This window comes from Diadema antillarum, unplaced genomic scaffold (assembly GCF_040938485.1).
Source record: "Diadema antillarum isolate AM-2024a unplaced genomic scaffold, OU_Dant_1.0 seq00000889_RagTag, whole genome shotgun sequence".
Taxonomy (NCBI): Eukaryota; Metazoa; Echinodermata; class Echinoidea; order Diadematoida; family Diadematidae; genus Diadema; species Diadema antillarum.
Window position 1 is genome coordinate 1,506,962 of NW_027271753.1, and position 72,089 is coordinate 1,579,050.

At 38.8% G+C, this 72,089-nt stretch overlaps 2 protein-coding genes across 2 annotated transcripts in view; both read left to right on the plus strand.

Moving 5' to 3' along the window:
• Positions 1-16,191: 16,191 nt before the first annotated feature.
• On the plus strand, positions 16,192-51,694 carry LOC139740873 (BTB/POZ domain-containing protein 17-like). The gene is made up of 3 exons (XM_071651457.1): positions 16,192-16,626; positions 36,520-37,011; positions 49,691-51,694. Exons 1-3 carry the CDS (start codon positions 16,615-16,617, stop codon positions 50,780-50,782), a joined length of 1,596 nt encoding a protein of 531 aa, XP_071507558.1. The 5' UTR covers positions 16,192-16,614; the 3' UTR covers positions 50,783-51,694.
• A 7,180-nt stretch (positions 51,695-58,874) lies between these two features.
• Positions 58,875-72,089, plus strand: part of LOC139740897 (uncharacterized) — an 18,132-nt gene continuing 4,917 nt past the window's right edge. The window contains exons 1-10 of the mRNA XM_071651482.1: positions 58,875-58,974; positions 62,386-62,479; positions 63,103-63,640; positions 64,145-64,269; positions 65,187-65,269; positions 65,893-66,026; positions 67,751-67,844; positions 68,182-68,438; positions 69,402-69,616; positions 70,313-71,670. Of these exons, the coding sequence (XP_071507583.1) occupies positions 58,946-58,974; positions 62,386-62,479; positions 63,103-63,640; positions 64,145-64,269; positions 65,187-65,269; positions 65,893-66,026; positions 67,751-67,844; positions 68,182-68,438; positions 69,402-69,616; positions 70,313-71,670 (2,927 nt within the window). The 5' untranslated portion in view covers positions 58,875-58,945. The remainder of the gene's footprint in view (positions 58,975-62,385; positions 62,480-63,102; positions 63,641-64,144; positions 64,270-65,186; positions 65,270-65,892; positions 66,027-67,750; positions 67,845-68,181; positions 68,439-69,401; positions 69,617-70,312; positions 71,671-72,089) is intronic.

Consider the following 72,089-nt stretch of genomic DNA (forward strand, 5'->3'; position numbering starts at 1 on the left):
AAGCGACGGAGACGAAGTCCGACCCTCACTGACCAATCAGAAACGAGGCAATCAAGTGCTGCCGGTGCGTGCGTGTACGTGTACAGTACACAGCGTAATTATGAATATTCATGTGGTTTGGAAAGTCCGGGGCTAAGAAATACGAGTGTAAAAAGGTCAGTTTTCTCCTTAGCCCCGGACAAGAGATAGTACGGGACTAATTGGCCAGTGTAAAAAGCTGAAAAAATTGGTACGGGACTAACGATAGTCCTGGGTCAGAGAAAGTCCGGGGTTAAGAAACACAAGTGTAAAAAGCCCTGTATAGGAGTCATGCACGTCGCGGACGTGATGAGGGCGCTGTTTCCTATCAGGACCCCTGGGAAGAGTCGTGCAGTACACTTTCCTGTCGTTGACTTGCAGGTTGTTCAACACGGCAGGTTGCCGAGCTGGAGCCATGCAGGGAGGCATGCATTATATTTCGCGAAATTTTGTTGTTAAAGTCGTGATACATGTTGTAGTCTGCTTTCATAAATAAAGCGGGCTAGAGGAGCGCCTGAGCTTGCCTAATTTCCAACTAAACAAACTGCATCAATCAAACAAAATCAAACATCTCAGCAAGAATGTGTCGAAAAGAGCAGGTTCATAAAAAAAGAGTTTTCACAAGGGAAAGTGGACAACTCACCCAGAAACAAAAATATGCACGTGTGTGTGTGTGTATGTGTGTGCGTGTGCGTGCGTGCATGTGTTTGTCAGCAATAGGCCCTATTAAAAAATTAAGAATGCATCTCCACGCTTCATGACTATTGTCTAAGTTTTCTTTGATGAATGAGTGAAATAAAATCAAACAAAATGATTATAAACACGTTTATCCAAGTCAGACATAAAACATGTAAAGAGGTTTTGGGAATCTCCATATTCACATGGCTTTAAAGAGCACCGATATTATAATTATGCAATCATGAATAAATGACTCTAAACAAGGTGGTGATGTTGTCATATCATATATATTTTTATTTTTATGGCACATGCAGTTTCGGTTAAGATGTGGTTTTGTGGGCTTCCAACGTTTTTTGATGATGATATTTTTTGAGATAATGAGAAACTTGTTATGAAAAATAAAAGAAAGAACATGATATGATATGATTCTTAAACTAATTCAAAGTTAATTTGATGAAAATTGTTTTTGAAATGGTTGAGATATCGAAACAAAGCAATCCGACCCAGACGGGTGGGACCCACCTTTTATTAGGATCGCTTTGTTTTACTGTATATGTAACATTGTGGTTTTTGTCAAAACAAAGAGAAGAAAGATTTCTGAGAATCAGAATTAAAACAAAAAAGTAACAAAGAAATAAGTTTTCTGGAAAATGAGTCACCCTGCGTCATTCAGGAAGTCCAATCCTTCCGGTCACATTCTCCACTTTTACTTGCCAAATTTGGGCATAGTGTCCACTCTCTGCCCTCCTTGGGTCAAGCTATGACCTCATAGCCAGACATAGCCCTCCACCCAACAAAGTGGCAGTAAAAGTGACGTAGAACTGTGCGTCGGTGGAAATGTTAAAATGTATCTTTGGGAAGGGTCCTAAACCCAATAAATAGAGAAGTTTTCCTCTCCTCACTTCATATTGGAATCTTTGACAACGAAGAAGCATCAAGATATTGTGAAGCAGAGCGAGTGATCAGGAGTCAGCTATCTTTGTCTCCGGTTCAGTTTGACGATCAGAACCTGCGAATAATGTCCCGGCTCCTTTTGTTGTTTATATATATATATATATATATATATATATATATATATATATATATATATATATATATATATATATATATATATATGTATGTATATATATTTATACTGCTCAGCCATTTCCAAACGGACTTTCATCACACAAAGCTTGAATTCCTCTTAAGAGTTGTGTGCTCTTTAACACTTCATAAAGTGGTTTCTGAGTATCTCGCAAAAAAAAGTTTAAAAGTGAATCCTCACCTCAACCAATATAACACCATCTGAAGAGTTTGTTTGCAAAAGCCGATAAGTCCATATTTGCCAAATGGAGATTATTATTTGCGATTAAAGGTCAAGAAAAATAAAGAGAATAATAAGAAAATTTTTGCCTCTTTTGACCATAACTTCAAAAATGTACATTTATATGTAGTGATCAACATTTCATTTAAAAGGTATTATTTTGTACTTGATGACAGAGACCGTACTTCAAAATCTTCAAAAATGGCCTTATTGGTTTTTGCGAACAAACTCTTCAATTCTATTTTCCCATAATAATCATGTTTCCCCCATGCATAAACAGAGAAAATGTTCATCCCGACTACCTAAAAAGCTTTTATAGTTTTACTAAAGGTATAGTGATTTCATGGATTAACTGCAAGAATAACAATGTTATAGTGACTTTAAAAGTCATCGTGACTTAGACGAGTTTGTTTGTTTTTTTCAAAAGGATTTAAAAATAGAGCTTTTTATTGTATAGTCTGAACTTGAAATCATTGCATATAAAAGACCGCTGCATATTTCCATTATAATTTCATCACCGAAGACGGAGACAGCTTTTAGTAGTGTGGGATTACAAATTGCAGAGTAAAAGGTAAGCTATGATCTCGTTCAGTTTGCAAATAAAGCGTCTTCATTTAGGATTCAACAGGATTTGTGCATGTCAATAAGTACTATAATGACAAGTCATCGATTGCAAGTAATCTCCGACAGCATGATAACGCTCTTATAAATAGAAAAATGAACAGTCTTGTATAAGACTAACTGGGTAGCGCTTGGCAGGTGATGTGCGTGTGTGTGTGTATACAACACACATGACACACACAACACGGCAATTGCTGGCCTGTGAGCCCCTGATGGACGTACAACTTTCTCGTTCCTGACCGACCGGGCGGGCGGGCGGGCGCGGCGGGAAGCAAGCAGAGACGAGGCCGAGGGAAGCTGAGCTGTATACTCGTGATACGTATCGAGTCTTCGCCGAGCTACAATTGTAGACAGATAACCACACGTCTTTTGCTGGTAGAGCTACGAAGCAAAGGTCCTGCAAAAAAGTGTGCTGTTTTCCGACTGATTACAGGAGAAACACCTAACAGCTTGCTTGCCGTATCTAAATTCCGGTACGTAACTTATTAGAGTATCAACCACTATGTTGTCATACAGCCGTACAGGTATACTGTAAGCAGTAACGATATGAAGTGGAGTTTCACACGTTACACAAGTGGCTCGAAATTCCAATGTGATCATGATCATGCACTGACTGACTGACTGACTGAGCCAGAGGCAGAGCCCAGGTCAGGAGGAGGAGGATGGGTGATGCGGGAAACCTCCTTTACCCTAGTCAAGACTAGATGTGGAATAGGCTTAAATGATGAAGAAAAACCCAAAAAACACATGCCATACAGTAGTGACAGTTCATGTCCAAATGAGTGTTCAAACTGAGCTGAGTCAAGTGATCAGTGACAGTGAGTGCTATCTAACTACAGAATCTGTAATAGAGGCAGAGGGTCTAGAACCCTATAGAACAACTAATGTTATAATATTAGGTATTATAAAATGGGTTCAAGAATGTAGCCAATTGGAAGCGCTGAAATGAGTCACGTGTGCTTGTATTAATTTCTCACTAACATACACGGCCAACGTCACAATGTTTGCACTAGCAGTGCGCACTCAATCAGTTGTTACAAGTGCGTCGCGCGCTACTATACGCGCTGTCAATCCTGTAAACAACTTCTAGTTCGGGCTGCCGGCCGGCCTTTATTGTGTGCAAAACATGTGTGGCGTACGTATACTCTTATACGTACAGTACTTATATGTGCGGGATTTCCGAGTGCGACGTGCATAAATGTTTGGGACGAACATCTTCGGACATCTTGATCCACAAAGGTACGTGAAAAATGCTGTTAGTTTTCGACCCATTTTATAAAGCAAATGATGCACAGGATTATTTCGTGGCGTTAGTGGAGATGCAGCTCACTCTCGGGTATTTACAATGTAGTGCAACATGCACTCGGCTTCGCCTCGTGCATGTTTCACAAAATTATTTTGTAAATACCCTCGAGTGCTACATCTCCACTAACGCACTCTATCCTGTGCATCATTTGTATAACGTGAGACAGTTACCACAGTTAGTTCTAAAAAGTAAATACTAAGGCCAAGTAAAAAAAGAAAGTAGTTTCTCGTCCGGGTTTTTTGAGCAAGGCGATGAGGGAGGTCCTTACTATTTGATATCTTACTATTTTTTCGAGGATTGTCAAAATGAAAGTAATATGTGTTTATATGTGTGATATAAACCACTTATCATTTGAGTGATGCACCAAATCTGCGTATATTGCTGTTTATGCATGACAAGTATACCAATTTAACTACACTGTGACTGTATTCATTCAGTCATATCAAGGGTATGGAAAAAAAAACACGTTTTTTTTAACATAAAATATACACATTTATGCATCACTTGTTGAACCTACGAATCCAACCATTATCTCTGGAAATGCATAGCATTATTTTTGCCTTTCAACACAACACAAACTTACTGAGTTAGATCTTTTCTCATATGAAAACTTATTCGCTCAAGGATTTAAAATGCCGCAGACAGTGCTGCCAATTGTCAACCCTGTGAAACAACCACCTGATTTCCTTTTTACTGAAAGACAATACGAACCAGTTGAATACTATATTCACTATTTAAAGCCGTTCGCTATGCACACATGCGCTTGAGATCGGTTCTCTCCATCACTCCACAATTTTTTTTCCAGCTCCAGAACGCATGCTATGCTGGCTGGCTGGTCCCCTCTACTACAGGGAAACCCCGTTATAACGAGTTCGGTTATAACGAGGAACCGCTTATAACGAGGTGATCGCGTCGGTCCCGTTTTCCTTTGCGTGTAATGGCAGAACGAATCGGTTATAACGTGTTCGGTCATAACGAGATTCCGGTTATAACGAGGACAATTTCGCTAAATCATGATAAAGAAAAACATAAACAATTTGATCGGATATAAGGAGGTTCCATTTCTTGACCAAATTGCCGCTTTCAAACACGCGACAAATGAAACATTGGAAACCGAAATCTCGCTATCCACGTCTTTTCCCGTTTTGCAGAGAACCGTTCCTTCCATGTTTTCTTCTTAATCACGCGATAAGACACAGGAACACCTTCCGATGTTCCTACTAATTATTAAACATAATCATTCGGTTTTCTTTTTCGCGAGAAACGCGTGCGTGATATGAGGTCAGACCACAGCTCAACGAGAAAATAAAATAGATAACGCATTCAAAAACTTTTCATGTAGCGACAATAAAATTTGACCAAAAATGGACAATTGGAATGCATGTGCAACTCATCATTACATCCTTTCCAATTTTAGTTCCGACTTCCAGTTCTTTTGCTGGTTTTGAGCAAATATGAGTTTGGATGATTAAAGCCGAAATAATAAAATCATCTCCCCGATCCCGCCGGGTGACAGTAGCGTTAAAATATTTGAGTAACGCATGTTAACCTATACTTAATCGGTGTTCAGAAAAAGAAGCAAACGCATTTATTAGTTTGAACAGATCTGGATTTGTTCATTATCATTTAACAAATGATAATTTAAATATGAGTGTGTATGATCAAAGCAGAAATAATGAATGAAATCATTGCGATCTCGCCGGGTGACATAGTAGCGTAAAAATTGTTGAATAACGCATGTTAACGTACTTAATCGGTGCTCGGAAATAGAAACAAACGCATTCAACAGTTCAAGAATGGATGTACAAAACGCGAAGAGATTTTCGGAAGAAAATAAAGAACGCATTTTTAATCCCTTTGAGCGCAACGATCATACATTATATATAATTACAGCCAAATGATTCATGAAATTATCGAATTCCCGCTGGGCACCAACAGCGTAAAATACCTCGCAAGTTAGCGGTAAACAACGCACGTATGTTACTCTGAAATCATCGCGATCTCGCCAGGTGACAGTAGCGTAAAAAAAGTTGAATGACGCATGTTAACCTAAATCAGAAAAAGAAACAAACGCATTTATTAGTTTGAATAGATCTGGTACAGATTTGCGTAAACAGGATGACAACCTCCCACATTCAATCCTGTCACATATTTTCAAGAACGGTCGTACAAAACGCGAAGAGATTTTCGGAAGAAAATAAAGAACGCATTTTTAATCCATTTGGGCGCAACGATCATACATTGTACATGTACAGTACCAGATACAGCCGAAATGATTCATGAAATCGTCGCATTCCCGCTGGGCACCAACAGCGTAAAAATACCTAGCAAGTTACGGTAAACAAGGCCTGTATGTTACTCTACAGTATATGTTTGCCCCCATATTTGCGCTGGTGTTTAGAAAAAGCTTAACAAACAAGAATTACAATAAAGAATTAACTTATCATTTCAGCCTCTGTTTCTTCATCTAATTCACAAATAATCTCCCTTTATTCTCTCAATAATAACGCTCAATAATTGTGTAATAATAACGCAAAGGATATGTTTAAGTTTCATGGATGGGTATATGACGTCATGCTTATGTTTTTCTTTGTTTTTAATGAGTATGGTTATAACGAGGTACCGGTTATAACGAGGTAATATCGCCGGTCCCACGGATCTCGTAATAACGGGGTTTGTGGTTACATTGCGCAATCGATCTAGCAGCACACGAAGCGGGCAACAGCACGAGAGAAATGAACAGAAGGTGCTCAACGTCCTGTCTACATCACGACGTACCGAGTGCGCTGTACATCACAGCCCAGGCCCGCCGCCCATCCAACTACAGTTCAACTGCCTTGTGGGTCATTCCTTCTTGCCGAGCTCGCAGTGTGAAATACATGCGTTGTTACATACGCACTACAGAAGCTACAGCTGTACTACAGCTAAGTAGAGGACGCAAGGCGTAATTAGAAATAAGACATCACGATTGGTAGGTGAATTCGAAAAAATAGTAAATATCAACAAAGTCGATGCGGCAACTGAAAATCGATGCGGGCGGGGAGCGGGCTGGGACGAGAATTATGAATTTCTTGGTATTTTCAGCGCCATTTTGAAAATAGTAAATAGTAAAAAAATCGATGCGGCGGCCAAAATCGATGCGCGCGAGGACGAGAAACTGGTTTCTTTTTTTACTTGGCCTAATATAAATTTATCAAATTGCTCCACTTTTATAGTGAATGGGTAAGCATTCTTGAGTAGAGATCAATTGCTGAATTGGATAAGATTAAGAATTGCTGTATGGATGGGTTTGCATTCTGTAGCCTGTGTGTAGCTAGACAGAAAAATCCATCTGTCTGGAAGAGTTTCTATGGCTCTCCTCCGAGGGCCAAGGGATTCCGTGAAGCCAGATCATGAGATGTAGTCTCCACAGCCACACGTTGCAGAACATACCCCCGATGACAAGATACTGGCCGATCTTTCGGTCAAGTGTGTAGCCTACACTGTAGGGCTACACTAGCCTCTACTATACTATGGATAGCCCGACCAGATGCCGTACGAAGCAGCGACTGGGCTGTGTAAATAGATAGTTACTACACATGAAATTTACAGCTGTAAAAGTGGATATTTTCGTGCAACTAATTTTTCGCACTCGGCTGGGTAAGAAAGAGTTTTGCACGTTTTTAATTCTGAGGAATCGAGTCATCAACTGCTGGAACATTTATGGCAAACAAAAATATTTGCGTGCTTTTACTTTCGCGCTGGTTTCAAGTTGCGCGAAATGCGTGAAAATTTCAACACCGCAAAAATTTCCACTTTCACAGTACTTGGTACTACCCCTGGCCCAGGGCGCCACCACCATGCCAGTAGTCTCCCTAATGTACAGTGTATGTGGGGGGACTCGTCTCATTTTAAACCCTAATGTAGTGTAGAGGTCTTGATCTATACACTTCTGGCTATCTACAGAAATTCTAGACAAATTCTAGACATGAAGGTAGAATCTTTGGCAGAATGGATTTCTCTATGTGTGTGTGTGTGTGTTTGTGTGTATGTGTGTGTGTGAAATATGAACCCAACTGAACTACAAATATGTAGGTACAATATTTTATGAAAACACATTTTATATCCTGTGTAAGTAATGATCTCGTGTGGTGGACCCATGCATTGAATTTTGCGTAGTACACTGATGTTGAGTGATGATTGAATTTCTGACCGTTTTAAAGGGTGTGTACAGTTGTGGTTGAGATGAAGATTTAGCTTTTAATGTTTTGCGGGATATTCAGAAACCACTGTCTGAGATTTCAAAGAGCATGCAATTCTAAGGGGTATCAAAAGTTTATTTGATGAAAATCGGTTTTGAAATGGCTGAGATATCCAAAAACAAGGTGAAACAAAGAGATCATAATAAAAGGCGTGGCCTGTCGCCTTTTATTATTATCACTTTTTTTGACATCTCAGCCATTTGAAAACCAATTTTCATCAAATAAATGTTGAATCCTTCTTAAAATTACATGCTCTTTCATATATTTCATTAGAAGTTTCTCATTATCTCACTTAGGAATGTTCAAAACATGAATTCCCACCTCAACCAGCACTGTACAGTCCCTTTAATGGGGACAGAGGTCTTACTATGAAAAAAAAAAAATGCTAAAATTTTTGCAGTGCACTGAATAATTTTGCGCTACTTTCCATTCCATTACAATCCATTCACATGATCACCGCTCTGTGTCAATCATTCTCTGTATGCAATCTTGTCATAGTGTGTGTTGAGCGTGTCAAAAAGAATATTACTGCTGTTTTGTTCAGATAGCAGAGTTGCCAGGGTAGTGTTGCAGTAATGTGAGGGTAATGTCGCAGCAATTGCCCTAGCTGGCTAGGGTAGAATTTGGCAACAGTTACTGTGGCGCCCTCTGAGCTACATATCTCAGGAGCCGTTTTAACAGGCAGGGTGAAAAGCTTGATTACCCTGTCATTACCCGGACGTTGCCGTGGTAACTCTGGTTTTAAGGCTCTGTTTAAATGGGGCTTGAGTGAACTGCTCAGAGATCCCTATTGTTCTTTGAATGGAGTTGTAGATTTGTTGGCTTAGTTTGACAGGCATCAGTAAATGTTGGCTTAGTTTGACAGGCACAAATGTCCCTTAAAAGAATTATCAGTGAATAGGGATAAACTCTATTGTATCACGATGGCATTGGTGTGGGACTGTCACACCAGATAACTCTAACAATGCTGTACAGGCAACGTTTTAAAGAAAATTAGCCATGTGCTGATGTATTCAAATTGATGGATACTTTTTCCTTCAAGGACCTTCTTTAAAGAGGCCAGTCCATCCACATACAATGTTCTCAATGCATTTAAAAGGCATAATTTACCATTTGCAGGTATGAAACAAAAACCTGGCATTAGTGCTTTAAAAATAGTTTTAAATGTGAGTTACATTGTAGGGATAGAAACAACCACTGTCAAAATTTGAATCTGTATAATTGATGTTAAGTGTTGTTAAAGACACAAAATGTGAACAATATTTATAATAAAAATGTTTCCAGACTAAACAGTCTACAGTTACAGTTTATTGAGAAAAACACTGATATCTCCTTAATATTTCAAGCTTTATTGTGAAAATGTTATATGGTTCGATGTTATGTGATACAACATACATTGTACCTGCACACATGCATCAAATGTGTTACTGGTATCTTGAACGTTTTTGAAATCACTGCTCCCAAAGGTAAACTGGACCTTTAATGTTTAGAATCAAGTTTTTATGCAGTTAGTTCTCATACAACCTTAGGCAAATGTTCTGTAAAAACTGTTACAGAATTTGTAAGCTGTGAATTTAAACAGCACACGAAAATATTGGGCATTGACAGGCATTTAGTGCTTTTACTACAGCCTCAGTATCAAATTTAAAAAACAACATCGTGTGAAAATGTTGATGGCTTCCTCCCTCCCGAAAATATCTGTACACACAGGTCACAGGGAATGATTTACCTTCCTGAAATTGCTTCAAAGTAATTTTAGTTGCTAGATGTACAACTGTATTTCTTGAACAAACTATTATACAATTTTATGTAATGAAGCTGCTACACAAATAATACTTTGTATGGCAGTCATGTCCAAAATGCATAGCAAACTGCTATGCGATACCAAAGAAATTATTCCCTGACACGGAAATAACAGCTTTTTCAGTATTCATTGGTAGAAACAACATGTTGTAATGGATGTAAAATTTTATGTTTGTAAACCAGTCTGTTTCCCTCCCCTGAAAAGAAAGTTATGAGAAAGCGTTACTGGTTCAACTTAGTGTATCAGTGACATAAGATCAATGCTTTTGTTAAATCCTGTTGCAATTGAAACCAAATGATTTGTGTTCAAGTTCTATGGGGATTTCATCATCTCACAGGACACTGACTACTTGCACTTGTGTATTGTTGTAGTCAGAACTTTTCAACATCTGGTTTGTATGTACCATATAGACTGTATGCATCCCATGTGAATACAAAACTGATGTGGCTTGAACAGTAGCAAAGTCCCAGAATTTGTGACAAGTTGCATTATTTGTGGCAAGTACTATCATCTGACAAAATTGCAGCTTATGTCATAGGTGTTCAATGACACCAAATATCTGTTGTAGGCTCTGGTTTGTATTAACTTGTGGCTGTCTTTTTATGATGGCTTGTGTTTTGTGCGTGCCTACGAAAATACTGTGTGAAGTGCCATTCTGTAAAAGACTCCTGCTGCGCTAGCCAGCTGGAGTTGCATTAGTCATGTGGAGCAGACATCTTGAACCCTGCCAGAATAGAAGAGAAGGAGGGGAAGGGGTGGGGATTGGGGGGGGGGGGGGGGAGGGAGCATACACTAAGTACAGGAATTTCATTTGGATTGATAGGGGATAGTCTTTGTCTAAGGCTGTATAGTTTTGTTCATGAACTTGCAGCTTGCCAGATTCAGTGCAATACAGAAGTTCAGAATTTCAGTGTATGGCAGGTGTGATTTAAATACAGAATCAACAAACTTCTCAAGAAATCATAGTCTGTTGTAGATCAGGCTAACAAACAGCTTTAGTTAATGGACTTGTTTTGAATCCAAGACTGACTTGAATACCTGCCAGTCGGATATTCTCCCTTTACCTAGCCTTTGTCATTGGTTCTACTGTATAATCGATAGCAAATTAAACAGAGACCCAGACTGGAAGTAAAGTAAGTTTTGAATGACCTTTCCCTTTTCTTTGTGTTTTCTGTGTCAAGAAGTTACCCAGTCTTTAATTACAATGTATGAGTAAAAGGGAAGCAGGAGAGTTGAGCGAAATGTGTTGTACTGTACTCAATAAGCCTCCCAGGCCCACCTCTGTAAACTCTATGCACCTTATGATAGTTATCAGTGATAATAAAAGATATTTCATTACTGTATAAAAATAGAAGCCTTTTGTTAACGTCATTACACTGCGCCTTGCCCGAGCAGAGCACACGCTTTAGTGCGCGTACATGTAAACCTCCATTACGCGCAGCTTAAACCCCAAGTTCGTTGACCTTATATGCCAAAAGATGAATAATCCTTCAAAAATCCATAAAAAATTCTGGATCACTGTCAAAATTGAATGAGGTGTTCCTTGTGTCAGAATCAAGTCTTTGTGCAAGTTTCATTTTAATCCGTACATAACTTTTTGAGTTATTTTGCAAACAGACAAGCCAATGCCCATGATCACTTAACCTTCTCCTTCCTTGGCGGAGGTAACAAAAAGAAGGAGATGATTTTGGATGGAGTTGGTAGAATGCAGACCAACATCCATTAGAGTCCTAAGGTACATACGTAGCTGCCATGACTCAGAAGTGAGCTTTCAGATCAAGATACAGCAGACCACATGCTGTAATACTGTAAACGTGGAAATTTTCGCGGTACATTAATTTTCGCGGATTTCGCGCTACGCTCGGCTAGCGCGAATTCAAAAACGCGCGAATATATCTTCACAATTTTCTACGCACATTTTGAACGGGATAAATTGTGTGCGCTTCATCGATGATACTGCTACGTAGTACAATGTACAGGCATGTTTACGCTACTAGTACTGTGCGAAGAGACGATACCCTAGATTGCTGTGTACTGTAGCATGCATGTGTGCACCGCACGCATCGATGCTACAGTCCCCCGTGACTACGGTACTAGAGTCACAGCTGTACTACGTATTTGAGTGCTTGTACTCGCAGTCGAGCCGCTCGCTACGTCGCTTGTCGTACGCTGGCATAGCAAGCTATGTAGCAGAGGCTTTGGATGAAAGCAGTGAATGTGTACTACAGTAAAGTAACCTGCTGCGGAGCGCGAATTTAAGAACCCGCGAATACGTTTTCGAGCCGCTCAGCGCGAAAAATTAATCGCGCGAAAATATTGGCGTTTACAGTAATCAGAAAAGGATGTGCACTGTTGGATATCTACAGGAAGTGTGCAAAGTTGCATACTGCACTTTTAAGTCTGATGTCATGGAGGCAAGGAAAATGACTGTTTTATTAAAGTTGTGTTCATGCATACTCAGTGTACAAATTGTAGTTGAGGGCAGGCTGACCAAATGCCCCATGATTCCTCGGATTGGCCTCTATTTTGGACACATGCCCCCCCCCCCCCTTACTGCAGTGAACCTCCCTAGGGCACCAAATGTCCCATATTGGTGTTCTTTATACCAAATTCGAAATTGTCAGTTTATGAGACACGCATAAAGATTCCTCTTATTTCTCTGTGGATTGAGAGTAATATATTAGCATCAATAGTGTATGAGCATTAGTTTATTTCCACATATGAATGAGAAAGAAAGTTCTAAGGTTCCAAGCAAATGAATCACAGAGATCCTTTGAATCACTTTAATTCACAGATTTCAGTTATTAGTTCATTTTATGAAAGTATGCCCTGCCCTAATGTTCGATGCATCATGAGGAAAAAGACTTATGTACATATGTGTATGTGATTATACACCACTGTATGTTCCTAAGAAGTTTACAGGACCATTTACTCAAAGTTGATACAAACTTGATACAGAGTGCACCAATATGCATATTTCTTCTTTTTTCTTCGAGAAGGCTGTCTTAAATATCATATTATGGTCTCTCTTGCCTTGGTACTCCTCAATTGTCACCCTGTTTAGAGATGCTGCATGGAGCACCGATGAATATTTCATCACAGCAATGAGACAAAGTCCAGAACAAACAAACAAACAGACAAACAAACAAAAATATATTTTTATAGAAGACATGCGTGTAGCAATTGAAGCCTTGAGATCAACTTGGTCCTTAGTTTGTAAATTGCTCTTAGTCAAGAGGAACATGGTACTATGCATACCTGTAGTTTGGGAGATTTTTTCTTTGTTTTTTGTTTTGTTCTTTTCTAACAGTCTTGATCATCAAGCAATAAAAAAATGTATTGAGAAATGCCACTTTATGTTATTAAATGCACAAAGTGAAACAAGAGTGTGATGATTTGATAATGTCTATATGGGAAAAACAAAAGAACCAGGGGAATTAAAAACATGTGTACATACATACATAAGAATATGGTTTCATAGATTGATGTGCTTGTCAGCTGTTAGTGTTATACTGCCCTCTAGGTTGCTACCTTGTCACAATGTGCAGTGCTATACTGAAGACCCGACAGCAACACATTATCATTTCCCTACCATATTTGCACCATTGTCTCTGGATACAAAAAAATGCTGCTGGTACTATAAACTATTTTTAATAGTCTGTTCCCTTCATATTAAAGGTCTTAATAGCATTTGATGATAACATTAATTTTGAGCAGGGAGGTGTTTTGAAAAAGGATTTTTTTTTTTTTTTTTTTGCTGCATATTCTTTCAATTGTGGGAAAGGAATTGTAGCTGCATCATAGGTAAAAATGGTGAGAATAAGGCAGCTATATGCTCTGAATTAAAATAATCAAGGATTTTGAATAAAAAAGCCTTGAATGAAAGAAAAAAAAAATCTAGAAACAAGCATGCTCACATTTAAGAAAGGAAGAGTCAATGAATTGCTCATCATACCCAGTCTTATGTTGCATTGTTTGATAGTTTCAGTCATATCCAGTATTCTTTTTTTATTTAAATACATTCATTATACTGGCCCACACTTATTTGAAAAGTAACATTTACTTTTGCTTATGTGATATCATTTAAGAAATAAGTCACATGCACACTTTGTACAGTTAGTAATTCTTACCGGTGCTAAGCATTTGACAGGGTTTTGTTTTCGATGTTTCTTGCCTGTTGTCTGCAGAGATGAACATCACAGGAGGGGAAAAAAAAAAGAGATAAAGTTCCAAATTGGAATGTTTGTTTTGATCACTAGTCTCATGGTACGAGTGTAGCTTAGTCATTTGTGTATTGACAACAGCTTGATTTGACCATGATTCATAAGAGGCTCACAATTAGCCATCTAGATGAACAAAGTGCTTGTCTGTTTGCTGCCCTCAATTTCAAAATGATATCTGTAGAGTACTACATTTTTTTTTTTTAAATTCATAGAAGATCAGAAAAGAAATAATACTTCTTCTGCTCTGAGATTGAAAAAAGAAGAAAAGTAAGTTGCGCCATTTGGCAAGCCTCTTACATTCGTATGTAGAGCAAAATGCCATCGCTGGGATCATCCCAGTTCTCGTGGAGCTCGTGAATGAGTTTCTTGCGGTCGGGTGATGATTTGGAGGGAAATGTGTCGCTTCCTGTCTCCCAGCTCAGAGCCGCACAGGATGTTCAGTGAGAACTTGGTGGGATGTACCTCGTTGTTCGATGCTAGTATCCCCAACAAGTTGATGGTGTTCCTCTATGTACGACTCTGTAAGCACACCCCGTGTTCTATTTATGTCAGCTGGGAGTGGCTTAGTAAGGGCCTCCTGACTAATCCAAGTTTTCATTTACAGAAATATATTTGTAAACTTCACTGCCTCTGCTCCCCCACCCATAAAATGGTTAAAGTGTACGTAGGATGTTTGATTAGGAATGGTCAGTACTGAACTGTTCTCCCCTTGCCCTTCACATCAGAACGAAGTCAGGTCATTACAAGACATGTGGCTACCACACCTGCGTTCATTTCTGTTAGCAGCTGTTTTTGTCTTTCTTTTTATTCCTGCATTCCATTTTAATTTTCACACACACATTTCCCATCATATTCCTGAAAGATCATCCTGGTTCATACCACAGTCTGATGTGAAAGTATCGGTGTCATCTCCAGCGATCACAACTTGCTTTTGTTTTGTGCCGATGTCATTGCCTATGGACGATTCTATGCTGCGGTTTATTATCTCTGACCTTGGACTCAATCATACAGGAAGCGTGCATGCCATCTGTGCCTGCCTATTGCAGGAACTATTGCTGATGAATTTCTAACTGAAATTCACGTGTTTGGCATTTGTTCAAATCGTTCATTACAAGTCATCATAGTATTTGGAGGAACATCCATCAAAGTAATGTAGCAGGAAAGGATTGTTTTTAGTGCTCATTCTAGTTTATTTTCAGCAATATTGTATTTACCTTTTTTGGAAGTATACAAGTACTCTACGACCAGATGTAACTGTGTTACAATTTCACAGCGTTGGATCAATGCAGATCATCACCTGTTCCTCTATTTTTTTTGCTGGTCATAATAAAAAAATAATGGCCGTGTCTGGGGTCATGTGAAGAGAGCGCTACGTGTACATGCCCCGAGCTGGATTCTTCCACTCTTCAGGGTTATCTGAAGTCATTACGTGATGAACCTGTGATGTGACATACAATGTACTTTCTTTCTTTTTTTCATATTCGCCACGAAGATCTCAGAGAAATGTGGAGCATTGATGAGACTGATACATGAGGCTGATTTGTCTGAAGGGTTGATATCAAACCGATAATTGCCCATAATTTTGACCTATAATGCACAAATGTATGTTCTGCGTGTGTGGTTCCTGGAATGTTGCTGATGCTTTTTGAGTGAAAATTCACCATAGTACAAGTTGATTGATTCTTAGCCCGTTTGAAATCGTCACGGTTCATGCTGAGACGTAATGAGGTGAATACACCACGTAGTTACAACCTTCTGACAGAACTTGGATGCAGTCGGTGTGACAAGGTGTTGAATGCAATTGAAGCGATCAAGGCCGGTCTGGTATACCCATCACAATCATCTCCCAACTAGGCCTCAATTACGGCTCATGAAGCAAATTTGCGGGGGACACAGCAGACCGTGGTAGCTGAAAACTCATCTTCCTGGAAACTCGTAGCAGTGTTTTGACACAGAGGAGGTGATTCCCTGTGATGCGGATAGTTCCCCCTAACCCTCTTCTCCTAGCTATGGTATGTATTGCATGACATTTCCTCTTAAACTCACAGTTTAAACTCTTGTTTTCTAAAACCCTCACGAACCTTTGTATCATAAATGTGAATCATTTCAATGGTGCGAGATTGAATGTTTATTTTGAGTGCTGCAATTGTTCACGGTACAAGTGATGGATTTGCCTGGACAAGCCCAGCCAAGGGTGTTATTTCATTTTTTTTCCCCCGCCATTTCACTTTGGCTGTTCTTGGCTGAGGCATTGTTGACATTCTATTGAAAGAGTCTGGCCTGCCGAGGGGTAGCGATTGGCTGGTTTGTCTCTTGGCTGGGTCTGTGTGAGCCTGGCGACTCACAGACACACATGGGCAAGCTCGGGCAGTGGTGAGGTGCATTGCTCCCCTCTTCTGCAAGCAGACTGGATCAATATGTATGCTGTGGTATGTACTGTACTCTGTTCTCGGGACTTGAGTCCGATATGAGTTGAATGTTTTTAGTGCTGTAAGCTGTTTATCTTCCTTTGTACATGTATGTCACTATTGTCAGGGCCAGTATCACAGCTCTTTGTGACAGGCAAGATCTAGAGTGGGTCAGTGTCCCTTTGCTTGCATCAGCTGGAGTGAACTGTTGCATGCTGTTTTTGTATTGAGATTCTTCTTTGTTTACATTTTTTTTTGTGCTACACAGACCAAGCAGGAACAAAGATAGTGCAACACCCATTGTTGTTGTTGTCGCAGTATTCATTGTGTAGTTATTTCAACAGAACAAAGAAAATATTGCATTGATTTACAGCTGTAGATGTAATTAATGCAAGATGAGAAAGAAATCACTTTATGTGTACGTTTCTATGTATTTACATGTGAGTTTGCTGGTGTGCAGCGTTTTGAGGCGAGCCTTTCTCACAAACATGTTTGATTCACCAAATGAGTTTATGGGAAGCGCAAATTAGCACTGTGATGGTGATTGTGGTAGTAACAATGCAACACTGAGTAGGGGGCTTACGGCTTGAAGGACATGGACTATTGGCCAAAAATTTGCATCAGCCCTTTTAGAGAAAAAATGAAATAAAAAAAGAACTCCAAGCCATTTTCCTTTGGCGTGCAGTTGCTGCAAAGTAACAAAAAATTGCACTGAATTGAGTTTGTTGCCTACAATACAGGCTTTAAAAAAATCTCTCAATTTTAAACCATCCACAAGACATTTACTATTGACAGTTGGAGTAATTTTTTTCCGACCTTTGTCAGGCAAGTAAGAATGATTTCAATCCACGTGTAACAACACTAATTATTCAGGAATGGTGGATACATCTTAGACTAGAGGATAAATTGGTCATAATGTCTCTGTCAGTACCACAATATTTTATGTTAAAATGAACAGTAAGAAGAATGGGCCATTTTTCATAAAACTTGTCATCAATAACAAGTTATGATAGTTATTTTAAGCTACTACGGGTACAGTCTGTATTGAAATCCTTGCATCTGATTAGCTGAGAGCAAATACGCCATAGAAGTGTGGCAGTTGTTACTGATAACAAGCTTTATGAAACGGGACCCAGGGCTCCATTTCACAGAATGTTGCTCTGATAGTAGCTCTTGCTGTAATGGCAAGTCAAGTGTCACGGTAATGATGAGAATCCCGCTTCCTGATTGGCTGTTGCTATGAGAAGTTGCTATTCTAGCAAGAATTGCTATTATGAAATCTTTCATGACGTGAGACCCAGATGTACAATTCATCTGTGGAAGAATGATACGGGAAAGTTTATATCACAAAAGTGGAGTTTTTAGTCATGAATATATCTCTTGTTGCTATTTGAATGGACATAGTAAGTACCTGTCACTGTAGTCATTATCAAGGATATTCAAAAATAAAATTATAACCACTGTGTTATACAACATAAGATTTACACCTTTATGATGATTTTACAATATTTGATACAACGTTTGGTTGAAGATGTATCCCTCATTGGGTTTTTTAGAGTAAGAGAGAGACTGATCTTTCTGCTGAAACTTAAAAATCTCTGCAAGATCATTAATTAAAAAAAAAAGATTAGAAAGCAAGTGCTTTTATTTCACATACAAACTACATGATGTAGAAATGTGACCTTATGAGATGGAAGCTGTGTGATACCTTCAACATATGCCTCCGGTATCTTACTCAGTTTAAGAAATTTGAGGCAAACCACAAAAATTACCCCATCATTCCCTGCTCATACCTCATTTCATATGCATGTGCACAGGGCAAAATATACATTGTACTTACTATGCACATGTATCACTCTACACATCGTCCATCTTAACGAGCTGGGAGCTGCTTGCAAGATAATTGGCCATTCAATGATATGAATAATTCGCTTTGTTTAAAGGCCGCAGACTCGTGCAGTCAAAATTAGCTCATCACACTGCTCGATGGGCCATAGCAGCTCTCGGAAACAGCTTCTTTTCTTTCCATATCTCTGACATGTGGTCATAAAGAGATGACATCCTTTAGTCCTGAAATGTTTTGGTTACTGTATTTAAATGTGTGAAAATTGATGTAATCATCAAAATTTAGGGACCATCATGTTGCATGAGAACGGAAAGTAGTGTGTAATATTGTAGATAGAGCTGCTGGTAACATTTTTCTGACAGTGCGTCACAAGTTTCGATTTGCAAATTGCAACTGAACCCCAATGCTGTTTTGAAAGGTATGTGATGCTTATTTATGGAAAACTATTTGATATACGATATGATATCAATGACTGAAATCTGCAATTGATTCTAGTCTCTTGAATTATAATGTAATTTTATGTGTATTGTGCAATGTTGTAGGTGCTGGTTGACACAAATTATTCAGCAAATTTGAGCAGCAGTTCTGCATTGTAAACATAGATTTTTTTTTTCAGATGTACAGTCTGTAAAGGAAAAGATGATTTATTTCTTGTCTGGATACCACCTTGAGACGAGTGATATGATGAGCTTTGTTATTTCTGACTACCCTTACAAGAGAAATGTGTTAACTAAAGCATAATTTTTGGATCCAATTTTAGACAAAAATAAAAAGGATGAAGAGGTTTTAGCATTACAGAGAATGTATGGGAGATTGAGTTGCTGTGCAGGTAGATACATTGTACATGTATGGCCGTGTAATATCTCTTAGTGCACGGCAGATGCACATTCTCTGTAATCTTTTCTTCAGATGTGGCATTATCATAGAAAATTGCCCGGGACTTGTGAAGATGGAATATTCATTTCTCATCTGGAGGCAGACGTACGAAGTGAGCCATCAGTGCGAGTCTGGCGTCTGCCAACCAGGATTCTGTCATCCCCATTTATCTCCCGTAGCTTATTGTGTCACCGTGTTTGTGGCTAACTCTGGCGATTTGTTTGGAAACCGCTCCATCGCCACAATTCCATTTTCTCTGGTGTTATTAGTTCGGTTCACCCTCTCTCAAGCTAGGTCACTGGTTTGTTGTGCCTGGCCTCACCTTGAACGGACCTAGTTTAGGGTACTTGTCAATGTGTCATGCTTGGATGACAAAGACAAAGTGCACAACTGGAGATATGAAGCATGGAGTAAAAATTGAAACCAAACAAAATAATGATGGAATGTCAGTATCTTTCTGTTTGGAGATGACTGGTGTGCTATAAGTTTTTATGATTGAATCAGTGTCTTAGGAGTAACACTTTATTTGCAAGGCACTGATGGGAAGCCTACTGAAAACAGACAAACAAAACACACACACACACACACACACACAAAACAGGCTTGTAAAAATATTGTAATTTGACATTGCCAAGAAACTGTACAGTTTTACACTGCTTTTTCTGTAATATGACCTCAATGGCTTTTCCTGTATCCAGTTGATGAGAAGAAAACCAACACTCCAAAGAACACAGAGATAATCCTTGGAGTGTTTCCGTTTCTTCAAGTTAAAGGGGTGGTATAGTTTTGGTTGAGATGGGGATTCAGGTTTTAACTTTTTGTGAGATAATTAGAAATCACTTTGAAGTGTGAACGAGCATACAATTCTACTTAAGAGGAATTAAAACCTGAATCCCCATCTCAACCAAATGTATCACCCCTCTAAAGGTTGTGAGGACATTATGCTATAAAAGTGATGTTTGGGGATTGATGCTTAAAGGAGCTATGCACTGCAAAATATCATGCATGTTGTGTTGCAAGTTGTATTGTATTCATGATACCTTGATCATCATTTGTGTGGCCACAGGAATATCTAAATATTTGTTATGTATTTTATTACAATATTTCAATTTTTAGCTCACCTGAGCCAAAGGCTCAAGTGAGCTATTGCGATCGCCCTTCGTCCGGCGTCCGTCGTGCGTCGTGCGTCGTGCGTCGTGCGTCGTCCGTCGTCCGTCGTCCGTCGTCCGTCGTCCGTCGTCCGTCGTCCGTCGTGCGTCGTGCGTAAACTTTTTACATTTTCATCTTCTTCTTGAAAACCCCAAGACCGATTTTCATCAAACTTGGCAGGTAGCATCCCTAGGGGGTTAGGAACTCAATTTGTTAAAATGGGCACCATGCCCCACCCAGGGGGCCCCCAGGGGGCCCAAACCCCCCAAAATTAAGGAATCTGTAAAAATCTTCTTCTCTAGAACCAGAAGTGATAGAGCTAAGTTAATACTATGGGTTAGTACATTGATGACTGTAGTTTCAAGTTTGTTCATGGCAGAATCAGGGGTGCCCCCCTTGGGACGCAGGGGAGGGGGGTGGGGAGGGGTTCTAATGGGGCCTAAATTGTACATTTTCATCTTCCTCTTAAGAACCCCATGACCCATTTTCACCAAACTTGGCAGGTAGCATCTGTAGGGGGTTAGGAACTCAATTTGTTAAAATGGGCACCATGCCCCACCCAGGGGGCCCCCATGGGGCCCAAACCTCCCAAAATTAAGGAATCTGTAAAAATCTTCTTCTCTAGAACCAGAAGTGATAGAGCTAAGTTAATACTATGAGTGAGTACATTAATGACTGTAGTTTCAAGTTTGTTCATGGCAGAATCAGGGGTGCCCCCCCCCCTGGGACCCAGGGGAGGGGGGTGAGGAGGGGTCCTAATGGGGCCTAAATTGTACATTTTTATCTTCTTCTTGAGAACCCCATGACCCATTTTCACCAAACTTGGCAGGTAGCATCCCTAAGGGGTTAGGATCTCAATTTGTTAAAATGGGCACCATGCCCCACCCAGGGGGCCCCAGGGGGGCCCACACCCCCAAAATGAAGGAATCTTTAAAAATCTTCTCTAGAATCAGAAGTTATAGAGCTAAGATAATACTACGAGTGAGTACATTAATGACTGTAGTTTCAAGTTTGTTCATAGGAGATCCAGGGGTGCCCCTCTTGGGGGCAGGGGTGGGGGGGGGGGGGGGGGTGGTTGGGAAGGTCCAAATGGGGGCCTGAATTGTACATTTTCATCTTCTCTTCCTGAACACCTCGTGATGGATTTTCATCAAACTTGGCAGGTAGCATCCCGAGGGGGTCAGGATCTCAATTTATCAAAATGAGCACCATGCCCCACCCAGAGGGCCCCAGGGGGCTCCAATCCCCCCAAATTAAGGAATCTGTTAAAATTTGGGCCCTTATTGTACATTTTCATCTTCTACTTGAGAATGCCTGGTCAAATTTTGGTAGAGCTGTGAATAATTTAGATTAGTGATTGCGTGAAAGGTGAACTTGCGATACTCAGGTGAGCGCTAGACCCGCGGGTCTCTTGTCTTTAGATTACTTACATACATCCACAAAAAAACCTTTAAAACCAAGATTTTGCTTATGACATCATCTGTCAATCATTGCTAAAGTGACAATATGATTAATGAAAGACATTAGACTGCACCTTCCCCCCTCTGTGTGCCTACATGTATTTTTCATAAAGATTAATTTCAGTGCTCAATTGTTATGCACATAGCATTGTTTTGGTGATGAAATAATTTTAAAAACAGGAATAACCTCCCAAAGGGCTACGCACTGCATTATCAAAAGAAACAGTAACAGACATAATCATTGCTTTGGATTATTATCTGTTTTGTCTGATAGGAAACTATGAGCAATTACCGAGTGAAAATTCTTAAATTTCCATCACTGTTTGTACACAAACAAGCGAAAATTCTACCACTATTCTAATTTTTCCCCACCTATGCACTAAAATACATGCTCACACACACACAAACATGCACAAGCTATGCATGTTTCTCCGTTATGTCTTTTGTGAATCATATAGTAACACATGGATACATTCTTCATGTGCTTGATTATTTTTTTTTTCTCACAGAGCCATATTGGCTGCATTTGTCTTTGATACTGAGAGACATAACAACAACAATGAGTGGTACGTCTGTACTTTAGAGTGCAGAATACACAAAGTAGATTCGTCTGGCAAACAGGTAGAATAATCACATGACTGGAACTCTTGGAATTTCTTCAAGGAAGTATTTATTTTACTCTCATTGGAAATACAGACTGCAGTATTTGAGAAAAGGGACATGTAATGCATCATTGTGCATGTTTATGTGTGTGTGTGTGTGTGTGTGTATGTGTGTGTGTGTGTGTGTGTGTGTGTGTGTGTGTGTGTGTGTGTGTGAGCATGTATTTTAGTGCATAGGTGGGAAAAATTAGAATAGTGGTTGAAGTTTTGTTGTGTGTGTACAAACAGTGACAGAAATTAAAGAATTTTCACTCGGTAATTGCTCATAGTTTCCTATCAGACAAAACAGATAATAATCCAAAGCAATGATTATGTCTGTTACTGTTTCTTTTGATGATGCAGTGTGTAGACCTTCGGGAGACCATTCCTTTGCTGAAAATTTTTTATCACCAAAACAATGCTGTGTGCATAACAATTGAGCACTGTATTTAATCTTTATGAAAAATACATGTAGGCATACAGAGGGGAAACTTTGTAAACTGAGAGGAAATATAATCATGGTACTGTCAGAATTTCTTTGTTGTAAAAAACACAATGAACCTGAAGGATTTCCTATAGCTTGTGTTCTGAAAAGAGTGGATAAAACAATGAGATAAAAGGTCCCAATATTATAGGTATTTTTGGAACTTGGTTGGAGACCAAGTGATATTTCAAGCATTCAATATCTTGTACAGACTGGATATATTTCTCTGTTAGAGAAAAGCAGCAAATCTGGGTGCAAGGGGCCTTCTATTAGTATTAAGCATAGAGAAATTCATTAAAGTGATATGGGCTTGATAGTCTGTGACTCATGATTTCCTAAAGCCTGAATGATTAGCTTGCCTTGAGGCTGTTCCTTTGTGTGTTTTGTGTCCAGTGTAAACAAGGGCCTGTCTACAGAGCTCAGGGGTATGCTACCTTTGTTATGCTTCTATTTTGATCACAAATGATACAGCGGTAACAGCTGGTACTGGTAGGGTACTTCTGCAGTGACAAACTCTAGCACTCCAGTCTCCACTCTACTGATGTAAACATCTATCGTAAAAATACAAGCACAGAAACATGGGGTATTCCTTCGTGCTTGCATCCATAGTGTTCATTAGGGTGTGTTGAATGAGTGATATTGCAATATTATGTCTGTCTGTGTGTTTAGACTCAAGGCATATATAATGGTGATAATGATTGGGGTATTATATCTACAGTATGCACACTCATGGTTACCATGCTGCACTAATTGCAGATGAAACTCGTAACGATGTGGCATTAGACTGTTTAGCGATGCGTGGCTGACAGTCCTGTCGCTGGAATAGTCATTGATCACCCTTTCCTGGACTGAGGCCAGCTCATTTACTGACATGCACCTATTTCAGCATGAATGTGCAGTATGCTGATCACACTGCACTCAATTAATACAACCTTGAGCCTCGAAACTTCCATACTTGTTACAATATATTGAGTATATTAAAGGGTGTATATGGTTGGTAGACTTCATATATTGTATATTAGAGTGATTTCCTGGGCCCCATTTCATTAAAAAAGTTGATATGATTGCAACTTTTGCTGGAATGGCAGTTGTCATGGTAACAACAAGAATCCAGCTTCCTGATTGGCTGTTGCTATGGGAAGTTGCCATTCCTGCAAGAGTTGCTATCTTTAATAGCTTCTTTTATGAAATGGGGCCCTGGTCTTCAGGAAACAAAATTGATGATTATATCAGAAAAACTTCTTTGGAAAACAGAGATGAGTACAATGTATAAATCTAGGATGATCACACATTAGTGTATAATTCCAGGGTCGGTCACTACCTTAGTTTGTAGGCAACAATGGTTATTCCTCTCAACTTCTTTCAAAGTAAATAAATGAATAAATGAATGAATGAATGAATGAATAAATGAATGAATGAATGAATGAATGAATGAATGAATGAATGAATGAATGAATAAATGAATGAATGAATGAATGAATGAATGAATGAATGAATGAATGAATGAATGAATGAATAAATGAATAAATAAATAAGTGATGATTCGGTGAGTATGTTTCTCACATGAGATGTGTGAATGCAGGATTTAAAAAAAAATAAACAACAGCTACAACAAAATCTTATGAAATATCATATTCTTTATGGATTTCAAAATTTTCAGTCCTGTGTCAGTGTGCATTCAGATTTGAATTTTTTGTTGCTCAGTCGCTGATTTTCATGACAACCATTACAGATAATAGTTTTTTTTTTTCAAGGTATATACTCAGTGTTTGCCTGCAGATAATGTTAGCATCACAGTAGCCATGGTGAATTTGATCAGAAAGTGCACATGTACTGGGCTGTAAGAAAGAATAGACTCCTCAGCTTCCCCTTAAAGGACAAGTTCACCTTCATAAACATAAGGATTGAGAGAATGCAACAATACTAGTAGAACACATCAGTGAAAGTTTGAGGAAAATTGGACAATCGATGCAAAAGTTATGAATTTTTAAAATTTTTGTGTTGGAACCGCTGGATGAGGAGACTACTACAGCTTGTGAGTCATATGCGTACAACAGTATAAAGAAAATGTAAAAGAAAATTCAATATATTTTTACTTTTTTCGCGTAATAAAAGAGCACTTGACTTGACTCTTTCTAAAGGCAGGGGGAATAATATTACCCATAATATTTGTCGGTTACGAGTCAGGGGAGTGTGTACTTTTTTCAAAAGATGGAATTTTGTGAAATTCTCCTTATATTTTCCTTGTATTGTTGTACGCATGTGACATCCAAGTTATTCATACACTGCAGTAGTCTTCTCATCCAGCTGTTACTGCACAAAAACTTCGAAAATTCATAACTTTTGAACGGATTGTCTGATTTTCCTCAAACTTTCAATGATGTGTTCTACTAATATTGCTACATTCTCTCAATCCTTATGTTTATGAAGGTGAACTTGTCCTTTAAGACTTCTTTGAATAATCAGGGTATCTTCACTGTTCACAAGGCATCTGCTCTTTTAGGCAAGTGTTTTCTCATGCCCAGTAGTGTAAATTATAATGTGTTTGCCAAATGCTGGGTCACACTTACGCATTTCATGTTTAATCGTTCCCCACCTACCCTCATGTTTGGAGATGAATTATGAAAACCCCCAACTCAATATGGCCAAGATATTATCATTCCATGTGTTATTGCGATGCCAACCACATACATGTAATTCGTTGCCCCTCCTGACAAAAGAAAAAAAATGTTACAAAAAACAAAACAAAACAAAACACACAACAAACACAAAAAAATTACAGATATGAAACAAAGCGAAAGTACTGTCCTGACAAATATTGGTGAACAAGCAGTAGTGACTTCATTTGGTTTGTAAATTGTTGGCATTTAAGCCTTACAAAATGAAATATCCAAGTACATTGTATAATTTACATTATGGAACATGAGATTAAAGAATATGAAGCCAGTCTTGCAGTGAGACTATGAGCTGTGCAAGAAGGCATGGCCTGTGATCAGACAGGCTTTAATGTACCATTAGCATAGAGCTCATTTAATCTCTTGCTTCCTACATCATTGATCAACCAGCCAGGGGTGAAAATAACAGAAACACAGCACTGGAAAAAGTTGGGTGGAAAATGGCTGAAAATGATGCAAAAGTAATTACCACGCCAAAGACAGATTGAAAAGGGCAATAGAAATCACCAAAATGTGGAGGTCATTTGTAATGAGATGTAATTCTAGTCCAACTTCGAGTATTTCTTAGGATTATTCCTGAAATATTGAATACAACATATTTTCATCATTGATATGCAGGATACTTGCCTAAAAATCAATAATAATGCTATACATACACTTGTACCAGGGAAAAAAGAGAAGATTATTAGTATCTATGTGTATTATGTACATACTGGCATCTCACATGGGAATTTCTTCTTTGCATTAATATGACATATACCGATAATTGAATCACTGTTTGAACAGGAAAGATGTGTTTACTATTTGGGAATTTTTTTTTTTCTTGTGTTGTTTCAGGGTGCATTATAACCTTCAGGGGCATTAGACCAATCACTGAACAAAAATTTACATGGTATGTGACCAGTACCTCACAGTGTGAACACATTCTTATGTCTTTCTACCCTTCCTGTAACAGTTGAATGCATATTTGGAACACCGAGGTCATTACATTGTTCTATTTCTCGCTCATTTGATCCAGTTTGCCCAGGCCCTATCCTGCAAGGATCTGTGCCGTCAATTTCCAATTTCCATCAACCTAAATTTGTATTTATGTGTGCGTGTGTGTGTGTGATGCATAGGACACTAAACTTTAGGTGGGGATAAAGATAATTGGAAACTAGTCAAACTAGTGGAATTGAATTTGTATTCTGTGTTTGTGTCAGTTCCAACATTCTAACAGTGTTACATTGTGATGCATTGCCTAACATGAATTACTATTTAAAGGAGACCTCTGGATGATTTTCAGATTTTTACATTTGAACAACTATAAATTAGTTATACTGAGGACAGAGTTTCAGAATTTGTGATGATTGGGATGAAGAATAAGAATATTTTCAAAATTTAGAACAAATTTCAATGAACAAGGATGCATGACATGGCAGAGTCACCATAAGAATGCATGAGATGGGGCTCAAGAAGCAGAACAAAAGAAGAAGGCATGCATAGATTATACACAGGTGACTCGCAAGCAAGCGGTATTGTAATGGAATTACACTGCTACATTTCTGAAATATGTGAGCCTCCTATGTCATCATCCTTGTTCAGTGTAATTTGCTTAATTTTTTTTTAAAGTATTGTTTCTCTGCTCAAGAACCACAATGAATTCCACAAATCTATACATGGAGTTGTCGATTTATGTACTACATGATGTGAAATTATGAAAATCGTCTGGAATGTCCCTTTAAGTAAGCATGATTACATCTGCGCCAGATTTTTCTCTGGCCCATGATGCCACCAGGGTTACCATTGGGAGCAGTGATTTAAAAAATGTTTGAGTCATCACATCTGTATATTGTCATGTGTAGATCACTTGTATCATAAAACATGTTACCATACACAAATATGTGAAAGCCTAAAATGTAAGGAGATATCACTGTTTTTCTCAATAAACCATAACTGTAGACCATTTATTCTAGAAACAATTTGATTATAACTATTGTTCACATTTAGTATATTTAACAATACTTAACATTGATTTTACTGGTTATCTTCACCTTGGTTGTTTCTATCCCTTACTCTCATTTTAGAACTACAGTCAAACCTGCCTTAGCGGCCACCTGCATATAGCGGCCACCTGTCTACAGCGGCCACTGAAAAATCCTCCCGAGAGAAAAGCCCTGTTAAAGACCCTGTGTATAGCGGACACCTGTCTAACGCGGCCAGCGGCCACAAATTTTGTTTCCCGCGGTAGATTTTAACCTGTCTATAGTGGCCAAAAAACCCAATGTAGCTCTAGCCGAGCCGATAATTCAGCGTGTTTTCTCCTTTGTAGCCGTGCGGGAAACGTTCAGTGATCGCCATTCATCCCTCATTCAGTCATAATAATGCACTAGTGTTAAGCTTTCTTCACGACAGTACACATACTACTGTGCAACAATTTCATATACACCGGCATGGTTAAATGCATGAAACACACGTGTGCATACGTACGCACATACATGAACATGTAAGGATGCAACAATGATACATGTACATATAAGCAATGCACACAAAGTTGGATTACCTGTCTATAGCGGCCACCTGTCTATAACGGCCACTTTTTCTGTCTCCCTTAGGTGGCCGCTATAGACAGGTTTGACTGTATTTTGAAGCACTTAAGCTGGGTTTTTGTTTCATCTGCAAATGGTGAATATTTGTCTAGTGCAGATCTATAGATGTGACATGCTACTATTGTATTAAAGGGAAGATAAACCCTAAGAGCAATGTGGATTGAGTGAAAGCAGCAACATTAGTAGAACGCATCAGTGAAAGTCTGAAGAAAATCGGACAATCGATGCAAAAGTTATGAATTTTTAAAGTTTTGGTGTTGGAACGGCTGGATGAGGAGACTACTAGAAGTTATGATGTATGAGTGGAGAACAATACAAAGAAAATATAAAGAAAATGCTACAAAAATAAATTTTTCATGAAAATTACAAATTCCATCAACTTGATACTGACATGTTAAGGGTAGCAATTATTCCCCCTGCTTTCTGAAAGCGGTTAGTCAAGTGCTCTTTCATAATGTTAGAAAAATGAATTTTTGTTGAATTTCCTTTATATTTTCTTTGTATTGTTGTCCTCTCATACGTCATAACCTCTAGTAGTCTCCTCATCCAGCGGTTCCAACACTAAAACTTTAAAAATTCATAACTTTTGCAACGATTGTCCGACTTTCCTCAAACTTTCACTGATGTGTTCTACTACTGTTGCTGCTTTCACTCAATCCACATTGCTCTTTGGGTTTATCTTCCCTTTAAAGGAATAGTGTAGTTTTGGTTGAGACCTAATTTCAGGTTACTATCATATTTGGTGAGATAATGAGAAACCTCTTACAAAATATGAAAGACTCAAAGAGCATGTAATTCCATGAGGAATTCAACATTTATTTGATGAAAATTGGTTTTGAAATGGCTGAGATATCCAAAACAGACCGATTCTGATAAAGTGTGGGACCCAGCTTTTATTACGATCGCTTTGTTTTACTTTGTTTTTGGATGTTTCAGTCATTCCAAACCTGATTTTCATCAAATAAACTTTGGAGCCCTCTTAAAATTGTATGCTCTGTACTATTTCATAAGTGTTTTCTTGGTATCTCGGGAAAAAAGTTAAAAGCCCATTTCTCATCTCCACCAATACTGTACCATCCCTTTAAAGTATGCTGTCGTACTATGACAGTTGAAGACAGTCACAGAGAAGCAAGGAAGCGTGGCTAATCAAAGAGTCCAACCGTATACATGACCAGATTCCTTCAAGGTTACGCACAGGTCCTGACAAACACTCGGTGAACAGGTACAATTGAATGGCCATACTAAAAGCACCTATTATGCACTGCATTTATACTTGAATAGGTTAAATGATTATGATGGATATTCTCTTGCTGCTCGCTTGTTGTATGCCTTTATAGTGAATGAATTCTAGATGTCTGCCGCAGTATATGTGTATTCATGAGCCTGAAGGTCATGAAATCGCCTGATAAGTATGCAACCACCTACACTTTCAGACTGGGACAAGATATTAGCCAGAACATTTCAGATCCACAAGTTTTTAGAAGGACTCTTCTTTTGTACAAATACATTTGTAAAGGACAATAACCTTCAAAAGTGGTGTAGTACAGTACTCTCTGCATACTGTAATAGCATGGAGCTACCAAAAAGATGGAGTAACAACGAAGGCCACCAATATTACGTAACCCAACTACGAGCGGTCAGTTCTGACAGACTTCAAAGCACCGCACTCGCTGGGACGGCTTAACTCGTCCCGCAGGGGATACTTTGGCAAACGATGCTCCGAGCCGCAAAAATGACGTCATACTCACCAACATTGCACATACAATATAGTGCTGTATCGAGTCGAAAACTCGACTTGCAACAACATATGGCTGCGCAAAACTTTGCTGAAGACCACGCGCATGCGCATAATATCCACAGGCAAAACAGAGGAGATACCGAGTGCAGTACACTTTGAACGAACTGAATTGGCCCATGAACAGCGAAGGTACTGTACAGTGTATTGTCGTCATGCTTTGTGACTGTGGGAAGTACATACCCTAAGAATAAAATTCTTAATAAAAATCCCTCACATTTCTCCACATATTTCAATATCTGTTCGTAAAGCTGACATTTGAAACTACAATCTTACGTAAGTGTTGACTGCGTACAATTGCGTACATTTTATCTATACCGTTGTGAAGCCAGCTGTTATTTGTCTTTGTGTTTGTTCGGGACAGCGTGACGGCCATTATTGATCGTGTCGAGAGTGCAGTGTTTGTTTACATGCCGGTTGTATCATATCGTGATTTACATACTAAACGACGGTATGACATGTTAAACAATTTGTTACACTGCAGATTCACTATTTGTAGCTATAATTAATTCAGAATCATGTTAAATCGAATGTGCTCGAAGTCGACGGGGCAGTTGCAGTTTGTGTAGTCCCATGCATTGACGTTCCATGGTGGAACCATGGAGCTAGGTAGCTCCATGGTAAGAACCAGTTTGCGAACGCGCTGCGGATGACGTCATTGTGCGTACGCACTGTCTCATCTGTCATCGCTCTCGCTCACGGGGGCTTAGCGAGGATTACTTTTTACGAGTCGGCTTCGAGCATCACTTCAAAAGGACCCCAACCGTTGTTACTCCATCTTTTTGGTAGCTCCATGGTAATAGGGTGGGCTCGGGCAGAGCGTTTCTTACCTGATTAAAGCGGAGTACAGGGGGGGGGGGGGGTACCCGATAAACAGGAAAACATATCTCATTCACATCATGTGCATGTACATGTGCATGTGCATTGTACACTGCACCAAACGCTCTTGCACGGCACATTGTGCAGTATGTACCTTACGCTTGCTCAGTCACAAGCAATAATTTACACTCTTTTTATGAACAAATATGTCTTCAGAAAACTTGTTTTATTACTGTACCTGTATGAGCAACAAAGAAAGTAATACATCAACATGAAATTGAGTACAGTAGGTTTTCACTATCACAGCGCAAGTAAGCGTAGACAATGATGTCACAGTGCGTTCCCTGACGTAAATTATGATTCACTCTGAAAGTTCTGCATAAAAAAAAAAATGTTTGTTTTTTAAAGATACATGTGGTTATGCAGTTTTGATGTGATTAGAAAGAAAAGTGAGTTTAATTTTGCGATTTTTTTTTTGTGTGTGTTGTTTCCAACAGTGCGAGTGAATTTAGATGGAGGATTGTGAAAATGAAGCATTGAGAAATTATCAAACTTTGTTAAAATCAATCTTTATGCTGCGCTGTATTAGCTGTTGCATTTCAATTTTTGCAAGCACCTCATGGCCGAGGTATCCACATGGTTATTGCTATTTTGCAACATCGCAATGATCGCAATCATATACGCTATTAATGTCATATGTGCGTGATTTTTGTTTGTTTTGATTTGAAATGTTTGAACAAACGGTAAAAGATCAAACCACCGACTTTTCTCTAGAATTGAAAACAAAAGGTCGTCAAAATTCGATCTGTACAGAAAGTGGAAAACAAATAAAATTCTGTTTTGACCAACACAATAAAAGTAATTCATGTCAGTAATCATGGTCAGACGAAAGACCCTTTACATAAATCGGACGAAAACGGTGAAATACTTACTGATTATATACAATAACATATGTACTTTAAGTAGCCAAAAGTAAAGTCAATCATACAAAATTTGGTCTTATTGTTTTGCCTATATACATAGGCAAAAAATCCTGTACACATGTTTGTAAAATATTTGAGCAAACGGTAAAAGATCAAACCAGCAACTTTTCTTTAGACTTGAAAACAGAAGGTCATAATTCGATCTACAGGTACAGAATGTGGAAAATGAATAAAATTCTGTTTTGACCCACACAATAAAAGTAATTCATGTCGGTAATCATGGTCAGACGAAAGGAAGAAAATGGTGACATACATACAGTATATGCGATACATCCATGTGTACATTAGATAGCCAAAAGTAATGTCGATCGTACAAAATTTGTTCTTATTTTAGGCCTATATATATAGTTCATCACAGATTATTCTGCAAACATTTCTGCAAATGTTGAAGCTGGTGTATGTAGTGTGAAATCATTCAGACTACTACTTATTTAGAAAAGAAAGTGTCCAGAGTTTTTTGCTTTTTTGCACTTGCCACCTCCGAATAAACGATCGATTCAACCTGGCAGACAACTGGCAGGAGATTCTGAAGACCTCTCTCCTGGACAAACTGGCGAAAATAATCAAGCATCTGGATTTTCTGCCTATTGGTCAGAGGTTGTACTTCCTCCACCTCCTCCGGATCCGTTTGGACAGCTGAGAAGGCCCCTTCACTGGATGTGGAAGCTCTATCCTGTCGTGCCACTTGAAGTAGTTCGTCATTGGAGAGATCGCTGCTTGTTTGAAGGTCTTCATCTATCCTGATGAATGCTTCAAATTCATCTGCAGTCATGTTGTCTGGCACAGACAAAGCATCATTGTCGTTGTCAGCATCATTGTTGTCAGTATGAAAGCCTGCCTTTCGGTAGCAATTCACGATTGTCTTGGGTAGAACTGCATCCCACGATTGTTTTGCAAGATACACGGCATCCAGCACATTGATAGACCCAGCTATGTCGAGGGCCCTTCTCTCTTCATCGGCATCTAAGGCGGAGATGATTCGGGAATTCAATAGGTTCCTGTAATGACCCTTCCAATTCCGGATGACGCCCATATCCATGGGCTGAGCCACACTTGTTGTGTTCAGGGGCAGGAACTTCACGGATATGTGAGTTAGCTCAACGTCGGCAGGGTGAGCAGAACAGTTATCAACAAGGAGGCAGATGCGGCGATCTTGCACGCGGAGTTCCCCATTCCACTCGTTCAACCACTTCCGGTATATGTCTCCTGTCATCCACGCGTTTTTTGACGATGCATATAGCACAGGCAATCGTGTCATATCGTTCGGGAAAGCCCTCGGTTTCTTCGCCTTGCCGATGATGAGCAAAGGCCTTTTGTCGGTGCCAGTCATGTTTGCGCACATCATTACGGTGATGCGCTCTTTTGCCTTCTTACCACCTGGCAATTCAGTCCCCTTTAAACAATATCCCTTGTCAAGGAACCCGCGGTAGTAGAGGCCAGTCTCGTCTGCATTGTAGATGTCCTCTGGTTTGTAGGTCTCCAGCACTTCTTTCAGTTTTCCACTTTTCCATTCATTCGCAGCTGGAAGGTCTGCATGCTGCTTTTCTCCATGTTCTTTTTTATATATCAAATTGTTTCTCGCTTTCCAGCGACTAAGCCATCCCTCTGAGGGCTCGAACACTGAACCTGCAGCCGCTGCAAGCTCCGTGGCTTTTTTCTTAAGAACTGGTCCAGATAATCTGGCTCCCTGGGCCAGTTTGTGTTGAACCCATACGTAAAGGGCATCACCGACTTCCCCTTCCTTTCCATCACGCATACGTTTTCTGTTCCCCTTTCCTTTCTCACAGTCCGCCAAAATGCGCTCCCTTCCAAACCAAATCCTCGAAACTTGGGATTGTGACACTCCATATTTTTTCGCTACAGACCCCTGCCTTGCTCCTAGAAGTTGGAGATTTCGTATGATTTCTTCTTTTTGAGCAAGGGACAAGTCCACATGTCTCTTTGTAGATGAAGCCATGTTGAAAGCTAGAATGAACTTTCCACCTCTCTGGCTATTATAGAAGATGTTCTTTACTTTTCGAGAAATGACTGGTGAAAAGCAAAATTATGGAGCTGGTGCAAGGCCTGATTTTCGTTGCAAACTGTGGTGAGTGTTGTTGCGGAGCAAAGGAGGAGTGCAAGTGTGTTCAACTCCTGTCTTTCTATGCGACTGAGAGTGCCAGCTGCTGTGATGTTCATTTATGTGTGGCAAGTCAGTATGTATGTGCACATGCGATTTCATGTTTAATCACTCCCCAAATGATCGGTCTTCTTTGCAAATTAAGCAGAGAATGTGATTAGCCGTGGAAAATTTGACATCTTAAAGTGATACAACTGCAATAAAATGTGGGCAAAATTAGATTAGAAGAAAATTACTTACCCATTTATGCGGAGAGGCAACCCAATTATCAGGTAATCATAATGTGCATTGGAAGTGCTTTTGACATTAATACCCAATTAAACGGAGTACCCGTTCAAGCGATACCCGATTATGCGAAGAGTACTTTATTGCTTGGGAGATGAATAGAATAGTGATAAATGTCTCCTTCTCATACTCTCTAAAACAGGGCCTAACATTAGATTTTAAGATCTTAGTGGCCATAAAGGGCTACCAGAAAAAAAAAAAAAAAAATTACTGCTGGGCCCTTCGAAATTACAAATTTCAGAATTAAGTACTTATAGTGGCATATGGACATTTGGACTTACATGTATTGCTTTTGGCATTTTAGTTTATATTTGAAGGTCATGTTTATCAAATTATCACATTGTTTGTTTTTCTTTCCTAGCAGTTTATGAGCCCCTATTACGCACAGCACATACCACAATGTACCTCATTAAGTATGGCACATTTTATCACATTACAAACTTACCAAGTCAATGTGGTAGAAATGTGCAGTGCTTACTGATGGCTCATAATCTCTGGGAAGAAAACTAACAAATAAACACAGGAACAAATGAAAAAGCTCCTTGGAATCCAGGATTTGCTGGAGTCATGAAAGAAAAAAAAAACAGAAAAAAAAAAATCAGTGTGGATGCACCCATAGTACTTGTGTCCTTAAAGGCTTTCAGAGATTACAGTGCTCAACATACACTCTTTACCTCTTGCCAAGGTGAGAGTTGACAGTCCATACATCTTTAAGTTGAGTTGCCTGTACAAAAATTTATGAAAATTGTGTTTGGTTGATGATTTAGGTTGTTTACATCATCCTTTTCCCCATAAAGTAAGTCAACTTGGTCTTTCTGATATCATTGCATAAAAGGAAATTTAGAAAAATGTGTACAGGGAATGAGGGAATTTTGAGATGAAGACATGATCATCTCCCTCTAGTTTACATTAAATACATTGTACATAACTCCATTTTTGTGCAGTAATGTTTTTCCAATTCTCGAAGCTTTGATCTCTCCTCATGTGTTCCATTCTCGTGGAACATCACAGGGATGGAATTGCACTTTGAGCCAAGGATGAAGTCTGACATTTAAAGGTCGAAATATAAGAGGATGTAGTATGTCTTGTATCCCTTGCCTTGGTAGGACCATAAAGTAGAGGCACATATGAATGTGTAGTGGACTTCCCTTCAGAAGGGTGCCAGTGAGTGAATGGCAGGCAAGTGCAGTATTCATGAAGCTTACGGAGGGCAGTACAGTATGTTGTAGCAATGTTTGCTCACAATGAATGCCAACCACTACATGATACTTCATATAACGTTGTCTCGTTCAAGATATAAAGAATATTTTCCAACGTATGTCATTTCAATAGTTCTCTGTATACAGCACAATAGAATGGCTAATAAATCCAATAGTCATTTGTGTTCTATAATCAGGTAGTGAAACCAAATTGAGACTGTAGCTGTAGATGCAGTTTCACGTGTCGAGAATGAGATAGAAAGCAACTCACAGATGTTTTAAAGGACAAGTTCACCTTCATAAACATAAGGATTGAGAGAATGTAGCAATATTAGTAGAACACATCATTGAAAGTTTGAGGAAAATCAGACAATCCGTTCAAAAGTTATGAATTTTTGAAGTTTTTTTGCAGTACCCGCTGGATGAGAAGACTACTGCAGTGTATGAATAACTTAGATGTCACATGCGTACAACAATATAAGGAAAATATAAAGAGAATTTCACAAAATTCCATCTTTTGAAAAAAGTACACATTCCCCTGACTCGTTACCGATAAATGTTATGGGTAATATTATTCCCCCTGCCTTTAGAAAGAGGCAAGTCAATTGCTCTTTTATTATGCGAAAAAAGTGAAAATATGTTGAATTTTCTTTTATATTTTCTTTATACTGTTGTACGCATATGACTCACAAGCTGTAGTAGTCTCCTCATCCAGCAGTTCCAACACAAAAATTTAAAAAAATCATAACTTTTGCATCGATTGTCCAATTTTCCTCAAACTTTCACTGATGTGTTCTACTAATATTGTTGCATTTTCTCAATCCTTATGTTTATGAAGGTGAACTTGTCCTTTAATGTTCTCACCCTCCTGTTTCGGAATCGATACTACGAGTCAATGGCAATTAGTTGTCAGGTTATTTACTCTGCTAGTGCAAAGTACTTTTGAGCTGTCTGATAAAATTCTTGTCCTTCTTTTGAAATATTTTGTTTCTTAGTCCGAGCAGCGAGCCCCACACCTCGGTCACAGGATGATGCCTGCAGCTGGAGTACCGGGAGCAGCTGGAGGAGGAGGAGGAGGAGTTGGTGGAGGCAATGCAGGTGGAGGAGCTGTAGGGGGTGGTGCCGGAGCTGGTGCGGGAGGAGGGGGTGCAGGTGGTGCCAATAATCAAGGTGGGGGTAATGAGTTGCACCCCCTCCAAGCCTTCTACTTAGCTGTCATCAGCCAGCCCCAGCCCCCTATCACCATCTCGGCAAACCCCGAGGAAGAGGATAAGGAGGACAAGCTCCCTCCGGGCGGAGTGGATTGCTATGGCAACGAGCGCAAAGCGCTGTCTGACATGACGCGGTTCTACAACAACGCCCAGCTGAGTGACATCAAACTGAAAGTTGGCTTTGAAGAATTCAATGCACACAAACTGGTCCTGGTGAGATGGAGTGAAGTCTTTGAGAGGATGTTCAGCTCCTATTGGACGGATCCCAGTCAGAAAGTAAGTACGGGAAGCTATGTTGGTTACACCTCGCTGTTTACTATCAAGAGTTCACAGCAAATGCTACAACTTGATGAGTAGTCATTCACACACCTCATATGAGTGTTTTACAATGTGTTGAAGTAGCTTTCAGTTTCCAGTTACAAGCCAAGCCAAGTTGTACCCCAATTCTGAAACCATTAAGTCTTTTGAATTAAGATCCCATATTAGGAAAATTATGTCACATTTTTGCAGAAATTTTGCAACCGGAATATAGTGCAGTGCTGGTTTGCATTATTTTATATTCATTTTATATTTCTGTATATGCTGCACGATTCAAATTTCGCACAAGTTTACGGATATTCACAGCATAAACGACTAGTGAAAGTATCGCATCCTGTACCACATGCAATTACTATGCATTGTGTCCCATCTCCAGGCTAGGAAATAGCTCACTCTCCTAATAGAAAGTTATGATTCTTCTTTTTCATTTCCTTGTTGTGGTTCTCAATTGCAAATTCAACCACTCAAAAACTTGTCGAAACAATTGCAGTTCACACACTAATATACTTGCAAAATATATATGGCATACACAATACTTAAGTGCAGTTCTCAGGAGTACTTGCTCCCTACAGGTGATTATTCAATAAGAGATTTCATTTCCAGTCATTACCAACCCTTCCTAAAATCTCTGAATATGGCACTTCTATATTTTTATTGGTTTCCAAGTGTAGTGTCAGTGTATTATATAGATGGATGTTCTTCTATTTCCTGCCCAGTTGCAGGTATAGCTGGATACCCTCGGAAAACAGAAATGTTGCACAATAAACTTCACATATCTTTTAGCAATATCTTCAAACCCAAAGAACATTCTTCAGAAACATTAAAGGAGAAGTTCACCTTCATGTTACATGTGGATTGAGTGAATGCAACAATATTAGTAGAACACATCAGTGAAAGTTTGAGGAAAATCCGACAATTCGTTCAAAAGTTATGAATTTTTTAAGTATCTGCGCAATTACTGCTGAATGAGAAGACTACTACAGTGTGTGATGTCATATGGGTATAACGACATAATGAAAATAAAAAGAGAATTTCACAAAATTTTACTTTTTGAATAAAGTGCACATTTCTTAGACTTGTTACTGATGTATGTTAAGGATGATATTATTCCCCTTGCCTTCTGAAAGAGAGAAGTCGAGTGTTCTTTTGTTATGCGAGAAAAGTGAAAATAAGGTGAATTTTCTTTATACTTTCTTTATACCGTTGTACTCATGTGACATCACAAGCTACAGTAGTCTTCTCATCCAGCCATGACTGAGCAGAGACTTTAAAAATTCATAACTTTTGAACGGATTGTCGGATTTTGCTCAAATTCTCACTGATGTGTTCTACTAATATTGCTGCATTCACTCAACCCACATGTCTATGAAGATGAACTTGTCCTTTAACTTTGACGAGTAAAGTAAACCTTTATCGACTCCCCCTCAAGCATTTGGTTGATGCAAAGACTAATCTAGAACATCAAAGCTGCAATATGCTTACGTGAAGATACCACGTAAGGTGTGAGCAAGACATCTTTGTCCTGTGCACATTGTGAATTCCTAATGCACTTGACTGTGTATGTAAAACAAAGCATGTTTGATGCATTGTTGTTGGGATTGGATGTGACAACGATAGCAAAGCACCCTGGGAAGTGCTACTCTACAGACGTCATAATGTTGAAACCAGCAAGCTGGAGCGGGAGAAGTTGACCAAAACACCAGCAGCTAGAAGTGGGAAAGAATTCTCTTGTTAGAATCTTGGCTCATATACCACATCTAATAATACTCTCTTATCTTAATACTGTATGCACAAATTGCTAGGGTTTGTAAATCTGTGAGCCAAACCTCTTTATAACACATGCACAGTCAAGAACTAGAGATTGTAGGTATCTAATGTACACAATATGAGTGTCTAATAGGATGAATTCTACATTATCCTTATTCTGAACATACAATATTGCTGTTGATGGCTGCAATATTTAATTTATTTGTGTGTTTGATTAGCATTTTTACTCCATTAATTGTTAATGTGTGTGTGTGTGTGTGTGTGTGTGTGAATCTGTTGTTTAGTGGCATGATTTCAAATGGAAATTAAGTGACATTACAACACTATACCTATCATGACTCATAGAAAGAAAATACATCTAAAGTGTATAACATGTGATTGTCACAAGATAGGAAGGGATAATGTAAAATTCCCTATGAATTCTGGCTTGTACAATTAAGGCCTCAAGTACCAACTCTAGAATAATACAGTCATGATTTTATGATTAAAGTAGAGGGGTGTATACACTGCATCAAAAGAAAAGAGAAAAAAATGAGACAAAACAATGGTCCATTACACATACACCAACACCAGCATGTCTCATATCATCCATCAAATATTTATCTCCTTTACAACAACTGTGAAGTCCTCTAGAAGTGTTTTCACATTTTTGTTTTCTTAGAAGCAGGAAGGCATTATAATTCAGCAGACTTTGAACACTATTGATACCCCCGTTGTGTTTGTGATTAATGGTGTACACTTTACCCACCCTCATTTGTCAGTCATTTGTGGGTGCATCTACCACAGAGATGAGATGCATTCATTTCTCTCAATACAGCTTCCACTCCCCTCTGTCAATAATCAACTCATCCCTGCCAGTCTGTTAAAGATTAATTTGCACTTTTAGGTCCCAGATCTGGTAGTCATTAGTATGTACATACAATCATACTTATTGTACATTTCTACTCTTTCTGTTCCACCATTTATACTTTTTCATTGTCATAATTTGCTGCATCAAATCTAATTTAGTTTCGCTCATTGGGGCTATAATTCGATTCACTCAAGAGATCAGCTTGCTACAGTGTAACTCAATTTCTGTTTTTAATCAAATCATGCAGGAGAGAAATGACCTTAACCCCTGATGCATTATTCCACTCCCTCAGGTGTTGGGTGCTGCCTGTATGGATGGATGCTTGATTCATTGAGCATTTTTCTACTGACACCTCGTATCATCTTGTATCACCGCGAATATTTGTCCCATCCCCCCCCCCCCCCAATCACTTAGTATTTTACGACTACCTGAACTGTTTCTACTGAGCGATAAATACGTCAGGGCTGCACACTAACCCATTTTTTCTTCTGGTCAGACCTGTCTGTCGGACCAGTAATTACCCAGTTTTTTCATGTTTTACTGGTCCATTCCAGAAAAAGTTTAACATACTTGTCCAATGGTGATTTTTAGCGGTCAGGGACCGTCGGACCAGTGCCAGTGTGCAGCATTGAATATGTGGTGATGGGAGGCGATGAGAGGTAGAGGAAACTTACATTGAAGTCGCTTATTTAGGTAGCAGATAGGTTGTGCCTGCACTGCCTTGTGGGAAGGTAAACAAGAATCAAGATGGCACAAATTGGATCAAGACATGACATGAAATGTAGTAATTTACAAGCTTTACAGCTCTCAGCTACCCCTGCAAGTCAGGAATCAAGTTCTGCTGCTTTAAGAAGGAGAAGGTAGTCAAATGTTTCAGAGATGTGATGTCTCGAATTAGAAGATCATCCCTCACATCACCGCGCATGGACCACCTCAAAAGGTAGAGGACAGAATGGGGGGGGGGGGGGCATACTGTACGTACACTGAGCGCGTGTTCGAGGCATAGCAGGAAAGGTAAAAGACACTAGAAAAAAAAAAATTTTCATTCATAGGAAATAGGGCCATTTTCAGCATGTGAATATGGGTGATTTTTTTTTTTTTTTTTTTTTTTTTGGGGGGGGGGCTTTCAATTAGTACCAGGTACGCATTGTTTTGTTTATTTCCCATTTATTGTATTGTTTGTCCTTGTCATCTCTGAGTCTATTTTGTTAATTTTTTTCTCCTCTCTATCTCTCTCTGGTATTCACGTTTGAATTCCCTCATATGATTTTAGATAGACTTTCTGATGATATGTCTTCATAATTCAGATAATTATTTCCAACCTGCAATATTAATGAACAAGGTTATAGATAGTGCTAGGCAGAATGATTATAGCTGTAGCCTCTGTACAATTAAAGGTATTAGCCCACATTTGCAAACCCATGAAAATCGAAACTGCATAAAATAGGTCCAATATGACTTCAAGTACAAGTTATAACAGTAACATACCTCACCTGTTGCTCTTTATCTATACCATTCGATAAAAGAGAGAAAATCATCGTTTTAAAATCAATTTTCAAACCGCGTCAACCCGACCCAAAATCGAATTACGAGCGCGGGCTAGCTACGTACATGTAACTTACACATGTATCGCATGCATGTAGTACGTACGTGGACCGGAGCTATAGCGAGCGTTATATGCATGCATACGGTGCATTTTCATTTATTTTTATGAAAGTAATGGACTAATTGGAACGAAATTTTGCACAGGTGTTACGGCAATCATACCCAAACTCCATGCTAACTATGAGACCAATTGCTGCAGGTTTACAAATGTGGGCTAGTACCTTTAACATGTACTTGTAGTTTTATAATTGACAACATAATTGCTGCAAATATGAGTCCCATGAGAGGACGTTGCTCCTCCAGTGCTCTTTCTCTGAACTCATCAGGGTTTCCATGGCAACCCTCCAGACCACACACCCAGGTTACTGTACTTTGATGCCCAAATCTCCACGATTGTATAGTCCAAGCAATGGCATGTTTGCCAAAGTCAGTTTGTCCCTCTATTTGGCTGTTTTCAGTCTGTTTATTTGTTTTCCATCAAAATTTTGCCATATCATTTGGCAATGCACATTTTCTTGTTTGGAATCACTTGTTTGTTGTAATTGTTGTTTAAACAATTTTTCGAGAGTGTATTTTCATACTATAAATCGCACTGTGTTTTGCGTTTGCTACAGGCAGACCATGACAAGCGTGTTTGATGCGTAACAGTGTTGGAATGTGTTATCGTCATCCCAGAGAGAATTTTATCTTGGCTGCAGCTGATTTATGTTGACAACAGACAAGTCTGTGCTATGTGGCTTTCATTAGAGCTGTGAGAGTTGCTGAAAGCATACATGTACAGTGTTTATGAGAATCATACAGTTTCCAATAAGGCTACAGTTGTCTACAAGATTATTCATATCCCAATATTCCTCTTTAATTATGCCAATTTCTCATAAAACAATATATTTGTAGTGGCAATCAATTTGATACTTTACATTGTCAGAATCATTACATTTCCAATTCAATCTCATTAGCTTGAATAACAAAAGAAATGCAAGGATATTTATTTTCAAGGCTTTCCAGACTCTATCCCAACTCAGTAATTTTAAAGACATCGATATTGACCACAAGCCATTTGCTTGAAACTACAGCCTTCAATGCACTAGATTTTACCATGGCGCTACAGTAGTTAGCTCCATGATTGTACCATGTTCTCATTTAGAATTCTCACGTTCCTAGCAAATAATCAAATAATTAAAGGTCCTGTTTACCTTTGGGAGCAGTGATTTAAAAAATGTTCAAGATATCACATTTGATGCATATGTGTAGGTCTGTTGCATCACAAAACATCCTACCATATAAAATTTTCGCAATAAAGCCTAAAATATTAAAGGAGATATCAATATATTTCTCAGTAACTGTAGACAGTTTAGTCTGGAAACATTTTTTATTATAAGTATTGTTCACATTTTGTGTATGTTGAATACTTAACATTGATTATATGGATTCAAATTTTCACAGTGGTTGTTTCTATCCCTAACTCACATTTTAGAACTATTTTAAAGCACTAATACTGAATTTTTATTTCATCTGCAAATAGTAAATTGTGCCTTTAAAGCACAGCCATAGAGAAGGAAATCTCATTGTTTCTATTGTTCAATGCAAATGAACCTAAACCCAAAATTACTTTAATTGGTAGATGACAAGTTCTAGGTATATTAAAGTCACAGTGAAATATCATCATCTTATTATTCACTTTTAATTGAAAAAAAAATACTGAAAATGTTCAAGGGTAGGAATAATTTTGCTGTTTACTATATTCCAGATTTGAGATCTCTCATATGAGGATGTTTGGGCTATGAAGGGATTAGGTGCCCACCTCATTTATAACCTCAAAATGATACTTTTTGCTTATTTTTTAGTTTGCAGCAAGATATTTTCACATGTTTCAGCTCTCCTACACCATTATTACAAGTATTTAACCACCATAAAATAATGAAATTGTTGTCTTAAAATTGCTGGATATGTAAAGAAATCTGCCAAGAAGAGACAAAGAAATTGATAATTTTTTTTGGTTTTTGTTTCCCTGTCATAGTGAGTTTAAAGAGAGAGAGAGAGAGAGAGAGAGAGAGAGAGAGAGAAGAAGAAGAAAAAGAATGAGTAGGGAAGACCCCTACATATTGTCCATTATTCCAGAGCATCTAAGACCACCATACACTGACAGTTCATAGTGTTGGCCAATTTCAGCCAATCATGAACCGATCATATGGATATAAGAAAAGCAGTAATGTGTGATGAACCCGTGGATTGCTGATACATTTTATTTGTGAACAGTAGGTACTGTATAACCAGAAATTTTTGGCATTCATGAAACTTTTGTGAATTTCGTGAGGAGCCAAGATTTGCAATAAGTGAATGCACAAGACAGGTTTTTCTACACAGTGCATTGAATGCCAATGGAAATTCGCAAAAGTTTCATGCCTCAAATGTTTCTGGTTTTACAGTATCCTAAGATGTCTCAAACTAGCAATTTTGGCCCGAGCCTGGTGCTGCTATCATTCATAACTCTTCAATCGGTGCCAGGCCCGAGCCTGGACCGAGCCTGGCCGGCGCCTGGTGCTAGCTTCAGCAGCGCCAAAATAGCCCGCTCCTGGCGCAGGCCACTTTGGCCCGACCCATTCATTAACTCAAAATTTTACGACTTAGCTTGGGCCTGGCCCAAGCCAGAGGAATTACAGAAAGCAGTATGGGTGACCCAAAAGGGGTATGGGTGACAGTGATATAATGTGTCCTGAGAAGTGTCATTCCTGTGCATCAAATGACTTGGTATGCCAAAGTAAAGGTAATGAAAGTTGTTATACAGTATTTTGATTACGGGGTACATACATGTACTGTATACATCATGCAATGTACACATTGTATATCATGCTTGTGTGTATGCAACTTCTGGGTGTAAATCCCTATTAAGCTAGAGTGTACTTGCCGTGCTGCATACTGCTCTGGTTCAAAACAGAACTGATCAAAAATTATTAGTTCCTTCCGCATATCAGGTGTACCCTTGGATAGGTATCAATATCCTTTTATCTACCAAACAAAACAAACAAATAATGCCATGGGTTTTGTAAGCAGTGATACATGTACATAAAAACAGAGAAGTACTTTCATTTCTAAAAGCTAAGCTATCAGAATAGAGTTCAACACTAGTTCAGTGTCAGTGGAGTAGTTTAATTACATACAATTGTAGTGGTTTATAGCTCAATAGTAACCCATTGAAGACTAGTTTCAAATATGTATGGTAGGTGTCTATGGAAAAAGTGTGTTATAACAAAATCACCTTATCCTCATCCTTGGGTTGATATTCTCTGCAGAAAATGTTTTGATAGGTCACTCAGATTTTCAAAATTATGGCATGTTGATATCAGGTTTACAATGTTGTTAAAAAAACACATAGTGTTTAAACAAATTTTGTTTTGATGCTTTGTCTTGCACCATCACTAGCAACTCTGCAGAAATGATACCCTTCCTGAAATCCTATTTATTTCATAGGCAGCAATTTTTTTTGCACATTCTGGAATGATAGCAGACTCTGTGCTGATGGGGCTTGTCGTACCATGTACAAAATTGCTGGCATAGAACCTCTGTGATGATTGCAATTCTGTGTGGCTGTGCATGCTGTTTTGGAGTGCTGGAGGGTACATAGCTGTGTGAAACAGCCATGTAATCTAATGAAAATGTCATTATGTTGCCCCCACGCCCTTTGCTGAAGAGAGTCAGAATTCCAGACAGGTGTTGGTGTGATGATAAACTTACAAATTTGATAGCAGGGAGGAGAGTTACATGATATCAAATTCATGTTCAGCTGTCTCAAAATACAGCATTATCATAATGTTTTCTTAAAGCTGGTCCAAAACAGGACACATTTAAGGCCTTTAAAGTAGGCAATGAGCTGTTAAAGGTAAAATGCAAACCTCACAGGGGACTACACTTACAAAAGAAAATCTTTTAAAAAGGAATAAAATTGTGAAAGGAACCGAGTAAATTGCTCTGCAAGTGTTGTTTGCATTTTGGAAACATTGAAGAGTGAAGACAGAATAGATATTAATAATTTTCCTGAAAATTATCACAATGGCTGTAAGATCTTCTTACAGAAGAAATTCATTCCAGAATTTTGTCTTTTTCATATAAAAGAGAGAAAAAAAATTCCTCGCAGAATAATGCGAAAATGATCAAATTCGGATAAGAAAAAAAGGAAGTTATGACATTCTGACATTTCAAAATTTTTCAAAATGTTAACTCTGAAATATTTGGTATGGAAATAAGGCTTTTACATATACCTGTATTAGCTGAAAAATAACAATTTTTCTGCATTTCATATATGGCACATGAAAAATTGTGAGGGCATGACATCAACTTGTTCATTTTAATATTATTCATAAGGACTAGTTCAATGTTTTGTGAAAGAATGTGAAAATTCAAACTGTCATATCTTCTTTTTTTCTTGCCCAATTTTTGTCATTTTGGGAATGTTCTGTGGAGACATTTTTCCTCTGTCATTGAGAGTTTATTTATTTTTGGGATGGATTTCCTCTTTAAGTCTGTCTTGACAAATCATACATTGTGCACATGGGTATGTGTGCACTGTTCGGTCATTATATTGATGACCTACTGTAAAACATGATATATTCGCGGCATGAATTTTTCGCGAATTGGAGCCGACAGCCTTTTTCGTGGCATGAAATTTTCGCGAAGTGCCACTGGCGTTCAATGCATTATAGTGTAAACATGGACTTTCGCGTGCATTTTAATTTCGCGAATCTTGGCGCTCCCGAAATTCGCGAAATTAAAGTGCACACGAAAATTCCTTGTTTTACAGTATTATTTCCTCAAGGAGATTCGTGAATAAATTCTGTACTTTTTTTCTTTTTATATGATGAGGTTCTAAAAGGATACCAGTGGAACATTGATTGTTAGTTGACAATCTCCCAGAACTTCTTTCTTTCTAACATGACATATCACATAGCATTCAAAGAGCTCTCCAATTTTCTTCTTCAAGTGTACTGTATTTCTTCAACATATTGTGGGTGATTCTCCTCATATTTTCATATGGCTATATCAGCTCACATCAACACAATACACTTTGTTTTGAATTCATTTTGCATTTTCAGTCCACTAGTCTACAGATCATATTTTGTAATTATTGTTTTTTCTATGTAATTGTATTGCTCCTACAATGTACTTTATACCTGGGGTTGCTCCTACAATGTACTTTATACCTGGGGTTGCTCCTACAATGTCAATGTACCCTGTGATGTAGCTTTAACGGGTTGGGTGATTAGGAAAAATGATGCAGGTACCGAATCATTTCTGTTGAGTTCTGTTCGGAGGCCGCCAAGATGGTTGATGTGTCATTACCGTGCATCTCATCATGGAGAGGAATATTTGATGCTCTGTCTTTTTCGAGGCTCGACCGGTTCGCCCATTCTCTTTCGACTGGGGGGATTTCAGCAGTCAGCACACACGTTGAATGAGGCTGGGGCACAACTGTTGAGCTCGAAATCAGTACAGCGTGTGCATGAATACAGGAGTCCATTTACATTGTAGATGTGCTGCAAATTTTCTCCTGTGTTTACAATTATGAGGTATGCTTTCTGAGTGAAAAGACTTATTGCTGTGTGTTTGATTTGCACTTGTACCCAGAAGAGACTGAAATCATTTGTTTGTATATTCATCATGCAGTTATGGTTGTTAATTCTTGTGCATAATTTGTCGACGATGATGCTCATGTACAATGTACACAGTACATGAGTTCATAGAGAGCACAGACGTCATATCCCAGCTGTATCAAGAAGTAGTCTTTGCCTGTGACAATACAACCACTTTTTTCCCCAAACCAACCTTTGTTGTAGGCTGGTATGTAGTCAGAATGTCTGAGTGCAGTGACTGTTTTGCTAGTGTGTTTTCAGACTGTCTGAGTACTGTGGCCACTTTGCATTTTTTCATTATTTCTCTTATTATTATTATTTCTGTCAGTCCCATATAACAGAATGAGGATTTTTCATGGCCAGGTGTGTAAATTATATGGATGCAGTCAGTTCAAATGTTTTCCTGATGCCAGATTTGAAGCGTAAGCTTAAAATGAGAATCTTCATAATGTGTCAAGTGCATTTGTTACATTGCAGAATTTAGGCTGTTAAGTGTTAGGTATTCACAGGTTTGTATATATTCAACATACATAATATATTGGCAATCATATCTTGCCTGTCTGCAGTTGTCTGCACCTTTTATGCATGTCAAAGATATCATCTTTGCACTGTGACTACAGTGTGTATACAATCTGCTATTCTCTCTACAAATATATTATTATTGTACATTGACAGTTGACAGGTCCCTGAGAGATTTTGTTTGCCAAAGACCCGAGTACAAAAAGATGGACGTGGTGGTACCACAACACCCTAATTCCTTGTGTAATCAGTTACACCCAGTGACAATCGATACATATCCACCAATGATCATGACACGTCTCTTCAAGGATGAAAATTGTATCCACACAATCAGTGCTCACACCTTGCCCAAGATTTCAACACCATTTTGTATTGAACGCTCAGATGAGTACATCATGCCTCTGTTGTTTGTGACCAGTCGAAGGCAAGCTGATGTCTGTCCCATTCTGGAGTGTTTTGATATTGATTTCAGTTTCATTTTCATGTTTTTACCCTAGATGGGTGCCACAGGCATTATTGTCTTTATTTCTTTTAGATAGTTTGCATTGCCAGCATAACTTAAATGAGTAGAGGGAACATTTTTGCTCAACTTTCTGTCATTCAAGTCCTGACAATGTCTTGGCTTCATGGATTGGAAAAGTCTGAGTAGCAGCTCTGCTTTATAAAATGAAATGGCTGTTCAAGGGTTTCAAGTCAAATGAGCTCTCTATTGAGCTCAAATTTAACAGCACACAAGGCAGACATATCACAACAATCACGTCACATTTACTGGCAGCCATACTAATTCACAGAAATACAATGTAATAGTTTAAATAGCTTAGTTGAGATGTAAGAATTTTTCACATTGGTACCATCACAATGCTGTCAAAGTGTAAATTAAGCACTTGTTACTAGAGTACCATATCATGTTAGAGTTTTGCACTCAGACCAAGTTGGTTAGAAACATGAGCAGTTTATTATTGAAGTAGCAGTGAGCTTCTCATAAGTGTGTTGTAGTGACATTTTCATATTTGGTTTCCCATACTTGCGTGCATAACTTGATCAGAAGTGCATTTGCCATTGTTTTATGTATTACTGCCTGCATCATGCGTCAAACACACACAGCCGAAGACTCAATGAGTTTCAGACTGTTGCAGGTTTGCCAAAAATTCTCGGTTGCCATGGCAGCGGTTGATCTAATTCTGGAGGCATTAGAAGGAGTTCCCTTCCACAACCCGAGTACTTGGCAACTTTACAAGGATAAGCCATGGATACTCGCATTTCTCAATTCTAAACTTGTACTATGTATGGACATGACTGCTGTGTTCAAATTTCAGGTATCACCCTTCTAATTCCAAGGACTGCCTTCAAATAGCCTGTTATATAATTTGGGATGGGGGGGGGGCAGTTTGTAAGCGAAGAAGGCCTCTTTTTCCTTGTAGGATTACTCGAGAGGTTATACTTTGATGAGCTTGAGCTGATCTAGAACTGACCTGCATACTTCCTGTAGTCAACCATAATGAAAAAACAAAACAAAACGAAACAAAACATGTCTAACCATTAGTGGCAGAAGTAAACTTTCAAGAACAGACATTCATAAAAGAGGAACTGAACTGTAATTGAGGAAAACAAGCAATTTGTTGCACTTCACTCTTTATTTGGACTAGCAAAGACTCTTTCACCACAAACAAAATGAGCTACGTGATGATTTATTACTGATAAATAGATAAATAGATGATAAAATTCTTGGTTTTTCATTCAGTTTTCATCTCTTTATGTCATACCTACAACAGGGCTCGACACTAACGGTGGCCCGGTGGCCCGGGGCCACCAAAAATGAAAGTCGGGCCACCAAATTTCAGAAAAGGGCAAATTTGGTGGCCCACCTCGGGCCACCAGAATTTTTTGAAAAGTGTGTCAATAAATTCGTAACTTTTTGCGCCGGAAATGCATAATGCATGCAGTGAGTGTGCCACTTATTTAAAAAAAATGGACTTTTATCAATGTTTTTTTTTTTCGGGCCACCAAATTTTTCTCTCGGGCCACCAAAAATTTGAAATTGATGATTTTGGTGGCCCCATCGGGCCACCGAAAAATAAAGTTAGTGTCGAGCCCTGCCTACAATTTCTTTGTGTATGATGCCCTTCATTATGTTGGTACAAAAGGAAAACAAATCAAGTGTGTATTTTTCTTTTTGAAGTATTTGCAAAATACAGATGATTCACAGAAGCGTAATCTGATTGAATATTCTGCTAATGTTACGTATCTTTTTCTTTGTTGTTGTCATTAACAGGAAATTGAGCTGGTGGAAGAGCCCGAATGCATAGATGTATTTCCTGCATTCTTGAAGTTCCTGTATTCCTGCCACATCGTCTTGACGATTGAGAACACACTACCCATCTTGATGCTGGCTGACAAGTACAATGTTGGCGACCTGCGCCGTGTGTGTGTGGACTTTGCCACAGTCAGCATCATCCCCAAGTTGCCTCTGAAGGATGTCTTCCACATCTGGTACCAGTATGCCACCAAGTGCTACCACCAAGCCCTCATCACCTCCTGCATCAAGGCGCTGTCTCCCAAAGCAGATGACATCATGAGCAAGCCGGACTGGAGCGCCGAGTGGCTGGCCCTGGACCAAGATCAGCTGGTCCAGTTCCTGAAGAGTTCACACCTCACCGTCAGGAATGAACTCTTTGTCTTCAAGGCTGTCATCAAGTGGTTGGAGTCCCAGAAGCACCCAGAGAGGTCTCAGAAGATGGAGGCCCTCCTCAAGGAGATGCTCCCCCACATACGCTTCCCGATGATGACCCCCGAGCAGCTAGTGCAACTGGAGAGTCTAAAGGTTGTCAGTCAGTTTCAGTCCTTATTTGCAACGCCGTTGCTGCAGGCGTACAAATATCATGCTCTCTCGTTAGAAACACATGGCAGCAGTACAGACTTCTCAGCCACAAGCTATCTCTTGAGGAACTACACTGACTTGAGATGGGACAAAAGAATTGTTCTCTCGGGATATTCCCAGTTCAACAAACTCCAGGAGGTGATGCCGCGGTTTTCGACTCGATCCTCATCCTATCCCCACTCCAGCTGGGACTGGGAACTTAAGATCTACCCCAAGGGGTCAACTTCAAACAACGATGACTTCCGCATGATCCTCTATTCAAACGTGGTCCTGGACCTACCGAGGCCAATCGAGTATATGGTCCAGGTTGTGAATGACTCACGAGTGCTTGCCGTGACAACGGGCAAGAAGAACTTCACGAAGTCACGCTATCACTCGGACACAGACATTGACAAGAAGGTGCCTCTGAGTGAACTGTCGTCAAATCCCGAGTATGTTGTGAACGATGAGTTAGTAGTGCAAGTGTTTCTGAAACCTCTCCAGTGAATTGTAGACTGATTGCCTCGAAGCCTAAATCTTTCTGCTTGTGTTCATGTTACAGGGTAGAACGTGTTTAAATAGTAATGTGAAGTGTTCACACTTAACACAAAGCTCAAACCATTGTGAACGATTCTGAGCAATGATTAAAAAAAAAGAGCATTCTAGAAAGTCAGCTAAATCATTGAACATTCTTGAGACAATCCAACCAGGAGAACACACTAGTGACCAAATATGTAACCATCAATAACTGTGTGGTTTTAGTGGATGCTAGCTAGAGATGAATTGATTTGACAGTGATTGAGAAAGCATTGATTTACTGAAAGGAGGGAGAAAAGTTAGTAAAGCCTGAACATTTTCCTCTCCGTATTGGACAATTTTTTACGTTGTGGAGCTTTTGTGGTTTTATTAAGTCGGGAATTACTGTGCTGACATTGTAGCAATATCGTCAAACAATGAAGGTGAAACCCACAATGCAGATCAGATCCTTTGAATAGGACACAAAGCCTATGATAACAAAGCAAAACAAAGTAAGATTGAGCAAATTGTGTGTTGTGACATGTTATGTCAAGTGATCTTATGATGCAAGTATCTACGATAGATATTAACAATACTACTATACATGTGTATGAGAGCTGGTACCTGTTTCTTTCAATTGTGCAATGTACAATCTGAATGTTTGTTAGTCCAGTATGATACTCTGTACCTTATTTATTATTCGTAGTTGCTTAGGTAGGCTATTAATTTATTTATTGAGTAAATAGTGAGTGTGGGCAGTCTAATATCTCCATACTGAGCACTTATTTGTCACAAGCTGTTGGAAACACTTGAATATTTTCAGCCAGTTACTGGTTGATGACTATGTTCTGAGTGATGCCACTCAAACAGAGCAGGGGTCAACTGATTTGTGATGTGTGATAGTGTAACGATACACAGAATTAAGAGTGAGTTTTCATTTTTGACCAAATTATTCCGTTTTGTAGTGCCATGTCATGCCAGGGTCACAGGTGAGATCTGTGGAATGCAAGATTGTGTGAATGGATGATTTTGTCCAGGAATGATCATTTTGCAAACCAAAAGGATGGCTATTTTCAGCAATCATAGTTGATTTCAGTGAAAGCAGTATATCAACAGCACCACAGTGTTGACAAATTATGAAATATAGTTTAATATTGGTGAATGCAGTGCTGAATGTTTGATTGTCTTTTGGATCAACTGGTGTGGTAGGATTGAGGTAGCTGTTCTAACCACGTGACTTTGATGTTGCTTTAGTAGTCCCAGGTGTTGTGTTTGGTTGATGGTTTTAGCATGATGAGCCACATGCTTCAAATTTACACACTGCCTGAGTGAAACACATGACCTCACTGGTGTGAAAAATCTTTTAAAATAATTCCTTGCAGGAACTCCTGTATTAAACATAAACACTTTATTGCATTCAACATGCCCAGCTTGATTTAGATTCATAACATACACTTGGCAAACGTTGATGAAACACTGAAGTAAACCATAATGGTATGATGGACATGAGGCAAATCTTGTCATTACAGTTGACGGTCAAGCAGGAAACTGTCAATAATTCCTTTAACTCTTTATGTGCCATGGTTGAAACCCCCTCTATGCCACATTATTCTGAGACAACAATGTAGTCATGCTTTGAGAAAACAGTCTGTTTTTCTAATCTATGTAACTTCTATACAGATTTCTGTTAAGCTGGACATCTAGTGAGCAGAGCTGTAGAGAAAATGAGAAGCTTTGCTTTGATGAAAATTGTATGACAAATCGATGATTGTTTTATTTGAAATGACCAGTAGCTACATTACTATACGGGCATGACTTTGCGCACAAAACAGCGGTTGACAGAAACTTAGAATTTACACGCAAATCTATTAGGGAACACCACTTGATAGTCAATCACCACATAAAATGCGAGCTATATGTGAGACGAGTGGAAGCGCGAGAAAAGCTTTCATTGTACTGTGGCATTTGGCTATTTATCGATCGGTTTGGGCGGGTTTGTGGGTTTGAGCAGAATATGTGAAGTTGGCACGCCATCGACTGAGTCGGACCTGCGAACATGGCACATAAAGAGTTTAGTTGTTGCTAGGAAGGGAAACCTTCAGCAAGCTTTGTGTTGTGAAGGGCAACTTTTGTGAACAGATCATGCATAAGATTTTAATCCATTACAGAACAGGTCTATTGTCAACCAAGGAGGTGCTGTAGTTGATCCATTGTTTCTGTGATCAAAGCTGCCATGTAAATGTTATTGATAATCCATAGCAAAAGTATTTTGTTATGTGGAAGTGAAACTTCATTGCCAGATCACCATTACTAGAATCTAAGTTGACTGCTGACTTCAATTTGTTAATGTATTGATAAACCTGTTTTCCCTGGTAGATTATAAACCCACAAGAGGGGAAGAAAGTTTCAGATATTTTGCCTCGTTTCAGGTCATTTTAGGCAAATTTCACAGCTGTGCAAACAAAGACAAGATTAAACTGTTCTAACGCAAGCCATGAGGTTAATCTCCCCGCATTGGCTCGGCTCACACCTACTTGTTTGTTTCCAAATCATGACTCCACAAAAATTTAGTTTACAACAATTTCTAAGACTATTGTATGTGTGAGTATATTGAAGGCACACACACAAAAAAAATGCAAAGTTTGTGTTTCTAATGGTGTCTTAACCCATCAAATCTTAGGGGAATTTAGCTGAGATAGTAGCATCTTTTCATCATCAAGTTGGGACCTGAATATTCCTGTATGTCTTGTTTTGAAGAAAGATTAAATTGGACAGATTCAAGGTATTAAATCTGTATGAAATCAGAAGGAAATTGCCAATGAGATTGAGAGAGAAAGAAATAAGACCCTTCATGTTCAAAAATGTGTTTCCAATTAAAAAATCAATTGGAAATTGAACAGTTAAAAGGCTTTTGAAAATTTTACAACTGAAACAATAGTATATGACTAACAAAGGACTCAAAAGAAAAAGTCTTTTACTCTGCCATATAAAACACTAACAATGGATCACATCTCTTTGTTACAATTTTTAAAGTAATAAAGGTTCCCATGATTTTATTTGATCAATTTCATAAATGGTTTGAGAATGACAAGGGCCCCGTTTTATCAAAAGATAAAATTGATTTTAAATTTCCATAACACACAGGCTGCCATAGACTTACTTCCTATATAATCAGTTTTAAGTCTTCATAAAACAGGGCCAAGATTTGTTGGACAAAACAAGCTAAATGATGCTCCATCAATCATTAATAATTCTTATTAACCCGTTGAGGACGGACTGATTTTGCTACAACAAGCATTTCCCATAGACACCTGCCCGAGTATATTCGGGACTCATCCTCAACGGGTTAATGTTGATTCTTGTGCAATGAGAGTAAAACTCTGAAAATGCATTGGTTTAGTTTTTGGACACATTGCAGATATTGAATGAGGTGACCAAATGGATTGAAAGTCATACACATATGCAGAATTTGTGATTTATTAATTCCAAGTAAAATGGTGTTAGCTTTACATTTTGTTTAGGCAAGAGATAAATGGATTTTCTGTGAACAGTAGTGTGACAGAACCCAGTTATGTGGACCATTGATAGCTAGTCATTGATATGAAAAACCAAATCATTTAGATTTGGGAGCTGTCAAATACATGTGCCATATTGTGTCATTTGAAAATAGTTAATTATACAGAGTATGTACAGCTTTACTGATGATGAAATCAATATGTGACATTTAGAATGAAATGAAGAAAATCAAAACAGAATAAATGAAGAACTGGAAGGTTGTAATCCTTTTGACCAGCTTTTGGTATAACCCCAAAAGTTCATCTTACTGAACTACAGTAATGGCATTGTACTCAGTACATCAACATGGTGTATGTAACTTTATTCAGATGAAAGTACTTCTTGTATGGCAGCGATAACATTGAACACTCTCTGTAAGCCTATTACAAAGTAACTATAAACAATCTGTCATTTTGGGTATTTGATGGACCAATGATATATTGTTTGGTGTGAAATTGGTGTCCTGATATTGAATGAAAATTTGCAGATTGCAGCTCACAATTGCAGCCTATGAGGTAATTGAGGTAATTGAATTGCAGCAGCATTCCTGCCAGTCATGGGATGATTTCTATATGATAAGAAGATGTTGTGTTAACAGAAGTTGAGTGAATCCATATATGGAAACAAAAAGAAAATCAAGGAGAATGTTAATTCCTTACTGATAAACTCACAACCAGCTCTCGCGATTTTACACATGTTTACCAAATGTTGTCAGTAGCTATTAAAGGGAGGTTTACCAGTTAATTATGATTTTTTTTGGGGGGGGGTGGGGATGGGGAGTCTTGACCTGTAATGTGCCCAGGTGATATGCTGTAACTTGGATTTTTTTATCATTCCTTCAAACTTGAAAGTTATTCAGCCCACTCAGGTATAACAATGTGACTCAGTCCGACAAGAAGGCTGTGGATTAAAGGGATTAAGGGTAATATTTAATCTCTATTCCGCCTGACTATTAGTGACCAAACAACTGTGTCATTTGACGAAAGAACACTCCAGCAGATCAAATGCAAATTGGTGAACATATTGCAGTAAAGAGTATGAAATAATGTTGTAGGTGATGACTCAGTTTTTAAGCAACAACAATTGATTTGTTGACATGCTATAGAATCTTTTGGAGAAATAAGAACATTTTCAGCCTCAAGTTTTTCCAAAATATGCCTGCCACATGATCAGAGAAGACAGAGGGCTAGCTAACAAATGTAAATTGTAGTATATTCATTCCTCTTTGCCAAACAGGATACTACAATTGATTCCAAATATGGTCCATGTCATTCTTGTGGTGATTTCCATCATCTGATGAGCTTGTAAGGACTGTGGAAGGCTTGCTTACTGCCTGCTCGTTAGGTAGATGGTATACAATTTATACCAAAGTGTGCAATAGAAGTATAAAGAAGGGGAAGGGGAGAGGGAAATGGTTGCCGAGTGATAAATATGAGCAAGCAATGCGTAGTTTGTGGACTAGCAGTCTGTAACTGCATCAGTTGTACTGGTTAGAAAATGTGTGCAAGTATGCTTGTCTTATTTGTCCTTTGATTGATCTCTTGCCTTCAACTTTCAGCAGAACAATAAATGTGATAGTTACACTTTTGTTAAAGTAATCTTGTGTGATTGTGTTGAGATGGTGTTGTCCTGATATTTTATGTCATCCTTTGTTTACTTTTATGCCTCTGTCGTGAAAGGTGAAAGAGGCAGCATTATTATTACTTGGTAGTGGCAGTAGAAAAGAAGGTCAATTTCAAAGGTCACTGTACTTTGGTGTAAAATGCCATGACTTCTACTTATAAATAATAGAATGGCAACACATGTAGGTAATATGCAGTAGAAGTGATAGAAATAGATCTAACATTATTTGCATAAAATGACAGGGGTGCTAGGTGAAAGATCAAGGTCATCAAATTTAGTCATCAAATTTATCTACATTGTTGTTTTCTGGCCATAAGTTCTCCTATGTAGGCCTACAAATCCAATGATGTTATTTGGTGTAATATAGATAAAAAATGGATTGGAAAATATTTCCTGTGTGCAAAGAGAGGTAAAGGTCAATCCAGCATTGGAAGTGAAAATGAATTAATTTCATCAAAATATAAATGAAAAGCAGATAGTGACTGCGTCAAAAGTGGCAACATTCTAGTCCACTGCGCTCAACAGTTTGTGTTGTTTTGTATTTATCTACAGTCATATAATTTGATGATGACATAGTTCCTGATTCAGATATGACTTCACAATTGATTCAGATTGATATTCACTACTCTGGTATTGCACATACATGTAGTTGAGTAATAATAGTAAATAGGCTTATGGAGTCCTTTGCTGCAAATGTGATGCAATACACAATTATTCAATTAATTTGCCATTGCGAATGGTTGGGGCTTGAGGATTCTTTCTCGTAGTCATACAAAGTTTGACATTCAGTCTTCTTCTTGTACCATCAGATACAAAGGAAGTAATGTCAAGGTAATTTGAGTATCCATTGGAGTGTTATGAGCGTATCAAGTGTTTTTATGTGTACCTGTCTCTTGGTATGTACACTCTCATAAAACCTATATTTATGAGCATGTGTATGTCAGTGTATTTATGTTTATGTGTATGTAAGCATGCACGTAAAGGCACTGATGTGTATGTGTGATGAGTGTAGGTACCTCGGTATGCTGGTTTTATTTGAACGTATATTTGTAAATGACATTGTTCTTTCTTTCTATAAAACAACAACATTGTTTTTATGGGAATCAAATCTACCTGCAAATGTGATCAAAGAGGAAAGACTTTCTTTTTCACTCACGCACTATTAGAGAGGATTTGGACCAGAGATACTCTTGGAGAATGTCTACATTATTTTGAATGTCCCTAACCCAAGACTCGACACTAACTTCTTCTTTCTTTTTTTTTCTGATAGGCCGAAAATGACATTTGGTGACTTGAAGATATAACATTTAAAAAACATACATTAACATAACACAATTACCCATGATCATTATGTGAAAATTTGCAGGTATGATAAAGTGCTTCAAATACCACATACAGAAACTAAGTTCACTTAGTCTAACATTTTCAAGACTGATAAACATGATTTTTCATGATGCTACATATTCATAAAATAATTCTGATATATTAGACATAAGGGTATACCACCTACTTGTATTATTGGAGAGTTAGATATTTGACTATGAGAGAGAGAGAAAAAAAACCCCTGTTTGAACAAATTTGGCCATTGAACAGAAAAGACTGAGTGAAGACTAGCTGCAATCTAGCAACCCTTGTCACAGCAGCTGGCTGAAGTTTGTGCAGTCATCAAGCACCGAGTGACAAGTTATTCTCCCTATTTCTGGATGAGGAAAATACATAGAACAATGCACACACTCACAACTGAAATGGTTTATTGTATTACGTTAATTGTGATGGTGTGTTACATTCGAGGTTAATATGTTTCAGTTTCATTTCCAGTTTCGGGAATGTCTTTGTGTGTACTTGAATATATATTTATGTATTTTTTTAAATATCCAATGTCCTAAAAATTTCCGATGTGGACAATAAGGTACCGTAAATCCAGAAGTGAATTTACAAGCATCAGTGACAATTTTTGATGGCCTAAATCGGGCCACTAAAAGATATAATTTCTGAAAAAGTGGTGACCAGATATCTATTTCTGGTGCCAATGGGCCACTGGGCCACCATTACACCTTTGTCCCCTGAGTTTTCAGCCTTTACAAAAGGCAGCATGTCACTCATTTACTGTGAGACACTGAAGGCACAAAATTATGTGCAGTGTATTAAAGAGCATTTCACTCCAGCAAAAGATTTCATAACTGCCAAACCAGGAAAACTTACATTTGGAGATTACCTTAACAATTAATCATCCATGCACACAGTATGATGAAATCATGATCAGTGGACATGAATATACATTGATTGTATACAGATGACACAAAAACATAAACATGGCATCCAATAGTGCCTACTGCACTGTCAACATGTGGTATTTCACAAGTAAATGCTGACAAGTTATTCTAAAATAGTCATGTGACTGGGGTGTGGCTGAGTAATAATAGCTGCAGACTTTAAATTCTGAGGTCCACAATTCAAAACCCCTTGGCAGTACTCAGTGATTGTCACATACACTACATTCTATCTTAAGGAAGATATACAGGCTGTAAAATTTTACTCAGAACATAAGACATTCCAGAATCTTGAAAGAGATGTCACGGGCACTATTTTTTTTTTCTTACTTTCTCCTTTTTTTTTTAAATTTGTCCGTCTGATATTTGTATGTGCTGTTTTGTACACATTTTGCCCATTTTACTTAAATAATTTTTGCCTATTTGATACAACATCTCTCTAGGGTCTATTTACTTACTTATTTGCCAGGAAACAAGGAATCGAATTCCAAAGAGGGCGTCCTTGCAGAAGGCGGTACATGTACACTGTAGTTAGTTTTGGATGTGGGTGGATTCTCGCGCTGAAGACAAAATAAACACTTGAAAGTCTGAAAATCAGACTATGCTTATTCCTTTCGTCAAAATGGCGCCGATAATTCAGAATTCAAACCGAGTGTATGTCGTGAGATTTTGTACCGTGACACCGTAAGGCTGGAAAGATACTGCAATGGCTGATCTGAAGAACAACGTGAAAGGGTGAGTGGTGGTAGTTTGAAGACTGACAATAATGTGACTTCTTATTGATAACGAGTTTGGCGAATGCTGAAATAGAACAGGATCAGGCCAGGCCAAGAGTACTGTAGGTAGAATAGTCCCACATGTTGTATTTCTCGTTTGTTTTTCTTCCGGGTAGACAAATGGTATCTACAGCAGTGATGTGATTTGTTCTGCGGAGACTCCGTCTAGCTTCAATTCACGGAATCCCATCCTTCTATTGAGCCGTTAAAGTAAAAAAAAAAAATGATAAAAACTCCACCATGCAGACGGATTTTTCTGTCTTTTATGACGTGACATCTTCCGAATTTGAGTTCTGTTCTTCTGTCGCTTCTCAACCATCTCCGATCTCCGAGACATGAAATTTACACAATGCAAATGCATACCGTACCTTGGAAGTGGGCGTATTTGCCCCTCGCCCTCGGTGTCGTCATAACATGACATTAATTTCATTCATTCATAACTTTTTGGTAGGCGCTGCGCTGTGCAGAAATTGTATTGCATGTCCAGACAGAAAAATATCTCTTCGCGGCTATTTTTTTTTCAAAATTATTATTTTAACACCATCACAACCATTTTTTTTTTTTTTTTAATGAAAAGTACACAATTCCCTTGAATTGTTACTAGAAACCTTAACGTTAGATAGTCTACTGACATGTGGTAAGGGTTATATTATTCTGGTATATTATTTCTCCCGCTTTTGTTCTGAAAGAGGTCTCACTCAAGACTTTGCCTAGATTCTCGTAAATCAAATGTAAACTTTACGCCTGAGGCTGAGGTAAAAGTTTAAATGAATGCATGGCAGGTGTTGAATTTTCATTGACTTGTCTTCATTTAGCTTAGTAGGGTTGGACCTACTACTCCTTGACCGCCTAATGTTTATTTGCTTGATAGGAATATTCAACACTGAAATTCACGTAAAAAACTTGACCTATGTCCATGTGATTGAGAAAATCCAGCTCTATCAAATGCCGTTGTTTCCTTTTCGATTCAAAGTTTCAGTGCAAAAATACCGCCGACGAACTTGCGTGGCCTCGTTTCAGCTCCCCGCGGTAAATCTCATTATAGGATCGACCGCTGTTTTTGCATTGACAATGTACGCAAACAGAGTTGTATTGAACACCGTGTTTTACGAAGCTTTTTAGAAGCCTTTTAAAGTTAGAAACTTCCATAGACATTACATTGTGCTGTCATTACGATTCGGTGAAAATATTCATTCGAAATTTTGTCCTTGATTAAAACCATTAATGAACGGTGAATTATCACATTTTCCCACACCATCCTCATCTACATTCAAAGCCAATCCATTTTTATGTGCTTTGCGCGCAGAGAAGTGCGTACTAAGTGTTCAGTGCGCGAATTATACACGGTCGGTTTAAAAGAAGGTGGTCGATATGTAGTAGGGCTACCATATACTGTATGCAGGGCGAGATGCTTGAGCCCTTTTCGGGATGAGATGCTCATGTCGAGGACCCTGGCCCTGGTCACTTATCATCCATCTCACATCTGACATAGAATTTAAATTTACACATGTAACGGTTAGAAAAGCCTCTAGAACTAGATCTATAAATTGTCGCAAGTTCGCATAGACATTTATCTTTTGTTACCCACACATGTCCACTTTCTATGATAAAGTTAAAAAGAAGAAAAGATTCTGTCTGTGCTTTTTGGCAAAGATCAAGATTTATGTAACCGATGTGCAGTGACCCACCAAAACATGGACGCTCAATGCAGCCTAGCCCGACCAGACGCTGTGCGCTTTATACAGCGACTGGGCTGTGTATTAATTAAATACAGCCTCGCAGGTTCGCTCAATGCAGGGCTGCTGCACATATCAGCCTGATCCAACTCGAAATCTTCTGTGCTATTTTTCTGTGGCTCTCCATGCATGAATCAGCGCCATGAAACTTAAATCTGACATCATTTTACAAATATTCATAAAGAGAGAATATGTACGGGATAGCTACACCAGGCGTTTGTACATCAACGATATCAAGATCAAGATCAAGATCAAGAAAAAAAAAAATCAGAACTAACCTGATCTTGTGCATGTATTGTATTCCAAATTACTATTCCACACTGATCATGATAGAGTAGGTGGGTACTCAAATTTGTCAGCAAACTAAATCACTTTGCACTGTAATTGCAGGTATTACAGGTTCACTTCTTTGTGAACTGCACTGCCACCAGCCTTTGGGCGCCTTTCATGCAAGCGTCCAGTGGCATCCAGCACAGACAGCATGTGAGCCATGCATTAAAATGCTACATACAGTGTATGTACAGAAATCTCCTGTCCGTGTGCAAGTTCGCTCTTAATGCAGCAGGGATGCTTGCACGAAAGGCATGTACACCTATACATCTAAACTAAGAAAGGTTGATGGAAGGCAGAATTCATGATGTACCGGTAATTCTGGATGTACAGCTGTAATGTGTGTCTACAAATTAGTACAATGTATATTGTACATCTACCGTATATAAAGGCATAATTTACCATTTGCAGATGAAACAAAAACCCAGCATTAGTGCTTCAAAATAGTTCTAAAATGTGAGTTAGGGCTCGAAACAGCCACTCTAAAAATTTAAATCTGTGAAATCAATGTTAAGTGTTATTAAATACACAAAATGTGAACAATAGTTAAAATGTTTCCAGACTAAACTTTCTACAGTTATGGTTTTTTGAGAAAAACACTGATATCTCCTTATATTCTAGGCTTTATTGCAAACATTTTATATGGTAGAATGTTTTGTGATACAACAGACCTACACATATGCATCAAATGTGATATCTTGAACATTTTTGAAATCACTGCTCCCAAAGGTAAACTGGACCTTTAACCCCGCTGAGGACGAGTTACATGTTAGCAAAATCAGCCCGTCCTCAGTGGGTTTGTAGCTTATTCGCCAGTGGTGGGCATGAGGTAGTGGTGTACAGTACAGTATATCTGCAACAATGTAAGAGGGATGAGGGGGAAAGTGCGAGAGAATAAGAACAAGACTTCCTTATGTCCTCCCCACACTTGACATATCCCACCTGCTTGCCAAATGTGTGTGTGTGCATCTGTAGCTACAGGTATTACCAGTAGGGGTAGTGCAGAGTGGTATGGCAGAATAGTGGGTCTAGTTGGGCATGGAGGAGGGGGGGGGGGGGGCATACAGCTGTTAGGAAGTCTTTCCAAAAAAAAAAAGGAGAGGGGAAATATTAAAAGGAGGAAGAAACTTAAAGATACATGTATATTATGAGGCCCATTTATTCATTCAGCAGGACTACATGTACTTTAACTTTAATTATGTCATGCCAATTTAAATCATGTGTATTACTAGGCTTGTCATGTACATTGTATCATGTAATGCAGTGATGGCCATTCTTGTTCTGTGGATATTTTTACAACACAGAATCAATGTCAGTGCCCTTCGAAGGCCAATCCCGACATATCAGCACTACGTCGAGCACTTTGAAGAGCTCTACAGACAGAGTCCTCTGGCAAAGGTAAGTCCTCTTGTCATCTCAGCAAACATCACAACTATTAAGTTTTGTGTTTCTTAATGAGTCCGATATCTGTCAATTTGACTTAGAGTGGAATGTAGCCCTGTTGATTCCTTTCATTGATGTATGGATGTGTAGCTGCTGCTTTGTGCTACACAAAGTGTTTGTAATATTTACAATGTACTTCATCTATGTACATTTTAGGCCAGCATGCATTTCAAAATTGATTCATCCATTAGATCCAGTTTTATGTGACTTGACTTGGAAAATGTGGTTGATAATCAATGAAACTTAATGTGTATTATAAGATTATTTTCCTCATAGATGTAGGGAGAAAAAAAAAATAAACCATGCTGGTTAGGCTGGATGTCTTATCTATGTCGTTTACTGGTAACAGCATTATTTTGATAATTCAGATGAGGTTAGTGACAACTTTGGATGGATGATACAGATCACACAATCATACTCAGCAGAAACTAACTCGCATGATTTTAGTAGCTTGTTGATTTGATGTTGCTGTTTTTTAATATGTCCTATGAATAACCATGATGTCAAACTCTTCCATGAATTTGTCAATGGATTGGTAAAAACTTAACCACTTCTTTTGGTGTGACACTTGCACGTAGGTGATTCACAAGGATGTATTTCCAGGCATGGTTTCAACATCTGCTCCTCAGACCAGGGCGTCGGCAAAATCAGGACTATTCAAGGTCCCTTTTGCATCACCTCAAGGAGAGAAGCATAGCGCCTCCACTGGTGGTGTGCCTCCTATGTCCCCCGTAGCACAGCTGTTCCATCAGATGAAGAAGAAAGGGACCACACAGGGACAAGTCTTGCACAGTCGCGGTAAAGAAACCGACACTGGCAGTAGATCTTCCATCCCAAAGGGAAAAGAAGACAAGCAGAAAGAGATTACTCCAGAGGACGAACCAAGCATTGCATCACACAGTGATGAGGTTGAAGGGACCAGGGGTGAAGATGGATCACAAGAACAAACTGGATTTGAAGCAATGGACATGGATGTTGGGCAAAATGAGGATGGTGGAGAAATGGACTTGGAGAACCAGGAATCAAGACATGATCAAACACAATCAAAGTTTGTGGAAGATACTCAGAAGGCAATCAGTGATGGGTCATTCAAAAGAGTCACAAGAAGTTGTAAAGGTGAGTATGCAAGCACAACTACACATTGCATTAAAAGCAATGGGTAATTTTGTGAGTTTTCAACGTTGCACTTTCAAGGGCTTTGGAGTAGATGCTGTGATGTTTCTACAGAATGCATTAACTCTTGGTGACCCTTTGAAAGTGAAGCTGAGTTTACTTTGTATTGAGTACCATGATATGCATAGTGCTTTGATAAGTTTCATAGGAATTTCCCATGGGAGGTTTTAGCTCTTTCACCTTTAATCAAAGGCTACATATGAAGTGGAATGCAGTGTAAATTGTAGATTTTTTTCTTTTAATTTATGTACTAACAGTTTTAGCAGAGTTGATAAAAAACAAGTTCTTTGAATTTATCTCTGCATATACGTTGTATTCAGAAGGAAGCTGGTTGCATAGAGTTAAAGATTCAAATTGACTGAATATTATGTTATGTCCATGTGTTGAAGATGATGATCTGATTTGTCATTCATTTATTGTATTATCTTAACATTTTTCCCCTGACAGCAAAAGCAATATCCAAAGGCCAAACGATATCATTGGCAAATCATCTCAGCTCTGTGCCTGAAACGCCCAAGGAGTCTGCAGAACCAGCTGATGATGGTTGGACAGAGACCCCAAAGACATCCAAGGCCAGTCTAAGTTAATAAGTTTCATTGCTTAATGGCAAAACAAGCCACTGAGTCTTATAACACAGTCAACTGTCTTTTACATATAATGCTGTGAAGAATTATGTTATTAGCAAATTTTAGGAAATGAATTTGGACTCACAAATGGTAGAAAAACTTCGCTGAATTATCTTTCTAAAAATTCCAAATGAAGAGAATTTGACCATTTCATTTAGATATATCTAACATAACACAAACTGTAACACATTTTGAGGCATTGCTTTAGCTTTACTGGGGTTACTGTATTGTGAGGTCGACCAGAGATGGCATAGGAGCAAAGCACTATAGTAGACATGGACTACTGGCATGATCAATGATGACAAATCTCCAAGCAAAGATGAAGGGGGTTCATTGAAGCAGGATATTATTATCCATGTTGTCATCCTCACAGGCACATGGACCTGAAATCTACCAATGTTGATTTCAGAATACCTGTTTAACACATGAATCCCTTGCTGAGTGATCATTTTCCTTATCTGAGATCAGTCATAGAATGTTGTAGATGTTTTCTTACAGTAATTACACATAACCACTGTTTTGCTTCATAAGAAAAAAAAAATTACCAATATTTTCTCTTCAGATGCAAGAAATGCATGTTCATTGTTCATGAATTAATTGTACCTGGTATCCAAATTCCTTGCAGAATCATTAATGTCACTACTCTATAGTATATCAGTGTTAGAAACCAGTTGTAAAGAAGGTCTTTGAATAGCAATGTGTATCCCATCTCAAACTTTGAACATAGAAATTAAGATACATATATTAAAGTTTATGCATATGTCTCAGTGTCACAAGTTCATGCATAAATGCTTCCTTATGTTAGAGTAGTATGTGACTTCCATTTAAATGAAAATTGCTTCTTTTTATCATCCTGTCTACAGAAGACTGAAACTGTACTTGATCAGTGGATCATCAAATGGCTGGGATCAAGTCACAAGCATGTTTCTGTAGAGGGCCATAGAGAGTGAGAAATTCTGCCTCCTTTTTTCAATAGTTTTGGTTCATTATGCCTCATTTCTGTCTTGTGTCACTGCCCCAAAGAGTACCAGAAACATTCTTTATAATCTTTAATGTCAAGAATTAATGTCTCTGAACTTACGGAATGCCAAATTCTGACATGTTTTCACAATACAATGATATCGTTAATAGGCTTCTGTATATGCAAAGCAAAAAAGGCGAGGGTGTTATTCTCTCAGTAATTTGGAGGAAAAATGTGATGTAATAAATTAATGTGATATGTTCAAATGAGTTTTCTTGTAATGAGGAGATTTTTGATCAACTCTTATTGAAGGAGTGTTATGTGGAGCAATCATCTTTGAAATACTTGTAGCTTGCTTTTACAATTCAGGACTGAAAGCATTCCTTATGACGGTTATCCCAACCAAGGCAATGGTCATTTTTGACCACTACAAAAATGTACTTTGTAACAATTACTAACCAGGACAGCTGTCTGTAGGGGTATTGTTATCTTTTAGAAGGTGTTCTATGGTTTGACTGACTGGGACTGGTGGCTTCTAGGTTGACAGACAGTTTGAGGTCACTTTAATCTCTCTTAGAGATGACTAGGAAATGTTTCTGCTTTTACAGGGAAGACCCTGCTGGTGCATTCTGGCACAGTACCGCCATTTCAGTGCGCATCTCCAGTCGTGTCGTAGAGACCTCTTCAGGCTCACGTTATCGGCTGAAAGGAAATATCAACAAACTCCTGACCATTGATCAAGGTACACCAATATTTCAAACTGTCTAAATCATTCAATTCATTCTGGTCAATTTCTCGATGCTTGCCAAATTTTCCGTACGTTCTCGTAAGCAGTGCTGCAGTGAAAATGTTCCGTGTCAGATTTCTGCTATGAACAATAATTGTCATATGTTGTAGCACACTAGTGTGATATGTTGAAATTTTGTTTCATTACATTGCTGAAACTATTCCCACCTGTGTTGTGTTGTGTTTGGATTTATTTTGGTGACTACAAAGTAAGCACTTGAATGCCTATGAGTAATCTCGCACAGAATCAGTGGCTTCAAGCCCTTCTTGGAGGAGCAGGTTTCTTTCCCGCTATTCTAGCTTTCACTTTGCGACTGAAATTCCTTTTTAATGCCTCCGCCACGAAGTGGTGCCGGAGGCATTATGTTTTCGGGTTGTCCGTCCTTCCGTCCGTCCTTCCGTCTGTCCGTAATGAATTTTGTGGACAGCGTAACTAAAAAACCTTTTGAGGAATCCTAATGAAACTTGGCATGTACATGTATGTGTAATAGGGGGTGAAGTTGTGCCGATTAACTTGTGGGTGCACATGCTCAAGGTCAAAGGTCAAGGTCAACTGCTTAAAATTTCACTATTTCCCCCATATCTATGCAATGCCTGAAGATATTGTTATGAAACTTAGTGTATACATGTATTACCCAATTAAGATTTTCTGGTGAAAGTTTGGGGTCATGAGGTCAAAGGTCAAAAGGTCAAGCAGCGTTCGAAATTGGCGATGGTCCGCTGGCCATTGGCCACCCAAAATCATGTCGGACTAGCTAAAAATCATAAAATTCTGAAGTAACTAGTCCGTCTGGCTAGCCAAAATATTGCTTCAGTGTCAAAATTGATTCTAAGTAGTCCGCCTGGCTAGTTAAAAAAAAAGTTAAGTGCGACCCCTGTCAAGTGAAAATGTGAACATTTCACTTTTCTCTCCGTATCTTGGAAATTGTTCAAAGTATTTTCATGGAACATAGTATATATGCATGTACTGACTGGCAGTGATTATCTAGGGATTTAGGGTTCATGGGGTCAAAGGTCAGGGGTCAAAGGTCAAGGGCAACACTTCAAAATTTTACTATATCCCTCATATTTATGCAATGCCAGCAGGATTATTATTTTTTTTTAACGTGGTGTATGCATGTATATCCCAATAGAGGTTCTCTGGGAAGTTTTTTTCTTTTTTTTTCCAAAAAGGTCAAAGGTCAAAAGGTCAAAGATCAAGTGAAAGTGCTGAACTTACTTCTTTTTCCGTATCTCTGAAGTGGCTCAAGTTATCTTGAAAACTAGTACATATTAATGTATGTTCTGCCTGACAGTGATTCTCTTATGAATTTTAGGGTCAAAGGCCAGATGAAAATAGTAACAATTTACTATTCAATACAGAAATTTCACTTTTTCTCCACACCTTGAAAATTACTCAATGCATAAACTTATGAAAGGGTCAAAGTCAATTTAAAGTCCTTAATTCCCCATATACATGCTCTCCTATTCATCCAATTAAACCTAGGTCAAGGAAGATGAACATTCAACAAATTTGTGACAAACATGTCATTTTAATATTTTGCCAATTTTGTGAAAATGCAATTACACACTGTCCACATGTACTATAGACCTATTAGGAGAATCATGCATTATGGTGGAGGCATACCAGTCACTATGGCGACATTTCTATCTTTTGTTGTTGTTGTTTTTTTCTCCAAGGTTTCTCACCACGTCTGGTTCAACGCTTCCAGAAAGGCTTTCCGTCCAACTGGAAAGAGTTGCTGCAGCAAGAAGCAAAGGAGCTATCAACTGAGTGAGTGTCTCTACCACAAATGTTGTGACAATATGCTAGTGGTAAAATGTCAAGCTCTTTTATAAAAGTCATGCTTCTCAGTGCCTAGGGCAATTCACCAAACTTGCTTTCACAAGTCTTTTTTTTAAGATAACAAAACAAAAGGAGTTTCTAGATAATTCAGATTGAGCAGTACGAAATATGTTGAAAGCCTCAACATGTATCACTGCGCTTTCAAGTTGAATAGTACACGGTGACTATCTTGCAATCTTGCACTCATAATCTTCTGCTCAATAGCTGCATATCGTGAATTTTGCCCTGAGACTTTCTGATCCAGCTGCATTCTTCAAACACTCAGGTCCGACGTCAGTACTGGATCGGCGGTCAAGGGCAGAGGGAACAAGAAGGAGAAGAAAGCAACCATCCAAAAGTCCAAAGCTGGGACTAAGAGTGCTACACCCGCCAGAAGAAAGGCCCGGAGGGAAGGAGGGAATGAGACTAAAATGACAACACCTCAGACACTTGTAGAGAAGACAGGGAGAGAACTAGGAGCTCAGGAGGAAAAATCTGCCAAATCCTCAGCTAGGAAGACCCAGACTGGCCAGAAAAACAGCAGTGAGCATAGGAATCCTTTGAAATTTTCAAACCAGTCAATTGAGTAGCTTGCACATGAATGGTCTCCTCTCCTTTCCAGCTCTGATTTTAGATTCTAAAATCTGCTACATATTGTCGGTTGAGAATGATAAGGGCGTTAAGTTCTCACAAAACCCATAGTGTTCGAGACAACTTAACGCCCTTCTCATTCTCACAAGACGATATGGCTGAGTTTTTTTTAATTGGAAATTTTGTGATGTTATCTGGTGTGATGATTGTGAGTGATTGTTACTCTCTAAACGCATGTGATTTTAAACTTGTTAGATTCCTTGTGCCGCTTTTTGAAAGGTAGGAGAAGTCAACACTATCAAATTATTCATGGTATACTGTGTCAAACAGAATAGAGCAACTATTCATCCCATGTTCTTTGAAGAAATAAGGCTATGAATGGGATTTCAGGAGATCGCAACCAAGTAGATCAAAGAATGTAATAATAAGAATAATGTCAGGTTTATAGCCCATTTCAAACTTGAAAAGATTTCAGTGCGCGCTGCAAAACAAATTATGACATGATACAAAATGTACCAACAAAAATTATAATACAAATATTGCCTGGTGCATAAGTGCATTTTTGAGGCTGTTGACATCAGTAACTGGAAGTCATGTGACTGTGTGCAGCCAATCAGTGATATAAGTCAGATTGGTTCACAAACATATAGGTTTTATTGATATCGTTTGATGGCACTTGCAGACTCCATTTGAGGATTTGCTTGGTGACATGTTCAAGCAAAATCCTTTTAAGATCTGCATTAATTTTGAAAAGAAATATTGTACGTTCTTTTCCCCATTATTAGTTAGTCTTAGACTTCAAACACTGCAATAATTTTTGTTTCATATATTTATTTGTAGAAGATGCAGCATTCGTATATGGGTATCTTTAAAGGCGTTTCTTTAATGCAACATTTGACGAACTCCACTTCACAGGTAAACCAGCCACGCCCACCTGCATCAACATCAATGATGTGGAGAAGACACGGAGTGGGAGGAAGATCATCCCACCCCTCCAGTTCTGGTCTGGGCAGCGGCAGCGCTCCATTCCTGCCCTCAATGATGCCACTGAGATCCTGGAAGGGTCCATTGACTACACCCCTGTCTCTGTCACCGGCGTGAGGTTACAGGGGTCAATCAAAATCTCAAAGGTAGAGTGGACGATCACAAAACTTGACGTAGAAAATTCCCAGATGGTTCACATCAAACACACTTTTTTGAAGCAGTCTGGGTGATAAAGTAGTTTTCCTTGTATCAAATTTAGATTATTCACACTCATTCATATCATGAGATCAAAGAACGCAATAGTTCATATGTCCAAAAGATATATAATGAAAGCTGACTGACATAGCTTGGGAGAGAGCTGAGAAGTAAGTTGTGTGTCTGTATTACGTGTCTGTGGCCCTGTTTCATTAACATGGAAACTACGAGTATATCAAGCCAAACAATGAACCCACAGTTTCGACAAATTCAGATCAGATCTACTTGGAAAGGATACTTAGACCTTCAAGATATTTTCTAGAATGTGGTAAGGTAGACCCAAGATGTTCTTCCCAAATGCCATAGTGAAACAGATCCTAACTTCTGAGGACCGATTGAGATCAATTGAATTGACCTTGAGATTGATTTTATAGATTTGAGCAAAACATCCCCCTGGATACCCAGAGCCAAAATCAATGTTCCTATTTCACATTACCAACTTTTCCAAATTCTTATCTCGTATGTATTTGCTTTATTTATTTTTTTATTTATGTATTTTATTGATTTATTTTTTATTAATTTTTTTTTTTGTATGCAGACTTGAAATATACCTTCATTATGAGCATTATTTGTTATTCACATTCCAGAGGGAGGAAAGACTGTTTAAGAGATTGGGTAAAACCCGCAGAACGAGGCATGGGAAATCAAGAAATGAATCTTCACTGGATCGCAGCTCTCAGAGTGATGTCACGGATAGCGATCTTGAGCTGACGTCTTCCGTCGAGAGCGAGGATGGCAGGAGGAGGACATCCAAGAGGAAAGCTGCGAGAGAGAGGACCAGCAAGATGGAGGTGAAACAAGATAGGGTTGCAGCAAAGGAGAAGGATGTGGTGGAAGAACAAGTGCTGGCCTCCTCACCTACCAAGCAGGAGTCTGTGAAACCAAGCAGAGCAAAGGGGCAGGAGTCAGATGCTGGTGATTCAGAGGAAAGAATTACCAGAAGTCGTCCAGACAGGATAGAAAAGAATCTTCAGAGTGATGAGCCTCTTCCAACAAGAAGGACTCCTCTCAGGTTATGCAACAATCACGCCCCCCAGAAGTCTCCGCGTGAGGTTGAGGAGAGGTTAGGGGATGTGAGTGTGTCAGAGATGAGTAAAAAAGACCAGCAGGTTTCGACGGACAAGAGTGGTTCCCACAATAGGTACGACTTGTACGGTGCTGTGATGGGCGTGGTGGAGAAACACCGGCAACATCGTCTCTCCAGGAGCAGCCGCAGGTCTCGAGATGGAGTGGGCCAGGGAGATGTCTCCAAATCAAGGAGCAGCGATGACTGCTCCTACTCTGTGTCTGATGACGAAGACTTCAGCAGTGACATCTCATCAGCCGAACGAGGTAAGAAATCACAACGGTCCAGTGCGAGAGGTGTGAAAGGTACTAAGGACACATCAAAAACACAGCCTCTAAGTTCAGCTGGCACGGAAAAACAGGCACCTCCTACGATCACAAATGAAAGCAGTCTGCACAGGCACAGAAGGACAAAAAAGTATTCTCAACAACCTCTCCTGGGATCCAACATGCTTCCTACAGTCTTACTGAATAGAGCTGATGCTGAGCAGACAAGGAATAATCCTAAGAATGACGAGAAGGGTGAGACTGAAAAGACTTCTGATCAGACCAAGACGAGTCACTCCCAAACTGACCATCAGGATCTCAGTAGGGAAAAGGAGAACTCTGATGTTGATGCAATCAGTGAAAGAAATATTGATAGCCCGAGAGAGATTTCCAAACAAGCTAAGAGACAGAAGTCTGTCCAGAGGGGAAAGCCTAAAGCTGATGAATCGAGTGAGTCTCAACAGCAGAAAGATGTGGAAATAGCTGAAAGTCGGCAGATCAGCGATGAGACGCCGAGAGCGCGAGTGTCGCGGAAGAAGAAAACAGTTGCTCATCCAGATGCGGTGGAGAGGGGAGAAAAATGGAGTCCTGATGAAATGCATCGCTTGCAGAGGTGAGTCAAGCATGCTGTAGCATAACATTTGTTCTTTGCGATGTTTTAAAAGTTTTCTTGCATGGTGTTTTGGATACAAGCATGATACAGCACTTGGGTACTTGCATAGTTCTTTGTAGTCAAACGACTTTACAAAGAGATCACATCGCAAAAACAGAAGGGAAGGAGAATTGGGATCAATAAAATGCTGCATGCGATACTACATATATAGCATATTTTTCACTCGGACATTTATTTGGTTGATAGTAAACACAAAACTTTTTCCGTAATGAGCATTCCATGGAAATGATACATGATATCAATGTAAAGTTCTGTATTCAGTTCTTACCTAGAGCAAAGCACCTGAATCTTACACTTGACTTATATGAGCAGTAACTGGTATTTATTTGTAAGGTTTCTAATTTGGGTGGACTTTCCAT

Excerpts from the sequence above, each read along its gene's own strand:
- LOC139740873 (XM_071651457.1), top strand. Across the intron at positions 37,012-49,690 it reads GGACGGATCCCAGTCAGAAA|GAAATTGAGCTGGTGGAAGA; the intron begins GTAAGTACGGGA and ends TGTCATTAACAG.